This window comes from Hemiscyllium ocellatum, unplaced genomic scaffold (genome assembly GCF_020745735.1).
Source record: "Hemiscyllium ocellatum isolate sHemOce1 unplaced genomic scaffold, sHemOce1.pat.X.cur. scaffold_1828_pat_ctg1, whole genome shotgun sequence".
Taxonomy (NCBI): Eukaryota; Metazoa; Chordata; class Chondrichthyes; order Orectolobiformes; family Hemiscylliidae; genus Hemiscyllium; species Hemiscyllium ocellatum.
The window spans coordinates 1-72,089 of NW_026867889.1; the positions used below are offsets into that span (position 1 = coordinate 1).

The 72,089-nt window shown below is 43.3% G+C and overlaps 1 long non-coding RNA gene across 1 annotated transcript; it reads left to right on the forward strand.

The window, feature by feature from the left end:
* The first annotated feature begins 1,943 nt into the window (after window positions 1-1,943).
* On the forward strand, window positions 1,944-21,200 carry LOC132810734 (uncharacterized). The gene is made up of 3 exons (XR_009643054.1): window positions 1,944-2,143; window positions 12,137-12,229; window positions 13,578-21,200. It is a non-coding gene; the product is annotated as an uncharacterized LOC132810734 (long non-coding RNA).
* Window positions 21,201-72,089: the final 50,889 nt, after the last annotated feature.

Genomic DNA, 72,089 nt, shown 5'->3' on the forward strand with positions numbered 1-72,089 from the left:
TTCCTCGCCCCCTCCCTCTCCCGTCCACCTCTCTCTCACCCCCTCCCTCTCTCTCCCTCTCTCTCTTTCTCTCCTCACTCTCTCTCTCACCCCCTTCCTCCCTCTCTCTCGTCACCCTCCTCTCTCTCATCCCCACCCCTCTCTCTTGCCCCCTCCATCTCTGTCACCCCCTCCCTTTCTCTCTTGTCCCCCTCCCTCTGTCTCTCGATACCTCCCTGTCTCATCCCCCTCCCTCTCACTCTCTCTCACTCCCACACTCTTTTGCTCATCTCTGTCTCTTTCTCTCGCCACCCTCTCTCTCTCTCGTCCACCTCCCTTTCTCTGTCTCGCCTGCCCTCCCATTCTGTCTCTCGTCCCCTCCCTCTCTCTCTTTCTCGTCCCCCCCTCTCTCTCTCTCTCTCTCTCTCTCTCTCTCCCCTCTCTCTCTCTCCCCTCTCTCTCTCTCCCTCTCTCTCTCGCCTCTCTCTGTCGCCCTTCTCGCTCTCCACCTCCCTCGGTGTCTCTCTCTTCCCACCTCCCTCTCTTTCCCTCGGAATCTGTCTCCCTCCTGTCCCTCCCTCCCTGTCTCTCTGACATACTCTGTCTCCCTGGTCCTTCGCTCTCCCTCTGACCCAGAGACTGGGGATGTTTGGGGTGAGGCTGCGTGTGGGTGGTGGGTGTGAGATGTGGGAGGTGGCGAAAATGGGGTAGAGATGGATTTGTGGGAGGGAGACAGAGACGCATGAGAGAGAGGGGGCGGAGAGGAAAGAGTGGAGGCGGGTGGAGAAACCGGGGTTCGGTGTGTGTGTGTGAGAGAGGTGGGGGGAAATGAGGGAAAGGTTTGAAAAAGAGAGTGTGTGCTGAAAGAGAGAGAGAGAGAGAGATTGAGGAGAAAGAGTAGGGGAGAGGTAATGGGGAGGCCAGATTTGGAGTCGGGGGGAACAGAGGGAGTTAAACCCAGCTCCTGATCTCAGGGCGCGGTGCCCTCCCCTTCCCTGAGGACCAGGACTTGGGGCTGAGTCTGTCTCTCTCCAGCTCAGCTTCTCCAACACAAAGACACACAACAACATCGGTCCCTCTGCTGCTCGGCACGCTGTAATCAGCATTTTTATTGGTTACAAATGGAAGTGATGGATACAGTCAGTGGGATGGTGCCTTTTCTCACTGGCCCCTGAGTTGTGAGAAACATTGAAATGTTTCCCTGTAACCCCCTGTGGGATAAGGATGGACAAACCAGCGCTCCCCTCAGTCTGTTACCATAGCGACAGGCTGCTCCATCGCTGAAACACTGAACTGAAATGAGAAAATCCCGGATGGTGTGATTAATGAGGGAATTTGATGGATGGATGGATTTGGGTGAAGGGATATTTCAGCACATTCTTCAGCTGCTGCCTGAACTTAGTCTGGGTCACGGCGTAAATCGCGGTGTTTGTGCAGCAACTGAGGAGCTGCAGCATGAAGCCCAATTCCCGCACAAAGCGATGGAGATACACAGACCGATACCCAATCCAATACATCCGGAACCATATAGAATACAGCATTAACATTGACCATAACAGGATGAAATTGGCCGAGATCACAAACAGTAAAATGATGGATTTTTTTCGGTTTCTCATTTCAGTGTCAGACTGAGCGTCCCCATTGGTGTGAGCGCGGAGTCTCCTGCGGGCTCTGCTGGTCACTAAAATGTGTCTGACGGTGAGAACATTGAGCAGCAGAATCAGGAGAAATGGGACCCCCGGGGTTAGAATGTGGTGGAGGACTCGATTGTGACCCAGACACTGGAGAATAGAACAGCGTCTGTTACATCACAAAACCAGGGGGCGTTCCCCAGCCAATACCGAGCCGTGAGCATAAAATACCAGGAAATGTTCTTTAAACAGCTCAGCACAGTCACTGCTCCCAGAACCACAGCCGCCGTTTTCTCACTGCAATATTTACTTTTCAGCTTCTGGCAACAAATGGCCACAAACCGATCAAAGGTGAAAGTGACGGTGAACCAGACAGAGCAGTCAGTGGCTGCATAAAGCAGGACGGCGTGGATATTACACACGGGGACGGAGTACACCAGGAAATAAAACTGTTCCTTATAAACAATGGGAATGTGTCTCAGGATCAGGTCGAGGATAATGACCAGGAGATCCGCCGCTGCCATGGCCCCCAGGTAACGTCTGACACATGGAGACAATCCACAATCTTTATAAAGCAGGACGTAGATGGTCACTACGTTAACTGTGAGGAAGGAAAACAAACCCATTATCCATCAGCCTGGAGGCAAAGGGACCCGTTTGATCGGGGACCCAGTGAGATTTTCAAATGTGTCCCTGTATTCAGGGATTTATTAAAATAATTGGAGCTGGAATAACAAATGGGAAGGTCGGAATTACTGACAAAAATGTGACATAAACCACAAGAAACCCTCCCTCCCCAAACACACAGAGACACATCCATAAGGACAGATGGTTTCTAGAACATTCCCACACACTCGATCACTCGAGAGCAGACACAGGTCACTCCTTCCCAGTTCCTAATACGGAGGGTGGGAACGTTGCTGTCCTGAAGGATTCTCTCCCAGTTTCCTGAAGACAAACGGAGTTTGGGAATTTCGTATATTTTGGTCTAAATTGTGGTCGATCCTGTGTCGTGGAGAAATGTAAACGCAGGGAAAACGTATTCCCCCTTTAACTGCCTGAGGGGCCTTCGGAACAGTGTCTCCTTCTCCCTGGAACGGGATCTCTTCCCTCGGGATCTTATCGTTTGTTCAATTCACTGACGTCCGGCCGTTCACAAACAAACAACGTCAGGGACAGAACGTTCCGGGGAATGTCAGTTATAGAATGTCAGGGACAGAACGTTCCGGGGAATGTCAGTTATAGAATGTCAGGGACAGAACGTTCCGGGGAGTGACAGTTATAGAATGTCATGGACAGAACTTTCCGGGGAATGTCAGTTATAGAATGTCGGGGACAGAACGTTCCGGGGAATGTCAGTTATAGAATGTCAGGGACAGAACGTTCCGGGGAATGTCAGTTATAGAATGTCAGGGACAGAACGTTCCGGGGAATGTCAGTTATAGAATGTCAGGGACAGAACGTTCCGGGGAATGTCAGTTATAGAATGTCAGGGAGGAACGTTCCGGGGAATGTCAGTTATAGAATGTCAGAGACGGAAACTTCCGGGAAACTCCGTGACCTGTCCATCACCTTTCACCCCTACCCACCCCACCAACATGATGTACTGTGCACAGCCTACATATCCATCCAGCACGGGGAGCTGTGCAGTGATCACCCGTGAATTCATCTGTAACCCAGGAGCAGTTACCCTCCCAGCATGTAGGGCTGTGTGCACCACCCCAGTGCATTGATCTGTAACCCAGGAGCAGTTACCCTCCCAGCATGTAGGGCTGTGTGCACCACCCCAGTGCATTGATCTGTAACCCAGGAGCAGTTACCCTCCCAGCATGTAGGGCTGTGTACCCCACCCCAGTGCATTGATCTGTAATCCAGGAGCAGTTACCCTCCCAGCATGTAGGGCTGTGTGCACCACCCCAGTGCATTGATCTGTAACCCAGGAGCAGTTACCCTCCCAGCATGTAGGGCTGTGTACCCCACCCCAGTGCATTGATCTGTAACCCAGGAGCAGTTACCCTCCCAGCATGTAGGGCTGTGTACCCCACCCCAGTGCATTGATCTGTAACCCAGGAGCAGTTACCCTCCCAGCATGTAGGACTGTGTACCCCACCCCAGTGCATTGATCTGTAACCCAGGAGCAGTTACCCTCCCAGCATGTAGGACTGTGTACACCACCCCAGTGCATTGATCTGTAACCCAGGAGCAGTTACTCACCCAGCATGTAGGACTGTGTACACCACCCCAGTGCATTACCCAGTAACACTGTTAGATCCCTGCCCAGTGTGGGGAAACTTGCAGCCCATGCTGGAAGTGACAGGATGTGCAGCTCCCACCCATTTCCAGCTCCATATCCCCACTGTGCCAAGAAAAGGGGGTGCTGTGGGTGTGAACATCACTGCCAGAGAGAGATGGCAGGGGTATCAGTTTAAATATCACCACATGGGAGGGGTTTGGGGTATAGACAGAGAGGGGGAGACTGAGAGACAGTGTCATGGAAGGATGTGTTCACAGGTGTCAGAATGCTGAAATGTCGACACTTCGATAGCATCCTGTAACATGAGCCAGTCTTCCCAGGAAAGATGGGAAAAAGGGAGATTGGTGTGAGGTCAGATGAAACAACAGCTGCTGTGTGGTTTTGAAATTACGTTTATGTAATTTTAATAAGTGTCTTATTGAAACAGTATATTGCTGTAGAGTTGGAGTATGGTAATAAGCAGTTAGGAGAAAGAGGGTCCCAGAGTTGTGAATAGTTGATGTAAAATGTTCACTTTCAGAGTTAAAAAAATACATTGATATTTTTTGTTTAAACACTGGAATTTGGGAGTTCTCTATCACTCATATTTCAACAGTTTACAAGGTAACTTGAGCATTTCTTTATGTTTAGTTTAGTTTAACTTACCAGATGAGCTTCACACTGTGTCCTAACAATTGCTGTGTGTGTATCTGTGTGTCTCTGTGTGGGGCAGGTCTGGCTGTCTCTGTGGTGCTGAAAGTGATGCAATGCCTCCCTCTGCTGGCCTCCACACGCCACTGCACAGGCATTGGCAGAGGGTGAAAACCAACAGGGATTCACTCAGAGAGGGGGAGGGAGTGGGCAGCTGCTCACAGCACCATCCAAACTGATGTCTTATCCATGTTCTGATCTAAATGTCCTTTAAACATTGTAACTGTCCCTATTTTCACCAGTTCCTCTAGAAGTTAATTCCACACACACGCCAGCTTCTGTCTGAAATAATTACCTCTCCTGACTTTTGTAAATCTTTTTCCTCACGCCTCAAAATATCCCTCAGTTTTGAAACCCCAACTCTCGGGAAAAGACATCAGCCCTTTAGCTTATCTGTACCCCTCATCATTTTATAAACCTCTGCAAAGTTACCCCTCCACCTCATACTCTCCAGTGAAAAATGTCCCAGCCTATTCAGCCTCTCCTTATAGCTCAATCCCTCCATTTCCAGCAACATCCAGGTTAAACTCTTCTGAACCCTCTCCAGCTTAATAATATCAAGGTCAATAATATCAAAGAGAATAGTCAAGGTATTTGCTAAGGGTACGGGGGAGACCAAACTAGAGGACATAGGCTTAAGGTGAGAGGGTAACATTTAAAAGTGACGTAAGGGGCAGCTTTTTCACCCAGAGGGTGGTGTGGCTATGGAATGAGTGGGCAGGATGACCAGACTGGACACAGTATTCCAGGAGAGGTCTCACCAATGTCCTGTACAACCTCAATATGACGTCCCAATTCCGATACTCAAAGGTCTGACCTATGAAGACAAGTGTGTTAAACACCTTCTTAGCCACTTTCTATATCAGATGCAAATTTTAAAGAATTAAACATGACGGCCTAGGTCTCTGTACTACAACACCACCAAAAGACCCTACTTTTAATTGTATAGGCCCTGTTCTTGTTTGATTTACCAAATCCAATGCCTGGCATTAATCCAGACTATCCTCCATCTGCCACCCCTCAGCCCAGTGTGCGATATGACTGCCATCTCCCCCTCCCCCTTCAATTTTAAAATGCCCACCCCTCTCCAGGAGGCCTGCATACTCTTGCCATGATTTTCACAAAGACCCTGAGCTTGGGTTGCCTTGTGTGGTTAGAGGGAGGAGGGACAGATTGCAGACACAGTCGTTTAGGAGGAGAGGCTGGACAGTAATCAGCGGCCTGGTATCATTTCATGGTTTTAGGCAGAGGGCAGACACATGTTAGAGTGGGTAAGATTGATCGGTGTTTTGGGGTCAGAAATTAAGCTCTTCCTTCGCCTCTGGTGTTCAGTAATAAACATCTATTTGAGACCCTTCATTGGGCAGAGTGTTTCTGCGGGATTTCTTTCCCTAATATTGCAGACTACAGATAATAGCGATTAAAGATGTTCATAGTTAATTTCAATATTCAGCAAGTGCACTCAATATCCTACAGTTGAGACAAATATCTTGCATTTGTTTAATAATACAAAGTGTTTTTTGTAATTCAGTAATAGTAACCTGATTATAATCAATCCACACTGAGCTGGAAGAGGGCACTAAAATATGACCCAAAATCTGGGTATGGTAGTATAGTGGGCAGTGTCCGTGTCTCTGAGCCAGAGCTCTGGGTTTGATTCCAATTCCTGAACTTGTGTGGTAGTGTTCCTAGCTCTGGACGAGAAGGCCTGGATTGAAGTCCTGCCTGTTGCAGAGGTATGTCACAGTATGACAGAACAGGCTGATGAACAAACATACAGGAGAATGAGGTGAGGGAAGCCATTAGCGTCCCTGCTGAGTACACTTGCAAGAAGTGCACCCATCTCCAGCTCCTCCAAGCCCGTGTTAGGGAACTGGAGCTGGATTTGGATGAACTGCGGATCATTCGGGAGGCAGAGAGGGTCATAGATCAGAGCTTTAGGGAAGTAGTTACTCCGAAAGTTCAAGATAGATGGGTGACAGTGAGGGGGAGTGGGAGGAGGAAGCCAGTGCAGGGACCCCCTGCGGTCATTCCCCTCAAGAACAAGCATACCGTTTTGGATACTTGTGGGGGGGATGACTTACCAGGGGCAAGCAACGAGGTTCAGGCCTCTGGCACGGAGCCTGGCCCCGTTGCTCAGAAGGGAAGGGTGGAGAAAGGTAGAGCGATAGTTCTTGGGGACTCGATAGTGAGGGGTACAGACAGACGGTTTTGTGGGGGTGACAGTGACTCACGTTTGGTATGTTGCCTCCCAGGTGCAAGGGTACGTGATGTCGCTGATCGTGTTTTCCGGGTCCTTAAGGGGGAGGGGGAGCAGCCCCAGATCGTGGTCCACGTTGGCACCAACGATATAGGTAGGAAGAGGGGTGAGGATGTCAGACAGGCTTTCAGGGAGCTAGGTTGGAAGCTCAGAGTTAGAACAAACAGAGTTGTTGTCTCTGGTTTGTTACCCGTGCCACGTGATAGAGAGTCGAGGAATAGGGAGAGAGAGCAGTTAAATGCGTGGCTACAGGGATGGTGCAGGAGGGAGGGATTCCGGTTTCTGGACAACTGGGGTTCTTTCTGGGGAAGGTGGGACCTCTATAAAAAGGATGGTCTACACCTGAACCTGAGGGGCACCAGTATCCTTGGGGGGAGGTTTGCTAGTGCTCTTTGGGAGGGTTTAAACTAACTCCGTGGGGGCATGGGAACCAGGACTGTAGCTTTAGGGTACAGGACCTTGAGTGTAGGGAGGTTATGAATAATGCAGCGATCTCGAAGGAGGGTGCCTGTAAACAGAAGGGTGGATTGAAGTGTGTATACTTCAATGCCAGAAGTATAAGAAATAAGGTAGGTGAACTTGCAGCGTGGGTTGGTACCTGGGACTTCGATGTTGTGGCCATTACAGAGACGTGGGTAGAACAGGGACAAGAATGGCTGTTGCAGGTTCCAGGGTTTAAATGTTTTAGTAGGATCAGACATGGGGGTAAAAAAGGAGGAGGTGTGGCATTACTTGTCAAAGATAGTATTACAGCAGTAGAATGGACGATGGAAGAGGACTTGCCATCTGAAGTAGTTTGGGCTGAGGTTAGAAATAGGAAAGGTGAGGTCACCCTGTTAGGTGTTTTCTACAGGCCTCCTAATAGTCCTAGAGAAGTAGAGGATAATATTGCGAGGATGATTCAGGAAAAGAGTGAAGGTAGCAGGGTGGTTGTTATGGGGGACTTTAACTTCCCAGATATTGACTGGGAGAGCTATAGCTCGAGTTCATTAGATGGGTCGGTGTTTGTCCAATGTGTGCAGGAGGGTTTCCTGACACAATATGTAGACAGGCCAACAAGAGGTGAGGCTATACTGGATTTGGTTCTAGGTAATGAACCAGGCCAGGTGTTAGACTTGGAGGTAGGTGAGCACTTCGGGGACAGTGACCACAACTCGGTGACTTTTACTTTAGTGATGGAGAGGGATAAGTGTGCGCCGCAGGGCAAGAGTTATAGCTGGGGGCAGGGAAATTATGATGCAGTGAGGCATGACTTAGGATGTGTGGATTGGAAAAACAGGCTTCAAGAGAAGAACACTAATGAGATGTGGGGATTGTTCAAGGAGCAGCTACTACGTGTCCTCGATAAGTATGTACCAGTCAGGCATGGTGTAAAGGGCCTTGTGAGGCAGCCGTGGTTTAGTAAGGAATTGGAATCCCTTGTGAAAGGGAAGAAGGCGGCATATGTAAAGATGAGGCGTGAAGGTTCAGTTGGGGCGATAGAGAGTTATAAGGTAGCCAGGAAGGATCTAAAGAGAGAGCTAAGAGAAGCGAGAAGGGGACATGAAAAGTCTTTAGCTGGTAGGATTAGGGAAAACCCAAAGGCTTTCTATAGGTATGTCAGGAATAAAAGGATGACTAGGGTAGGTATCGGTCCAGTCAAGGATAGTAGTGGGAAGTTGTGTGTGGAGGCGGAGGAGATTGGAGAGACACTAAATCAATACTTTTCATCAGTGTTCACTCAGGAACAGGACACTGTTGCTGATGTGAATATGGAGTCACAAATGATTAGAATGGATGGCCTGGAAATATGCAGGGAAGAGGTTCTGGGAATATTGGAGAGGATGAAAATAGATAAGTCTCCTGGGCCTGATGGCATTTACCCTAGGATCCTATGGGAAGCTAGGGAAGAGATAGCAGAGCCATTGGCCTGGATTTTTATGTCGTCATTGTCAACGGGAATAGTACCAGAGGACTGGAGGATAGCGAATGTGGTCCCCTTGTTCAAGAAAGGGAGTAGGGATAGCCCTAGTAACTATAGGCCAGTGAGTCTGACTTCAGTGGTGGGCAAAGTCTTAGAGAGAATGGTAAGGGATAAGATTTATGAACATCTGGATAGGAATAACGTGATCAAGGATAGCCAGCATGGTTTTGTGAAGGGCAGGTCGTGCCTCACAAACCTTATTGAGTTCTTTGAGAAGGTGACTAAGGAAGTGGACGAGGGTAAAGCAGTAGATGTTGTGTATATGGATTTTAGTAAGGCGTTCGATAAGGTTCCCCATGGTAGGCTAATGCTAAAATTACGGAGGTATGTCATTGAGGATACATTAGAGGTTTGGATTAGGAATTGGCTGGCTGGAAGGAGACAGAGGGTAGTAGTTGATGGACTATGTTCATCTTGGAGTGCAGTTACTAGCGGTGTACCACAAGGATCTGTTTTGGGACCATTGCTTTTTGTTATCTTTATAAATGATCTAGAGGAAGGGCTTGAAAGCTGGGTAAGCAAGTTTGCGGATGTCACAAAAGTCGGTGGAGTTGTGGATAGTGAGGAAGGAAGTGGTAGGTTACAGCGGGATATAGATAAGTTGCAGAGCTGGGCAGAAATGTGGCAAATGGAATTCAATGTAGCTAAGTGTGAAGTCATTCACTTTGGTAGGAGTAACAAGAAGATGACTTAGGATGTGTGGATTGGAAAAACAGGCTTCAAGAGAAGAACACTAATGAGATGTGGGGATTGTTCAAGGAGCAGCTACTGCGTGTCCTCGATAGGTATGTACCAGTCAGGCATGGTGTAAAGGGCCTTGTGAGGCAGCCGTGGTTTAGTAAGGAATTGGAGTCCCTTGTGAAAGGGAAGAAGGCGGCATATGTAAAGATGAGGCGTGAAGGTTCAGTTGGGGCGATTGAGAGTTATAAGGTAGCCAGGAAGGAGCTAAAGAGGGAGCTAAGAGAAGCGAGAAGGGGACATGAAAAGTCTTTAGCTGGTAGGATTAGGGAAAACCCAAAGGCTTTCTATAGGTATGTCAAGAATAAAAGGATGACTAGGGTAGGTATCGGTCCAGTCAAGGATAGTAGTGGGAAGTTGTGTGTGGAGGCGGAGGAGATTGGAGAGACATTAAATCAGTACTTTTCATCAGTATTCACTCAGGAACAGGACACTGTTGCTGATGTGAATATGGAATCACAAATAATTAGAATGGATGCCCTGGAAATATGCAGGGAAGAGGTTTTGGGAATATTGGAAAGGATGAATATAGATAAGTCTCCTGGGCCTGATGGCATTTACCCCAGGATCCTATGGGAAGCTAGGGAGGAGATAGCAGAGCCATTGGCCTGGATTTTTATGTCGTCATTGTCAACGGGAATAGTACCAGAGGACTGGAGGATAGCGAATGTGGTCCCATTGTTCAAGAAAGGGAGTAGGGATAGCCCTAGTAACTATAGGCCAGTGAGTCTGACTTCAGTGGTGGGCAAAGTCTTAGAGAGAATGGTAAGGGATAAGATTTATGAACATCTGGGTAGGAATAACGTGATCAGGGATAGCCAGCATGGTTTTGTGAAGGGCAGGTCGTGCCTCACAAACCTTATTGAGTTCTTTGAGAAGGTGACTAAGGAAGTGGATGAGGGTAAAGCAGTAGATGTTGTGTATATGGATTTTAGTAAGGCGTTCGATAAGGTTCCCCATGGTAGGCTAATGCTAAAACTTCGGAGGTATGGCATTGAGGATACATTAGAGGTTTGGATTAGGAATTGGCTGGCTGGAAGGAGACAGAGGGTAGTAGTTGATGGATTATGTTCATCTTGGAGCGCAGTTACTAGCGGTGTACCACAAGGATCTGTTTTGGGACCATTGCTTTTTGTTATCTTTATAAATGATCTAGAGGAAGGACTTGATAGCTGGGTAAGCAAGTTTGCGGATGACACAAAAGTCGGTGGAGTTGTGGATAGTGAGGAAGGAAGTGGTAGGTTACAGCGGGATATAGATAAGTTGCAGAGCTGGGCGGAAATGTGGCAAATGGAATTCAATGTAGCTAAGTGCGAAGTCGTTCACTTTGGTAGGAATAACAAGATGATGGATTACTGGGCTAATGGTAGGCTACTTGGTAGTGTGGATGAGCAGAGGGATCTTGGTGTCTATGTACACAGATCTCTGAAAGTTGCCACCCAGGTAAATAGTGCTGTGAGGAAGGCATATGGTGTACTGGGCTTTATTGGCAGAGGAATTGAGTTCCGGAGTCCTGAGGTCATGTTGCAGTTGTATAAGACTCTGGTGAGGCCTCATCTGGAGTATTGTGTGCAGTTTTGGTCGCCATACTATAGGATGGATGTGGAAGCTTTAGAACGAGTGCAGAGGAGGTTTACCAGGATGTTGCCTGGAATGGTAGGAAAATCTTATGAGGAAAGGCTGAGGCACTTGGGGCTGTTCTCATTGGAGAAGAGAAGGTTTAGGGGAGATCTGATAGAAGTGTATAAGATGATTAGGGGTTTAGATAGGGTAGATACTAAGAACCTTTGACCGCTAATGGAGTCAGGTGTTACTAGGGGACACAGCTTTAAATTAAGGGGTGGTAGGTATAGGACAGATGTTAGGGGTAGATTCTTTACACAGCGGGTTGTGAGTTCATGGAATGCCCTGCCAGTAGCAGTGGTGAACTCTCCCTCTTTATGGTCATTTAAGCGGGCATTGGATAGGCATTTGGAAGTTATTGGGCTAGTGTAGGTTAGGTAGGATTCGGTCGGCGCAACATCGAGGGCCGAAGGGCCTGTACTGCGCTGTATCTTTCTATGTTCTATGTTCTATGTAGAATACTGTTACAGCTTTATGGGTATTGCCGAGTGGTGTTCGTGTCCCTACCTCTGGGCACAAAGGTCTAGGTGTAAATCCCAAAGAAGTGTCACCTAATATATCTGAACAAACCGATTAAAGTGGTTTTATAATTGTGGCTTGATGGAGAAAGAACAGGTGTCGGTGTTGCATTTCAGCATTTCGGCCCGGGATTATTGGAAGTACAGCCATTCTTGTTGATTGAAGTCACATTTCACAGCAGTAAAGGTTTATAAAATCAGAATGGTCATGGATAGGGTTTGTAGTCAAGGTTTTTCCCCAGGTTAGGGGCGTCCAAAACTAGAGGACATTGGTGGAAAGTGAGAGGGGAAAGATTTTGAAGAGACCTAAGGGGCACCTTTTCACATAAAGGGTGGTGCGTGTATGGACTGAGCTGCCAGAGGAAGTGGTGGAGGCTGGTACAACTCCATCATGTAAAAGTCATCTGGATGCTGACAGACCTGCCGAGCTTTTCCAGCAATTTATGTATTTGTTAAAATAAAACATTCATTTTAACACAGGTATCTGTGTTACCTGTTTGGATACAGGATTGGCTGGCCAGCAGAAGACAGCAAGTGGTAGCGGAAGGAAAATATTCTGCCTGGAAGTCTGTGGTGAGTGATGTTCCACAGGGCTCTGTCCTTGGGCCTCTACTGTTTGTAATTTTTTTAATGACTTGGATGAGGGCATTGAAGGATGGGTCAGCAAGTTTGCAGATGACACGAAGGTTGGAGGTGTCGTTGACAATGTAGAGGGCTGTTGTAGGCTGCAGCGGGACATTGACAGGATGCAGAGATGGGTTGAGAGGTGGCAGATGGAGTTCAACCTGGATAAATGCGATGTGATGCATTTTGGAAGGTCGAATTTGAAAGCTGAGTACAGGATTAAGGATAGGATTTTTGGCAGTGTGAAGGAACAGAGAGATCTTGGTGTGCAGGTACATATATTCCTTAAAATGGCCACCAAAGTGGACAGGGTTGTTCAGAAAGTATATGGTGTTTTGGCTTTCATTAACACGGGAATTGAGTTTAACAGTCGTGAGATCTTGTTGCAGCTCTTTAAAACTTTGGTTAGACCGCACTTGGAATACTGTGTCCAGTTCTAGTCATCCTATTATAGGAAAGATGTGGATGCTTTGGAGAGGGTTCAGAGGAGGTTTACCAGGATGCTGCCTGGACTGGAGGGCTTATCATATGAAGAGAGGTTGACTGAACTCGGACTTTTTTCATTGGAGAAAAGGAGGAGGAGAGGGGACCTAATTGAGATATTCAAGATTATGAGAGAGATAGATAGTGTTGATAGCCAGAGACTATTTCCCGGAGCAGAAATGGCTAACACGAAGGGTCATAGTTTTAAGCTGGTTGGAGGAAAGTATAGAGGGGATGTCAGAGGCAGGTTCTTTACCCAGAGAGTTGTGAGAGCATGGAATGCGTTGCCAGCAGCAGTTGTGGAAGCGAGGTCATTGGGGACATTTCAGAGACTGCTGGATATGCATATGGTCACAGACATTTAAGGGTGCTTACATGAGGATCAGTGGCCGGAACAACATCATGGGCTGATGGGCCTGTTCTGTGCTGGACTGTTCTATGTTCTATGTATTCTGAATACATTAAACATTTTATTTTTTAATGACGCAGGGCCATATAAACATATCCTCAAATTGACCGAGACCATTTTCTGCTCAGGGTATGGCTCTGTGTATGACAGCAGCAATGATGCACCGACATGGAACAGGGAATGTGATGGAGACATAGTTTGGACAATGTACAAGGAGACCTCACATGGTCCAGTTTGGGAGAGAATGACATTATTGTGTGATTCAACTCAGAGAGGGAGAAAATGTCACCTGCCCGAGAAGAAACGGCCTATTGCACTCTCTCTCCTTCATTATTCCTCATCACAGTAACGTGTACGAGCTAAAACAAAACTCTACTGTTATTGTTACCATTCTTATTTTTATAGAATCTCAGCAGTGTGGAAACAAGCCCTTCGGCCCAACAAGTACATACCAACTTTCCAAAGAGTAACCTTCCCATGCCCTTACAGTTACCACTGACTAGTGCACCTAAAGTAGAAATCGCGGAACACGATGGACTATTTGACCAATCCACTTGAATTATACAGCTTTGGGCTGTGGCAGGAAACGGGAGCACCCATCAGAAGCTCACGCAGACAAGGGGAGAAGATCCAAACTCCACGCAGATAGTCACCCGAGGCTGGAATTGAACTCATGACCCTGATGCTGTGATGGAACAGTGCGAACTACTGAGCCACTGTGCTAACCTGGAACCTCCTGCCAGCCTAATGCAAAGGGAATTCAGCCAAATCCAACTCTCCCAGGATAAAATCCCATTGCTAGCAGCTGTGTGAGTAGAATATCTTCAGAAGCAGAATCACATTTTGGACAATCTCTCAATTTTTCCTTTTGTCATGAGTTACACTAATATTTGGATAAGGTTCTTTCAACGTGAAATTGCACAGATTTGTGTGTGTGTGTGTTTGTGTGTGTCAGTGTTTTTAGAATGGGAAATATCGAGTCTTTATTTGCAATACGCAAACAGTTTGCCATCCATCTTTCCATCATAGTTGGAGTAACATTGCTCTGGATCGTAAACGTGTTGTTTTAGCAGATTACAGAAACTAGCCTGACTTGTTCCTAAAACTGACCCTGACCCAGTCTGAGACCGATATCATCGGCCATATCACCGACCTGGTTACATTTAACATTTGTTGTGAGCAGTGGGGGAGTGGGACTAGAAAAGGAAACAGTGACCCAAAAAGCCGGGGAACTATAGACCGGTGAGCCTGATGTCAGTGGTGGGTGAGTTGTTCGAAGGGATTCTGTGGGATAGCATTTACATACGTTTGGGAAGGCAAGGACTGATCTCATTAATGTGTCATTAATTTGATTGAGTTTTATGAAGAGGTGACAAAGAAGATTGATGAAGGCAGTTTGGTAGATATTGTCTATATGGACCTCAGCAAGGTGTTCATAACATTCCGATTGGTAGGCAGATTAGTAAGGTTCGGTCACATGGGATACAGAAGAAGCTCATCACAATTGGCTTGAAGGAAGAGGGATATTTTTCAGACTGGAGGCTTCTGAGCAGAAATTATACACTTAATGGTAAGGGCCTGGGGCGTGTTGTGAAACAAATGGACATAAGGCTGCAGGTACATTGTTCCTTGAAAGTGAAGTTGAATGCAGACAGTGCGGTACAGAACACATTTAACACATTTGCCTTAATCAGTCAGAGCATTGAGTATAGGAGTTGTGGTGGAGGGAAATGGGGTTAGCGTGGATGGACATTTACAAGGTGGAGTCGAACCCTTCTGTTAATTAAAACCAAACACCCAGAAAAGCTCGCCTCACCTCGTAATCTGTTAAAATATGAGCGACACAGATCTCCCACATTCCACTATTTAAACAAAGATTAACAAGTTTATTTCTTAACTTTATTAGTGAACACTAAACAACAGCTATTCACAAATACAAGCCCCTCTTTTCTTAGCTACTTACTATCTGACTCGAACTCTGTAAAAAGTATGTTGTTCCAACAACCCACATATTAAACATTACAATCTCAAGACCATACAGTCTCTATCTTCCCCGCTGTATTCACTCTTTCAGCTGCTGATCTCCTTGGTTCATTTTTTTTATTGCAAAGAGGTTTGCATGAACATGTGTCTTTGATAGAGTGTGTTTGAGATGGTCAGTTAGCACTCCTGCTCTACAGCAGTTGCTCTACTGTTGGATGGCAGTAGCTCTCTCTAGTGTTCAAAATGCTGGGTTTATATACTCCCCATGATATAATAATTCTCATAATTTGATTGCTTTCCAGGCGTCCAAACAATAATATTCAAATTCTGTTGGCTTCTGGTATCCTGAGTGTTATTTAAACTCTTTGGTTACATTTGTATGGCTGTCAAAACAGCAACCAAAACTCAGGAATCCATTTCTCAGCTAATGGTGACATGTGGAACAGTGTGACCTTCAGCTGGCATCTGTGGCTTTAATTTCTACTCAGTAAAACTCGATCTGTTTTAAAGTGTCCATATATGTTTTTGTCTTCATAACATCTCCCCGCTTCAGAAAATAAAATGAACTAGCTGAATGAAAAGATGTCAACATTTGTTTTCCTCTAACTCTTAATCCCAATTTTATGAAATACCAAAGTGTTAATCTCAGTTATATCATTCATATTAATTCTGCAAACCAATACAACACTGGAATAAGTCAAATCTTATCTACACTTTTTCCTTTAAATCCGCGAATACATATCTGCTATCACATTATAGGAGACACAGCATGAACACTTTGTAAGTTTAAAGTTGGTAAGGTAAGACTCCAATGAAATAGTCTCATATTCTGGTCTTTAAATATTCCAAAAAATGCGAGAGATTTGTCGTTGTCCACAACCATCTCCGACAATTTGTTTGTCATATACACATTAAAATATCGTCAGGCCAGTGTGCAACATAATAATTCTTGTTCAATAATGGAGATTTTCTATTTTTTTTCTCTGTTGGATATTGAGTTTTTTCGACAAGTAGCCAATTAGCCATTCAATTCCATCACCTTTTTCCATATCAACACATCTCTGACCCCTATATCCCGAGCATCAAACACAATTTTCAAAGGGTTTCAGAATATTTGGTGCAGCTAAAACTGGTGTAGTGATTAAACCTGCTTTAAAATTCTCAAATACCTCCTGGCATTGTTCTGTCCACCACAATTCTGTGTTCTTCTTCAGTAAATCCATCAGTGTTGCCAAGACGCTGCTGAAGTTTTGAACAAACTTCCGATAGAATCCACTCAGTTCCAAAAATCAAAGCACCTCGTTCTTCGAGGATGATCGTGGAAATTCCTCAAAGCCCTTCGTTTTTGTGCTCCATGGGGTCAACCTTCCATGTCGAATATAATGTCCCAAGAACATCACCTCCGCCTTCGCGAATTCCATTTTCTTTCTGTTTATTACCAAGTTTGCTTCTTGTAATCGTTCAACATGCTCTGCCAACTGTAACATGTGAGCTTTTAATCACTTGCTGAAGATCACTACATCATACAGATAAGTTGCACAATTTGTTCATATGGCCACCCCTCTATTCTTGAGTGTTAAATGTGGCTGGTGCATTATTCATCCAGATGAAATACTCGACAAAGTTTTTTTGTCATCTCCGGTATCTTTACCAGGAAGTTTAACTGACTTCACACTTTTTTTTAATTTGAAAGGGGCCTGGCTTTGAATGGTTTTCTTACCACTGGTGGCGAAACTAATACGTCATCCCCACGGGAAATCGTCAAAGTTTCAGAGTTTTTATCTGCCACCTGCGTCACTCTACACTGTGCCCTCTTCATGTGCTGTTTAACTAACTCACCTACTCGGTCTAATCTCTCTCTCACCTCTGATACATAATCCAAGTGTGAGATCTCCGACTTTGGTCCTGTCAATTTATATTTAATTAGTTTCTAAGGACCTCTCACTTCATGTACGAATATTAAATCAAAGGAAGTAAAGTGAGTAGATTTATTTGGGGCATCTCTAATTGCAAACAATTTAATGGGGCACCTTTATCCCAACCATTCGGGTAATCCTGACAGTACGCTGTTAACATGGTCCTCAGTGTCTGATGCTAACTTTCCAAGGCTACCTGGGATTCAGGATGGGACGCACTTGATTTGAAGTGCTGTATGCCTAAGATATCCATGACTTCCTCAAACAGCTGAGCAATAAAATGAGACCCTTGGTCTGACTGAATCTCTCTGGGCAGTCCACAGCGAGTAAAGAAAGCTACCAATCCCTCCACCTTCATTTTTGCCTTAACACTCCAATAATGGAATTGCCTCTGGAAATCTGGTAGACGCATCCATTATGGTCAGCAAATATTGGTTTCCACTTTTACTTTAGAGAGGGGAGCTACACAATTAATCATAACCCACATGAAGGGTTTCTCGAATGCAAGAATTGGCAACAAAGGTGCTGGTTTTAGTACTGCCTGTGACTTACCGACCATTTGGTCTGTATGTCACGTACAACAAAAATGAACCGCGTCCTTGTGCATTCCAGGCCATTAGAAATGCTTCTGTACCTTAGCCTGAGTCTTCTGTACACCTAGGTGACCGCCTGCAGAGAGTTTATGTGCGACCCGTAACACTGTACATTACTGCTAACACAATCTCGTGCACTTCGGACCATTTCCCTTCTGCAGTAACCTATCATGGTCTCCATTTTAATTTTATGATTCTATGTTTAAGTTAATAACGTTCAACAATATATTCTGATTCCTTTTCTGTGTGTGTGCATGTATATGTGTGTGTGAATGTGTGTGTATATATCTGTTGTAAGTCCATTAGACTTTCTGGACTAAACAGCTCTGCCTGATCCTCTGCCTGTTCAGGTTTTTCCTGCACCGTTACATCAAACAGGGTGTCAGTTCACTGAGCATCAACTCATTTGTCTTTTGAGTTCATTTCTTCTTCCTGCTGTAACTTATGACAGTGGGATCTTGTTACTACACAGTCTGGAAAATATCCTGGGTAATTTTCCTTTAACTCACCAATTCCCTCATCTTCCTTTGTCTTCTCCACCACAAGAGGTGTCCCTCCCAACTTGCTTCCTGCTAAATCGTTCCCAAGAACAAGTTCTATTCCTAGAACTGACACTCTGTTACTCACTGTCACTGTTACTTCCCCAAACTTGATTTGGCATTCCATCCTGATGTTACACAAGGGAATGCTTAATTTCTGTCCCCATTCCACAAGTTATCACGTTCTTGATTATAATGCCAGAAAGAATGAAAAAAAAACCTTTCAACTCTTACTATTAGAGGGTGAGAGAAAGTGAGGGCGGCAGATGCTGGAGATGAGAGTTGAAAAGTGTGGGGCTGGAAAAGCCCATCATGTCGGCAGCATCCGAGGGGCAGGAGCGTTGACGTTTCAGGCATCAATCCTTCATTAGGAAAATTGGGCGTAAGGGAGGGTGAAGGAGGTTGAGAAATAAATGGGAGGGTGGGGGGTGGAGCTGGGTGAAAGGGAGCTTGGAAGGCAATTAGTAGATGCAGGTGCATTGTGATGGTGATAGGTCGGAGAGGAGGGTGACAGGACACCTATCGGTGGTAGGACAGCTGGAACCCTCAAACTGTACAGCATCAACGTTGACTTCACCAAATTCCAAATCTCCCCTCCACCAACCTCTCCTAGATCCAACTGTTCAACCTAGCATAGCCCTCTTGAACTGCCCTAACTGTCCATCTTCCTTTCCACCTATCGATTCCACCCTCCCCTCCGACATATCACTGTCACTCCCACCTACATCTTCTTATTGCCTTCCCAGTGACCCTCCCACCAGCCCAGCTACTACTCTCGTATTTATCTTCCAGCCCCCTTGTCCCCCCACCACGTTCCGGACAATGGGTTTCTGCCTGATATTCGATTGTCCTGCTGTTCGGACGCTGCCTGATCTGATGTGCTTTTCCGGCGCCTCACTTCCCAACTAATAGAGAGTGAGCAGATCCCTTATCTCACAAAATTATAATTTCTTATCCTTCTCCCCCTGTTCTTTCTGAGTAAACTTTACCTACAGAGGCGAATTCTTTAGAGAGATCAGGCACTGCCTCCATACCCAGCCCTTGCCGAGGCTGTGCAATGTCCTGCAGCTCCTCGGCTGCACTTGGGGTTTCCTTTACCAGTTTTACAAATGCCACTGGCTTAGCCTCTTCTACCGCATCTTTCGCCAAAATGTCTTCCTTTAACGCCCAGCACGGTGTGTCCCAGCTAACTGCAGTGAAAACAACTTTTTCCCTGTGCCCTTCTTAAACCATCGGCACTGTAATATTATGTGTTCCACTCCCTTATAGTGAGAGTACCTGAGGCCTTTCACCACCTTTCAACCCCCTTGGGCTCCTTTCTTCACCTGTGGTAAACTATTATGAGCTACTGTTCGCTGTGTAATGTGTGATCTTCCCTTCTCCCAATTTCTATCCCTCACAGGATGAAATTCTTGCCAGAAGCTAAATTGCATCACATGCCACAATGCATAGTTACCTGCCATTTCTGCGAGCTTCTCACTTCTTGAACTTTCTATTCATTCACATGACTTTTTCCAATCTCTGGAAGTGAGTCTTTTAACTTCTCCAGCTGATTAATCTTCCTTCAAGCCTCACAGGTCTTATCCATTTTTAAGGCCATAACCCACCTATCAAAATGACTGTGGTTAATTCTTTCAAACTCAATGTAAGTCTGACCTGGTTCCGTCTTTATTTTTCCGAATTTCTGTCTATATGCTTCTAGTACCAATTCATAACGAATCAAAATAGCCAATTTGACATCTTGATAATGTCTGGATTCCTCGTCTGACAGCGCTGCACATACCTCACTAGCTGTGCCCACCAGATTAGTCTGAACTAGCATTACCCATAAGTTCACTGGACACGTCATCTGCCGTGTCATTTTTTCAAATGAAATAAAAAAAGGTTTTGACATTTTTCTCACCGAAATATGGCAAGTTACTAACCTAGTTGAATACATCCCTACGTTCTCCCTTCATCTCCATCTTGTTAATTTAACTTTCTTACCTAATTCCCAACTTCTGAATTTCAATTGCCCTCTCTAATTCTTTCTCTTCGCTTTCTCTTTTTTCTCTCTCTGTTTCCGCCCCTTTACTTATCTTCTAACTCCAGTCGCCACATTTGCAATTTAAGTTTTTATAACTCTACTGCAGTTGCCTATTTCTCTGATACATCAAAGTGCTTGACCAACTCCATTACAATTTCAGCTTCCCTTTCTCCCTGGTTAAACCCAATTCCAACCTATTGGCTAATTCTAAAAAATGTCCTCCTTCTGTATTTCGAAGTTTCCTTGGAAAATTCGGGAACCTCTTCAGTAATGTTAAAAGCCATTTCCCTCACGTTTCAATTAACCAACCACAAGTAACAAAATTAAACGAATTTTCCCAATGGTTTCATTTGAAGTTCAAAGTTGCAATGAGTTGGAATTTGCTGGGATCTGTTGTATCACAGATCTGTTCAAGTCTGTCCAAATGCCATATGGCAAGGCCCCAAACTGTTATAACATCAATGTCAAACCCCTCTGTTAATTAAAACCACATACCCAGAAAAGCTCACCTCACATCATAATCTGTCAAAATGTGAGCGACAGAGAACTCCTAAATTCCACTAATAAACAAAAAAAAAACAATTTATATGTATGCAAGTTAGCTCACTGAGCTTGACAGTATGTTTTCAGAAGTTTCGTCACCATGACTATGTTTCTTACATTGGGTGATGCCATTTCCGGTTATTTTAACAATAGTATGTAGACAGAATCTAAATTGATGAGCTTATTGATGGACTTCTGCTTAGAATACCATTTCTCTAAGAAGGTCCTTGCGTGTCTTAGTATGTGTGTGTGCTTTGTCCCAATCAAAGTGGTGCCCTTCTTTTTCTGTATGTATGGAACATAGTGATAGTGCGTTATGTCTTTTGATGACTACTTGGTGTTCATGTATCCTCGTAACACGACAACAGGACAGTTTCAATGGTGGAAAAAAGATTTTATATACACTGTTTAATCAATGTGTGTGTGTGCAGATAAGTCATAAATGATGTATAAAATTTATAAAATATTAAAACATTATTTGATCCTCTCAACGTTCCCTCTTTTTCTGGGATTCCCAACTCTAATTTCTCATTCTTACCAGGATGTGTGCTCCAAATTCTTGATTCTGGTGTCCCAACTTATTTCAATATGTTGGCCTGCTGGGTTCTTTCCAAAGCTAATGTCTGTCATATCATTGGAGACAAATGTTCTGGCATCAGACTTAGCATTTGAACATAATACTCTGCTGTACGTGCACTGTACAAAGGACCACAGCACACAGACATTGCCAAAGTATTGGGGGATGTTCATCTGCTTCTTTCGAGAATGTGGTTTTCTCATTTTCCATATCTCCATATCTATATCCTCTCTCTCTTGTTCTCCCTTTGTAGCTGGTTTAGAATTCCACCAATTATTCTTCGTGTCCCATCTCTCAAAGCTCGTTCTTTTAGTTTACATCTGTTCAAGATGTAATGTGGTTATAATTAAGCAATGTCACTACAAAGACATGCGGGAGGAACTGTCCAGAGTTAATTGGAAGGGGAGCTGAGCAGGAAAGACCATGGACCAGCAATGGGCGGAGGTTCTGGGGAGAATTTGGAAGATAATACAAGAAATGCAACCCCAAGAACATGAAACATACTCATGGGAGGACAAGGCAGCCATGAGTGATAAGGCATCAATTCAAAAGAGAAAATATACAATGTGGTGTAGATGATTGGGAATCCAGAGAATTCATTGGCTCTGAAACTACATAACTCTGGTATCACTGACACCACAGAGCCCTTAATCATGGTCAGGGAAAGAAACAGAGGAAAAACAATCACTTTAAACACAGAAGATGGCATTACCCAAGGAAAAAAGATTCGGGTGAATTAAACATTTGAATTAAGATCAGTTAAATGCTTTTGTGGAATGTGTCAGATTGGAAGCAAGACCCGGGGAGAGAGACCCTCTGCAGAATGAGAGTTTGAAAATTGAAGTATTACCACATCAGAAACCAGGTCAGGTCACTGAGTGCAGGGCTGATGGGTGAAAGGGTCTCAGTGAGAATTGGGGAACAGACAGCAGAATTGCATTGCAGATATTGCAGCTGGAAACTGGGTATTCATGTAGTGCTTTAGACCACAGCAGCAGGAGAAGCAGACATGCATTCAACCACAACCTGAAACTTTTTGCCAGGATAACACCTCAGTCTGTCATTACCATCAATACCATCTATGGCTCAGTGACGAGTGTGGGTGAACACGTCAGAGTCAGAACCATATGAACTTTAACCTGATGCTAACTCATTAAAGTTACCAGACTTGACCAACAGCTCTGAACGAAGCACTGCAGTCCTGTCGCATTCAGTTATAAATGGTGATGGACGATTAAACAAATGACTGGAGGAGAGGGCTCCACAAACATCCCCATCCTAAATAATGGAACAGACCTGCACATCAGTGTAAAAGAGAAGGATGTTTTATCTGCACCATCTTCTGCCAGAAGTGTTGAGTCAATGATAATCATCACCCACGCCATGATGCCCACAAAATCACAGATGCCAGTCTTCAACTAATGTGATTCGCTGCACGTGACATGAAGAAACAGCTGAACACAGTAGATATGCCACAGGCAATGGGCCAGGACACCATTCCTGCAATAGGACTGAAGACTTGTGCTGCACAACAAGCCGTGTCCATGGGGGAGATTTCTCATTCCAGCTCCAACTCTGACATGTCCCTGGCAATGTTGAAAATTACTCAGGTAAGTCCTGTTCCCTAAAACGGGAATAATTACAATCTGATCATTTACCACCCCCTCAGTCCCATCACGACAGTCAAGTTGGTGGGAGTTCTTTTTGACAGAGCTGTCAAGCAGCACAGAAATACCCTGCTCAGTGTTGTCTCTGACAGGTCCCCATGTGGAGATGGTGCTGTTGTGGAAATGTCACTGGATTACTAATCCAGACCAGGCTAATGCTCTGGCAGCGGGTGGAAGTTAAAGACAATTAATAAAATATCGAGATCTAAAATCTGGGGTCAGTAACAGTGACCTTGAAGCCAATATCGATTGTAAACAGAATTTCCTTCTCCAATGTACTTTTAGGAAGTGAATCTCCCGTGATTTCCTGGGCTGGCCTAAAACTGACTCCAAAGACCCTGGCATGTGATAAACATTTCAATGGTCTCTGAAACGGCCAATCAAGGCACTCACTTGTATCAAACTACTCCAAAGACTGAAAGGATGAAACCCGACAGAACATCTGGCCTCAGCATCAGTGTCGGAAAAGGGAATGGGAACACAGACCTGTCGACCCTGCAGAGACCTCCTTCTTAACATCTCAGAACTTGTGACAACATTTACCGAGCTTTCCCACAGACTGCACAGAAACAGCGGGAAAGGAATAGGTCATACAACACATTGAGCCTCCCCCATTCTAGTTCATAGAAAAAAATCTCCTCAATGCAATTACCCCACATGATATACATATCAGTTAATGTGAGTAACCTTTGGAAGTTATAAAATAGGAAATGCAGTAGTACGTTTGGTCCATTGAGTTTGCTAACCAATTCCATGTAATGATGGTTGGCCCTTCAGTTCCACACCGTACTCCTGCTCTCCCACCATCCCTTTACTGTCTCTAAATCCTTATTTATAATCAGTGTCTTGGTTTCCAGGTGCAAGCCAATTCCCCATGCTCACCAGTCTGTGAGTGCAACCAGTTATTCTCATCTCATTTCAGAGTGACCTGCCTTATCTAATACTGTGGTTCCTTGTTTTAGTCATCCCAGCCAGGGGAATATCATCCCTGCTTTCAATCTGTCTCACCCTGGCAGAGTTTTGTATATTTCACTGAGAACTCCGCTCATTTTCCTAAACCCCATGGAATACAGGCTCAGTTGCCCCAAACACTGCTCCCACAACAAGCCTGTCATCCCAGAGATCAGTCTGGTCATCCTTCACTGCTCTCTCTCAATGTCCGGTTGGTCCTTTATTAGGTAAGGAGACCAAGCCTGCACACAATACTGCACAATGCTCGAGATGGGATGTCTCCAAAGGCCTGTACAGCTGCAGTAAGACACCTTTCTCCTGGACTCACATCCCCTGAAATGAAGGTCAACACACCATTTATCTTCTTTACTGCTTTCTGTTTCTGCAATATTGCTTCCAGCGACATATGTACAAGGAGATGCAGATCCTTTTCCGTGTTATAGCTCCCCACTTGGTGGGTCTGTGTACACTGGTCAGCGTGTCAATGCCATGCCCAGTATTGACTTCTGGTTACAGAACTCACTGCGCTGCAGGGACCTCAGAGGTTGATGCAAAAGGAAACAACAAAAAGGAGCATATGGCCCTTTGTAAATCAACGTGTTTCAACCAATCCTTTTCAAATTGTAGGATTCCAGTTTATCATTTCCACCAAAGGGCACACCGTCACCTCTATCCACATTGTTCTCCATCTGTCACGTATTTACCCATTCACTCCATTTGTCTTAGTCTTCTTGGTGCTTTTTTACATCCTCCGCACCCACTCACAATCCCACATCCATTAGTGCTGTCAGCAGGCTGGGATGTATTGTATCTGTTTCCAGCAACCAAATATTTAAAGGACATTGTGAACAGCTGGGCCCCAAAACCGATCTCTGTGATACCTCAGCAACCGTCCTCTGTTAATTTCTATTTCTGTATTTCGTCAATCTGGGTGTCACTGGCTGGGCCAGCATTTATTGCCTGTCCCTAGTTGCTCTTGAGAAGGTGGTGGTGAGCTGCCTTGTTGGACACTGCAGTCCACCTGCTGTGGTTGACCTCCAATGCCATTAGGGAGAGAATCCCAGGATTCTGTCCCAGCGACTATGAAGGAGCTGTGATTAGATTAGATTACTTACAGTGTGGAAACAGGCCCTTCGGCCCAACAAGTCCACACCGACCCGCCGAAACGCAACCCACCCATACCCTTACATTTACCCCTTACCTAAAACTACGGGCAATTTAGCATGGCCAATTCACCTGACCCGCACATCTTCGGACTGTGGGAGGAAACCGGAGCACCCGGAGGACACCCACGCAGACACGGGGAGAACGTGCAAACTCCACACAGTCAGTCGCCTGAGTCGGGAATTGAATCCGGGTCTCAAGCGCTGTGAGGCAGCAGTGCTAACCACTGTGCCACCGTGCCGCCCACCATATATTTCCAAGTGATATATTTTGGCCCGTGATATATTTCCAAGTCAGGATGGTGAATGGCTTGGAGGGGAACCTAAAGATGATGGTATTCCCATACATCTGTAGCCCTTGTCCTTCTAGATAGAAGTGGTCATGAATTGGGAAGATGGTTTCTGAGGATCTTTGGTGTATCATTTCATTGCAGCATGTGGATAGTAAAACACTGCTGCTGCTGCGCGTTGATGGTGGAGCATTGTGAATGAAGGGACAGTCAAACTGGCTGCTTTGTCCTGGATGGTATAAAGCTTCTGGAGTGTTGTTGGGGCTGCACTCATCCAGGAAAACTGGGAGTCTTCTGTCACACTTCTGACCTATATTGTATTGACATGCATTGTAGATGATGGACAGAATTTTGGAAATCAGGATGTGAGTTACTCGCCGCAGTATTCCTAGCTTCGGACCTGCTCTTATAGTTACAGTGTTCATGTGGGGAGACCAGTGAGTCTCTGAGCAATGATTACCCACCAGGACTTTGATACTGGGGGATTCAGTGAAAGTACCACCATTAAATGCCAAGGGGCAGGTTAGATTGTATTTTATTGGTGATGGTCATGGTCTGGCATTCGTGTGGGCTGAACATTACTTGCCACTTGCCAGCCTGGATACTGTCCAGATCTTGTCGTGTTTGAACATGGACTGCTTCCGTATCTGAGGAGCCACAAATGTTGCAGAACATTGTACAATCATCGGCGAACATCCCCACTTCTGACCTTAACATGGAGGGAAGGTCATTGATGAAGCAGCCCTGAAGAAGTTTCTGTTCACTGCTCGAGGGACTCCTACAGACATGGAGCTGAATTGACTGACCTTCATCAACCATGACCATCTTCCTACGTTTCAGGTATGATTCTAACCAGCCGGGATTTTGCCTCTGATACCCATTGAATCCAGTGTTGCTAAAGCAGCTTGATACCACACAAGGTCGAAGGCAGCCTTGAATTAAAGGGCTATCACTCTCACCCTACCTCTGGAATTCATCTCTTTTGTCCATGTTTGAATCAAGGTAATGAGGTTAGCAGTTGAGTGGCCCTGGTGGAGCCCAAACTGGGCGTCATTGACAGGGTATTGATGAGCAGGTTGCTGCTTAAAAGCACTGAGACCTTCCACCACTTTACTGATGATCGAGAGTAGACTGATGGAGTTGTAATTGGCCGGATTGGATTTGTTCTGCTTTTTATATACAGGAGATACTTGGGGTAATTTTCCACATAATCAGGAAAAGCCATTGTTGTAACTGTATTGAAACAGTTTGGCTAGGGGAGTGGCAAGTTATGGAGCACAAGTTTCCAGTACTATTGCCAGAATGTTGTCAGAGTATGGACCCCATAGAGTATCCCGTATCTCCAACCGTTTCTGGATATCGCGTGGACTGAATCGAATTGGTTGATGACTGGTAACTGAATTGCTGAGGACCACTGGAGGGGGCTGAGATGGATCATCCACTCAGCATTTCTGACTGAAAGTTGTTACGAGTGCATCAGCCTTATCTTATACACTGAAGTGCTGGGCTCTTCCATCATGGAGGAAGGTGTTATTTGTGAAACCTCTTCCTCCAAAGAATTGTTTAATTGTCTCCAACGTTTCTCGACTAGATGTGGAAGGACTGCAGAGCTTAGATCTGAACCGTTGCTTGTGGGATCACTTAGCTCTGTATATCACTTACTGCTTATGCTGTTTGGCCCACGAGTAGTCCTGTTTGGTGGCTTCACCAGGCTGACACTTCATTGGCAGGTTTGCCTGGTGCTGCTCCTGCCATCCTGCACATCCACTGAAGCAATGTTGATCCTCTGGATTGATGGTAATTGTTGCGAGGGGGATATGCCAGGTCATGAGGTTGTGTGGCTGTACAATTCTGCTCCTATAGATGAACCACAGCACCTTATGGACACCTAGACTTGAACTGTTAGATCTGTTCGATGTCTGCGCTATTTCGCACTGGGACAGTACCACCCAAAATGGTGAATGTTATTCTCAATGTGCAGGTGTGACTTTGTCTCCACAATGACTATGCGGTGGTCACTCTTAACGATACTGTCATAGGCAGATATTTCTGCAATTGGCAGATTAGTAAGGCTGTGGTCAAGTGTATATTTCCCTCTTGTTGGTTCCTTCACTGCCTGCCGCAGAACCACTCTAGCAGTTATATCCTTTAGGACCCAGCCTTCTCGATCAATAATGCTGTAGCTGAGATACTGTTGGTGGTGAACATTGAAATACCCCACGCAGAATGCTACCCTCAGTGCTTCCTCCAAGTGTTGGTCAGCATGGAGGAGTACTGATACATCAGTTGAGAGATGCTGGTACTTGGTAATCAGCAGGAGGTTTCCTTTCCCAAATGCAAACTAATGCCATGGGATACGGAGTCACTGTTGAGGACTCCAAGAGCAATTCCCTTCTAACTGCATCCCACTGTGCCGCCACCTCTGCTGTGTCCATCCTGCTGATGAGACAGGACATATCCGGGGAAGGTGATGGGGTGTCTAGGTCATAGTCATACTCACAGAATCATACCTTAGAGACAATGTCAGGCTGTTGCTTGATGTGTCTCTTTGTTTCTATTCACTGTTTAGTGCCAGCTGTCCCATTCTCGAAACATGTCCATATATTAGCCCCAATACACTCAGATTTGATATTGCAAATTGGGCTTAGAGCTTTACCAACATTTTCCTAAAAATCAAAATGTTTTACATCCATTACTGCTCTTTCATTTGTCAGCCAGTCTGCTTCTCAAACATAATTCCCATTTCATAAATCGATGTTAGTGTTGTCTGTGACTATTACTTTCAGCCACAATAATTTCTGCTAAACCATTTACTTACTATGTTCTATGTTCCACGTACTCTATCATTTTCCCACATCAGACTTGGTTTTCCTTATATTGTTAAAAAGTTTTGTGAAGACAGAACTGAAGTAGTGGCTTCATAGTTCTGCCATTTCCCTGTTCCCCATTCTCCATTCTCTGGTTCCAAACTGTAAGGAAACTACACTTGTTTTCTCATATTTCTCACATTGACATAATTTAACAAGCTATTACAGTTCACACTTATAACCCTTATGAATATAACTCTTCAGAAACCCATCAATTCCTGCCTTAAAATGCTCCAATAATTGACCTTCCACATGGTACACTCACAGGAGCAAAGACTCTGTGCCGACAGAAGTACAGCACGATCTATATTAGTCCCACTTTCTACAGCAGTCCCATAGCCTGGAATGTTAAAACACTTCCAAGTGCTTACCCAAGTACTTTTTAACGATTGTGAGGTTACTCGTGATAATTCCCCTCTCAGGAAGTAATCCCAGAAGCCCACACATCGACGTGAAAAAATGTTTAAATCATCTCTGAACCTCAAACTTTTCACTTTAAAAGTGTGCTCCTTTGTTCTTGACCCTCTGACTAAAAGGAACAGCTGCTGTCTATCCCCCCTGTCCGTGTCGCTTATAATCTTATCCTTCTGAATCACTGACTCCTCAGCTTTCTCTGCTCCAAAGTAAACAACCCGAGCTTATCCAGCCTCTCTCCATAGCTGATATACTCTACCCCAGGGAACATCCTGGTGAATCACCTCTGCACTCCCTCCAGTACAATCACATCCTTCCTGGAATGTGGCTCCCAGAGCTACATACAGTATTCCATTTTGGCCGAACCAAAGCCCTGTATAGGTCTTATATCTCCACCCTGATTAGGAAAGACAATACTCAAGGTCCAATTCTTAACTAGTCCATTAACCTGCCCAGCAGAAAGTGAAGACTGCAGATGCTGGAGATCAGTGCTTAAAACATGTGTTGCTGGAAAAGCGCAGCAGGTCAGGCAGCATCAAAGGAGCAGGAGAATCGTTGTTTCGACCATAAGCCCTTCATCAGGAATCTGCCCGAAACGTCAATTCTCCTGTTCCTTTGATGCTGCCTGACCTGTTGTGCTTTTCCAGCAACACATTTTTAAGCATTAACCTGTCCAGTCACATTCAGGGATGTGTGGAGAAGCACAATCTGAGCTTCCCATTGTGCTGCCATTCATTGAGTCCTCCCCTTCCTGGTTCATTCTCCGAAAGTGCATCACCTCATATTTATCAAGGTTACATTCTATCTGTTATTGATCTGCCCATCTGACCATTTCATCTGCATCTTCCTGTAACTTAAGGCCTTCCTGCTCACTGCGAACCAACTGGTCAATCTTTATATCAAACGTACACTTACTTATCACACCTCCCTGACTCTCCACCTAGCCCCCTCCACATTCACATTTGTTTTTGTTATGAATAACACAAACAATAAGGGACACATCACTGATCCCTGTGGTACACCAGGGGACACTGGTCTCCAGTCACACAAACAGCCTCACTACCCTCTGCCCCCTGCCACTAAGACAATTTACGTTGTAACTTGTCAAGTTATCATTTATATTGTGAGATTTTACATTATTTTTCAGTTTCCCAGCTGAAAATTTGTCAAAGGCTTTCCTATAAAGCTAAAGAATCGACCTCCTCAAACTAATTCAATCACATCTATTAGATGTCACTTCCTTCTGATAAAGTCATGATGGATTATCCCTGATCAGACTTGAGACTCTGATTGGAGTTCAATTTTCTCCTTCCCTATTTTCTCCAGTAGTTTCCTTGACAGTGACCTAACACCCGCTCGTCTATATTCCCTGGTCTATCTCTCCCACCCGAACTGTGAAGTGGAATCGTGTTAGCAGTTCTTCAGTTCTCTGGCACCTCCCCTATGGTCAGATCCTACTTAAAATATTCAGTCAGGGTTTTTCCTCCATTCACCCCAACAGCCGCTTGTGATACAACTCATTCAGACATGGAGATAGGTCCAAATTTATACAGAACAAAGCCTCAAATCCTTTATCGTATTTTACATCAATCTGTTCAAGAGTTTCACCATCCATCTCCTTGAATTCTGTACTTGTCTTCTCCGTCTCGAAAGTAAAATAGATGTGATGGTCTCATGTAACAATCCATCAATGTTCTCCAGCTTGACACACAGATTGCTCCTCTGGTTTCTAATGGACACTAACTGTTTGCTAATTATTCTGCTCTACTTGTCCGTGTAGAATATCATGGGATTCTCCCAGATCTCGCCTACTTGTACTTCTCCATGTCCCTGTTATTCAGTCCCCTCTGTGTTTCTAAGTTTCACTGCAACCACCTCTCATGTTTCAAAACTCGAGATCACAGGGTGAGTTTCCACATCAGAAAATCTTGCCGTTTTAGGGATGAATCTGAATAATAACTTCTGCAGTTCCCCTGTAGTCAATATCTTATTTCTTAGATTGGGACTCTGAACAATACAAAATACTCTCATGAACACTCGATACAACTGGTGCATGACGTCTTCTATATTCCAATTACAATCACCTGAATGTAAAACTATTTTTTTCTTTGCTATTTTCATATGTTCTTCCTAATACCTCTCGCTTTAACTTTTCTTATGAGCTTACTGTGTGAGTTTTTAAAAAAATCTCATGAATATTCAACTCTACGTTATCCATTGGTTCTTCATTGCCTATGTCCACAAGAATCATCTTCAAACCATTCCAAAAAAAAGTTTGCCACTTCTGGTTTTCCTTTCATCGGTATATTCTCACACTCCCCAGTTATGTTATTACCTTCTACATATGTAGTCGCATGTTCTTTGTAATCGAGTCCAACAGACACCTGACTGCGGATGACAAGATAACTGCTCTGTAGTTCACCCCTCTCCATCTTCATCCTTTCTTAAATGGTTGGATAATATTTGTAACCTTTGCCTTATACAGATTGGCTAAATGACTTTCGAGAATGTGTCGGAAGATAAAGTAAAAATCCGCGATGCAATCAACATGTCTATTGCTGATTCCTCATAAATCCTTGTATGAAGTACATCTGGTCTGTCAGATTTATAAATATTCAATCCAGCTTTCTTTTCAAAGATGACCTCAACATTGATAAGAATAATCTTAGACCTTACTTACCCAAGTCCCATGGTCACTTGGTATTTCTGGAAGAATTTCTGGACATTCTTCCAATGAAGATAGACGCAAATAAACTGTTTCTTTTCCCTGAGATTTCTCTGTTCTCTGCAATAAACTATCCTGAACGCACACCAACTGTTCCACATTTGACCTTGTTTTCATTTTTTTTTCATACCTTGATAGATGCTTTTTAGCAGTCTTTATGTTTTTCTTTCGTTTGCATGCTTTTTCTCTTTTCAATTTCTTCTCAGTTTCTGGATCATCCTTTGCTGGGTCCTACATTTCTCTGAATCCACTGGATTACTACAACTTGGCATCTTTCTAAGCTGCTTCCTTTCATCAAATAGGTAAGTGAAGGTGCGGTTGAAAGTGATACTCGGAGAGGAGGGTGGACCAGATTGATAGCAAGGAAGGTGGACGCATAGGAATGTACAAAAGGGCGGTGCTGACTTGGAAGGTTGGAGTGGGATAGGGTGGGGTTAGGGGAAATGGGGAAATCCACTATGATCCCCTGTGTTTGGAGGGTCCCAAGGCAGAAGAGGAGGCTTTCTTCCTGCAGGGTTCTGGTGGCTCGGGTTTGGCGATGGAGCAGGTCCAGGACCCTCATGTCCTTGGCAGAGTGGGAAGGGGAGTTAAAGTGCTCAGCCACAAGGCGATGGAATTGTTCAATGAGGCTGTCCCAGAGATGTTCTCTGAAATGTTCCACAAGTTGACCTTCTGCCTCGCCAATGTAGAGAAGAACACATTGGGTTCAATGGATGCAGTAGATGAGGCGGTCTGTCTCCCTTCATCACCTATCACTTTCAACCCCACCTTCATCTACCTCCCGCAATCCCTGCTAATCTCCCCCCTGCCTCACCCCCCTTCTCATTTATCCCTCAGCCCCCTGGGCATATAAGCTTCATTCCTGATGAAGGCCTTATGCCCGAAACATCGATTTATCTGCTCTTAGTATGCTGCCTGACTGTGCTTTTCCATCACCACACTTCCCCTCTGATCCCCAGCATCTGTAGTCCCGACTTTCTCCTCACACCTTGTTGGCTTGCATGACTCATATTTATAACAGTTACTTCAAATAAAACAAAAACTGTCATGTTCTCAAACAGCATTAAAGAAAACCAGTACATTGTGATCACTGTTCCCAAAATGTCCTTTCCAGCAAATTTTTCAATTAGCTCTTCTGATCACTCAACACCAATTCCTAAATAACCTGATATCGAGCTCAGTGCTTAACATAATGCTCATGTAAACCATCTCACACGTGGTCATGAAATCCATTTTTCCCAGCATTAGCATTCAATTGGGTTAACAGAGTTTAGATATAACTTAAACAGTACATTATCACTGCAGTAGCCACAAATGTGTATAACTCATTTCCTGTTTTATAACATAACCAAAATATGTGTATTGCAGCTTTCACTTTGATATATAACTCCCATCAATGTTTGCTCCTCCTTGCTTTTTTTTAATCTCCACCTTACTAGATTCTGTGGAATCTGAGCGATGTGGGCTCTGGGGAGATTGATGGTAGAGATCATCTTGTCACATCATTTATGATCTTCTCAAACTTGAATTACTCCAGATCTCCCGTTATGCAGTGGAGTAGAGAAGGACAATGATCTTCCAACAATGCTCTGTATTCCCCCAGAGAGCTGAGACTGCTCTAACCTAGGTGGGAACCTTCCAGCAGGCCGGTAAAGTGTTGCTGCTGTTGTACAGGCTCTAAGTGAGATCGTATCTAGAGTAGTGTGTGCAGATTTAATCTCTTCAATGAAGAAAGGATGTTGTTACATTGGAAGCAGCTCAGAGATGGTTCCCTCAACTGATTCCTGCAATGAAGGTGCTAGCTTATAATGAAATGATGATCAGGTTGACCCAGTAGCCATTGGAGTTTACAAAGATTCAAGATGAACTTATTTGAACATAAATGGCAGAAGGAGTGAACGAGTGAAGTGAATTACACAGATAGTGGAGGAATCCGTTCCGTTCTCCAGCCTGTTACACAGGAACAACAGGAGGATATTCAGACCTTCGACCCTGTTACACCAAAACAGGATGAGGCTATTCAGCCCCTGGAGCCTGATATACATTTAGAGAAGGAGGCCAATCAGCCAGTCGAGCCTATAACATTAGGCCATGCTGCACCAGTATCCTGTTAAACAGCAACAGGATCAGTCCATTCAGCCTTCTCAAGTCTGTAACATAGGAACTGGAAGATGTCACACAGTGAGTGGAAATTGTTACACTGGGATAACAGGAGGCCATTCAGACTCACCGAGCCTATTGCAAGGGAATTGGATAAGGGTTAAAAACTATCTGACACTTCTTTCATGAGAAAGGAAGAGGCAATTTAGACACATGTCTGTTGTGTGGGAACAAGAGAAGACCAATCAATCCCTCGGTCCCATCTCTGGAAGAGGAGACCGTTCAGTATTTCCACCTGTTATAGAGAAGTATGAGAAGACCCATCAGCCCCACAAAATGTTACACAGCAACAGTAAGATTCCATAATCTCCCAATCCTCTAAAGCATCAACAGGAGGATGTCATTCTGGCCTTGGAGATGGTAACATGGGAACACCAGAAAGACATCAGCCCATCGAGTGTGTACACCAGCAGGATGATGAGTCCATTCAGCCACACGTGGCTCTTACACAACATTTGGACCAGATCTCTTAAAAACGTGTGCCTTTTAAACAGGAATTCAAAGAAAACGTAAAGCTTTTCGAAAGGGAAGAACTTGTAATAATGGTATACATTAGGGATGAAAGTGTAACAATAAACTATTGTAATTTAAGGCAAATTGTTAGAGTCCATTGTTCAAGATATTTGCAAAGTTAAACCAGAATTCATCTGAGTCAACATGGTTTTACTTAGGCTAAACCGTGTTTGAATTGTTTGCTTGAGTTATTTGAAGATATCACAAACAAGGTGGATCGTGGGAAAACTGGAGATGGAACATATCTGGCCTTCCTGAAGGCATTGGATGTGTTGCTTCTCCAAAGAGTAAGTGGTAATATCCGACAACATGGGTCTAGGAGTAATTTATTAGCTTGGACGGAGGATTGGTTAACCAACAAAATGGAGTCAGATGGAATAAATGTATAATTTTCTTTTGGAAATGCAATTTGTGGGGTGACATTGATTTCAGTACTCATGCCTCAACCATTTGCGATCGATGGGATGACTGTACTCTGTTGATGGGATCGAAAATACGATGCCACATTTTCAGATGACACTAACATCGATGGGAAATTACTTCAGAATGATGGTGCAAGAGATTTTAAATCTATATGGATAGGTTGGGTGAATGGGCCAACATTTAGCAAGGAAAATTAAAGTGAAGATATATGGGGATTTTAGGGTGTATGTTTTCTCCCTGATTTGTGGGTTTGATATCCAGACATTTCATTACCTGGCGAGGTAACATCATCAGTGGCGACCTCCAAGTGAAGCGAAGCCGTTGTCTCCTGCTTTCTATTTATATCTTTCTCCTGGATGGGGTTCCTGGGGTTTGTGGTGATGTCTTTTCCTGTTCGTTTTCTGAGAGATTGATAGATTGCATCTAAATCTATATGTTTGTTTCTGGCGTTGTGTTTGGAGTGCCACCACAAAGAAAAGCCACCATTTCGACTGGGACAACACATCTATCCTGGGACAGGCTAAGCAAAGACATGCCAGAGAATTCCTAGAGGCCTGACACTCCAACCACGCCATAAACAAACGCATAGATCTAGATGCCATCTATCAACTCCTCAGAAAACGAACCGGAAATGACATCACCACAAACCCCAGGAACCCCATCCAGAAGAAAGATATAAATCGAAAGCAGGAGACAACGGCTTCGCTTCACTTGGAGGTCGCCACCATTGATGTTATCTAGCCAGGTAATGAAACGTCTGGATATCAAACCTACAACTCAGCGAGCAAACCAACATTCTAAATCTCAACCTGAGCTACAAACCTTCACAAACCTTGCAAAAGCCATGGGCGCAACACGCTACAACTTGCCCGTAGATGGGAAAGGAATGCCATCCGAGAGAGTTCCACTCGCGAACAGCTGTACTTCCTGCATGAATGTTTAAGAAAACAACTACTGCCAAAATGTCTGCAATATAAACGCCGATAAACACATCTCAAGCCAAAAGTTTAACAGAACAAAACGGCCGCAGAATGCTCCGAGAATTAATCAATGACGCCAACCACAGACTCTGAAAATACACACGGGAAATTGCGCGCCAAAAGCCGTTATTCAAACAAGCAACAAACCAAGTATGGTCAGACGTGATAGAACAAGCCATCAACACCAAACACCGACAAAGACAGATAAAGAAAAATCGGGACGTGAAGAAAAAACTGGACAAACTCACAAAAAAAAACACAAAACCGATAACACAGGGACATGGATAAAGAACTTATCAGACCGGACCCTATCAGACACAGAAAAAGCGCTACTAGTCAAAGGATTAAATTTCAATTACCGAGACGCTGACAAGAAGGAATTACTTGCGGCATTAGAAACCACATTGAAGGGCAACAATCTCATGGAAGAAACACAACAAACGATCAGACAGACAGTTGCACCTATTCTCAGCTGAAAGAGGGAAGGAAACAAACTGACCACACAAGAAAAGAAAGCCCTAGAAAACCGCAAAAAAGACAAAGACATCATTATATTACCTGAAGACAAAGGTCGCTCACAGTCATCCTGAACAGAAGGGACTACATAGAAAAAGCTAATGCACTACTCGCAGGCACCAACACCTACCAACAGGTGGCGCTTGACCCGACCACACAACTAGGAAACAAAATTACTTATCTCCTAAGAAAATTACACAATTCCGGACAATTAAACAAGACAGAATTCCAGAAAATGAAACCCGATGGGACCAATACCCCACAATTCTAGGGAGTACCAAGAATCCATTAACCAGGAGGCCCCCTCAGACCTATAGTCGCACTACCCAGAACACCAATTTACAGACTAGCCAAAGAACTACACGCAAGACTAAAATACCTAGTAGAAGATTCACAACACTCCATCCACTCCACCCAGAAAGTCCTAAAAATCATCAAAAACGCCAACATAGAAGAAGACGAAGCAATGATCTTATTCGACATAACAGCACTCTACACCTCCTTTAACATCGACCTGGCAACGGAAACACTTACCACACTTTTAGAAGAGACCATCACACACACCAACCGCCATCAATCACATTACCAATGAAAATATCATGAAGTTAATGGACCTGTGCCTCACCACCCACTTCACCTTCAAAAACATAGTCTACAAGCAAACCAACAACACACCCATGGGATCTCCACTTGATCAGGATTCATAGTAGAAGCGGTAATGCATGGACTAGAACAAACAGCCCTACCAATCATCAAACCAAAGATCTGGATTCGCTACATAGATAACACTTTTGGCATCACAAAATGAAACAAGATAGAAGAGACATTTAACATCATCAACAACACTCTCAGACATAAAGTTCACCAAGGAGGAAGAAACCGACAACAAACTCGCATTCCTGGACGTCACAGTCGAAAGAAAGGACAATGAAGAACTACAAACCTGCATATAGAGAAAACCGACAAACACTGACCAAATACTTAACTACACCAGCAATCATCCCAACACACACAAACGAAGCTGTATCAGGACACTATTCCAACGAGCCACCAGACACTGTAGCTCAGACGAGATACGCAAAACAGCGGAGAACCACCTATACGAAGTATTCAAGACGAACAGATACTCAAGAAATACAGTGCGCAGATTCCTCAAGGACAAACCACGACAATCAGACCAAACACAGCCAGAAACCCTAACCACCTTACCATACATCAAAGAAGTTTCAGAAATGACAGCCAGACTACTGAGACTCCTCGGAATCCTAGTAGCACACAAACCCACCAACACTCTAAAACAAAAACTAACAAACTTAAAAGACACAGTACAACCCATGGACAAAACCAATGACATCTACAAAATTCCTTGCAAGGAGTACCATAAACACTACGTAGGACAAACAGGAAGAAAGTTAACCACCAGGATCCACGAAAACCAGCTAGCCACAAAATGACACGACCCTCTCTCCCTCGTAGCCCTACACACGGATGAAAAAATCCATCATGTTGACTGGGACAACACATCTATCCTGGGACAGGCTAAGCAAAGGCATGCAAGAGAATTCCTAAAGGCCTGGCACTCCAACCACAACGCCATAAACAACACATAGATCTAGATGCCATCAATCAACTCCTCAGAAAATGAACCGGAATTGACATCACCACAAACACCAGAAACACATCTTGGAGAAAGATCTAAATATAAAGCAAGAGACAACAGCTTCGCTTCACTTGGAGGTCGCCAATGATGATGTTACCTAGCCAGGTAACGAAATGTCTGGATATCAAAACTACAGCTCAAGGAGCAAACATACACCCCAAATCTCAACCTGAGCTACAAACCTTCACAAACCTTGAGAAAAAAAAATGGTGCTATTCACGTTGGCCAGTATTAATGGAGAGACAAATTATTATCTAAATGGCGAGAAAGTTCAAAGTGCTTAGGTGCAAAGGGATCTGGATGTCTGCTTGCATATCACAGAAAACCTGCATATGGGACATACCAGGAAGTGAACAACCGCTTATCACACCCCATATCATTATTTCTGAGCTACACAATGCCAGCATTCGATATACTAGGGAGCCAAAACCCAAGGCCCGGGAAAGATACAAAGGGACAGAGAGATTCACATTAAGGACTGAAACAGACAGTTAATTAACTGAAAAGATGTTGTGGAAATATGGGGAAAAAGTCAGGGCAGTGGGACTAACTGGAGAAGTGAGATCTTCGTGAGTAAAATTACAAGAATGAGAACATTCAATAAAGGCATTGCCAGATCAGCTGAAATGGTTTGTTACATCAAAATCTGAATCTGCTTCACAGAACACCACAAACAACATTAACTGGGTCAAGATGACAGCCCCGTATGGAGAGCTGTGCAGATCATGCTCGCGTGTTGCTCAGTAAACTGCACTATCTGCCCAGTATGAGAGTATTGCAAACTTTACTATCATATGCTAACTATATTCACATCAGGTTACTGCCTACAGTGGGAAGGTTTGCTCTCTCTGCTTGTATGTGTGTGTGTGTTCATCAGGGAGAGAGAGAGAGAGAGAGTGCATGTGTGCCCGTGATTGACGTGGTTAAATGAGAAACTCATTGTCTGAGAAAGAACGCACATGAAGAAAACAATTTTAAATACGAACAACTGGCAGGCTTTTTATTAATCAACAGAGAGAACGAGGGAAGTTTCATGGACAGATACGGTAAAGTGTTTGAGAATGTTAAAATAAAGGCATTGCCAGACACAACAGCAATATACGTCAGCGTGCATGAATGACAGATGGGTGGGAGTTTGGTGTGAGTTTGAATCAGATTTGTTTGGGCAGGTTTGAAGCCGGGAGCATCAGCAGCAGATTCTTGCCTTCATTGAGACTGTATTTCATACCTCATGATTCAAACAGCAGATGGAATAAACCAGTGCGACATATTCTGGACTGATGAGTATTTCAAGTTAGAAATGGTCAAGGAATGGTGTCAAGAATCAGCTCAGTGTCAAAGGGATCTCCCACTTTTGTGACATGTCTGCTTCTGCTGCAGATATTGTCCAGGGATGGGATGGAAACAGTAGAGGAAGTGGAGTTTGTAACCAGAACAGTAGACAATGACCTCCATGCTCTTAACAGCAAAGGCAATGATATAATGAATTGTGGTTCTCCCCTGAAACAGAATAGGTCAACATAGATACAAGGAGTAACACTGCCAGAGCAGAGAGCGTGACAGTAATTGAACACCTTCATTGATGTCAGTTAGTAGTGGTCTGTAAAGTGAATATCTGGATTGAGAGATTCCACAGGAACAATAATTTTGGCAAGATGTGTAGACTATATGAAATAACAGTAATACAGTCATAACTGGTTCAAAGAAAACAAAATCTGGACAGTGACACTCACCAGGAACGCCAACGATAGCCAGGAAGGGATAATAGAAGTATTGAATAATGAGAAGAGCGTAATAGATCCGTAATGATAATGACAACCAATCAAATGCAGAAAGATACCAAACATAAAAGGATAAACTCCTGTCTATTGTTGAAATATTCCTGTCAAATGTTCTCAGATTCTGATCCATTGTTGGAATATTCCAGTCTAATATTCCCAGATTCTGATCCATTGTTGGAATATTCCAGTCTAATGTTCTCAAATTCTGATCCATTGTTGGAACATTCCCGTCAAATGTTCTCAGAGTCTGATCTCTCCTCCCCCACTCTCTGGATCTGCTGATCCCCAGCAGTGCTGTCGGTGATGCTCCCACTCATGTTATGGATTGACTCATTGTACGGAGGCCATTTATCATTAAAAGATGGAAACTCTCCACTGAGATAATTAGAATCCACGGAGGTTGCATTAATCACAGTCACTGAACAAACAGACTCAGTTAACCAGTTCCATACATCACTTTTCATTTACTGGTTTTGAATGGAATAGTTGAGGTTTGCTGAGGGATGGACCACAAATCTTTCAAACTTCTTAATCTTTTTTTCCTTGTATATGAGAATATTAACAGACCACGGCAGCAACCTATATTTGTTCCACTCTGTTTATGAAAGGAGGCAGTTATATAAAAAAAAAACAAATGGGCTGCATAAAAAGAAGTCGGTTGGGCAAGTTTCTAGATACCTGAACACAAAGTGCGGTACTTATTGACCAGTGTGAGGCTACTCATGGTTTTAATGCCCTGCTATCAAATCCTTTCGTAACCTTGAGAAAGAGCATTGAGACTGCTGCTCAGGAACTGGCCAAAACAATTCTGTTCCTATGGACCTCTAACAGAGGGATAAGAGAAGGCCATTCAGCCCATATTAGTCTGTTGCTACTTGAAAAGGTGGAAAACTGGAATATTGGCACATTTTGCCAACATAATCATTCAAAACAAAGGGATGTGTCACTGCAGCTGTATGAGGTGTTACTGAGAGGGCACCTGGAGTACATTGTGTTTTCTGTAACTGAGAATGGTTGGACCACCATTAGATACAGTTTACCGGCAGCGCGTAATCCACGGGTTGCTGTGTCATTTGATGTCTCGGGTGTGTTACACAGGGAAAGGAGGATGCCATGAAATCTCTTGAGTCTATTTCTGAGGGACAGGAAGAGGTCATTCAGCCTCTCCAGTCTATTACAGAGGGGCAGGAGGAGCCAATTCAGCCTCTCGAACCTGTTCCAGAGGGGCAGGAAGTGTTTATTTAACTTTCAAATCTGTTACACATAAATATAAGTTTCAAACTAGTTGTGGAACAGGAATGACCTGATGTAAACATTAAAGTTCCTACTGTGAATAAGGTCAATTTTGAAAGTGTTAGGTGAGCCCTGTGAAAGGCTGATTGGGATACCCTATTTGCAGGTAAAGGGATGGTTGGAAAATGCAAGGAGATTAAAACTTGGTGTCAGAGAGTCCAGTGCCATCGTGTGCCTATTAGTGAAATGGGCAGGGCTGGTGGGTGCAGGGAGTGCTGGATGGCTAGATATATTGATGCTCTGGTCAAGTTAAGGAAAGTGGTATATGTCAGGTAAACAGGGCTGAGATCAAGTGAGTCCCGAGTGGGGTATAAGGGAAGTAAGTGTATAGTCAATGGGGAACTCCAGCCAGAAAAAAAATGGATATGAGATGGCTTTAGAAATAGTTTTAACGAGGCATTGAAGCAACTGTAACGTCCTTTAATGGCAAAATATTAACTAGGACGAGAATAGGGCACCTTACAGGTCAGTAAGGCAACCTATGTGCGTAACCATAGGAGATGGAAGGGTTACTAAATAAGTATTTCTCCTCAGTGTTTACTGTAGAGAAGATTACAACAGTGAGAGAAGGAAGAAATATATAGTGATATCTTGAATAGTATCTATATTACAAGGAGATATCGGACATTTTAAAACATACAAAGGTGAACAAATCCCTGTGACTTGGTCAGTTGTATCCTCGAAGTTTGTGGGAAGCTCGGAAAGAGATTGCTCAAGTTTTTTGCTGATATATCTGTATTATTGATTTACACTGGTGAGGCGTCAAAAGACTGGAGGCATGCTAACATAGTGTCATTATTTAACAAAGTAAGGAAAATACAGCTAAATATAGATCGGTGAGCCTGACGTCAATGGTAACTAAATTGTTGGGGGGGGGGGGGTGGTTGGTTGATGGAAAGGATGTATATGCATTTGGAAAGACAAGGACTGAAGAGAGCTTTGTACATTGGAGATCACGTCTCACTGACTGGGTGGAATTTTTGAGGAAGTGAAGAAGATGATTGATGACGGCAGGGCAGTGGATGTTATCTTTATGCAATTCAGTAAGATAGCCAAAATGTTCTACATGGTAGACTAGTTATCAAGGTTAGACTGCCGGGAATCCTGGAGAGCTCGTCATTTTGGCCCAATTTTTTCTTGAATATTGGAGATAGGGCGTGACAGTGGACGTTTGTTCACTGAACTTGGAGACCTGTGACTAGTGGCGTGCCACAAAGATCAATAGTGAGTCTTTTGTTGCTTATGCACATCATTTGTACTTGAGTAAGTGAAGTATGGTCAGTAAGTTTGTAGATAATTCCAATTTTGATGGTAACGTCGACAGTGAAGAATAATGTCTCAGAATATAATGAGGCGTTGATTAGGTGAGCTGAGGAGTGGCAGATGGAGTTTATTTTAGATAAATGTGAGGTGTTGCATTTTGGCAAGAAATATCAGAGTAAGAAATAGGTAGGGTCCTGTTGAAAGTCGCCAATCAAGGATAACTCCATAGAAATTATGGAATCCCTACAGTGAGGAAACAGGCTATTCTACCCATCGAGTCCACACCGACCCTCTCAACAGTATCCCACTGGACAAACCCCTACCCTATCCCGCTGAGCCTGCATTTCCCATGGCCAATCCATCTCGCCCACACATGCCAGGGTACCATGCACAATTTAGGATGGTCAATCCACCCTTACCTGTATATCTTTATACTGTCGGAGGAAAACATAGTACCCGGAGGAAACTCACACAGACACGGGGAGAATGTACAAATACCACACAGTCCGTCATTCACGGATGGAATTAAACCCAGATCGCTGTCCTGTGAGGCACCTTGTGGTGCAGGTTCTCAGTTCCTTTAAAGTGCCGTCACAGGTAGACAACATAGTGAAGAAGCCACTTGGTGATCTTTCCATTATTGGTGTGTGCTTTGACTCTAAGCATTTGCATGACGTGTTGGATCTGTACAGGATATTTGGCCACTTTTGTAATATTGCCTTTAATTTTGGGCTCCCCTCCCTGCTGTCGGGGAGATGTTGTCAACCTTGAAAGGGTGCAGAAGAGATTTAAATGAATGTTGCAGGTGTTGGAGGGTTAGAGTTACAGGGAGAGTTTGAATAGGCTGGGGCTATTTTCAAGTATTGAGCCTAAGGGGTAACGTTAAAGAGATTTATAAAATCATGAGGATCATAGATAAGGTAAACAGTCAATGTCTTTTCACAGGATAGACGAGTCCAAATATAGATAACAAAGGTTTAAGGTGAGAGGAGAAATATTTAAAAAGGGACGCTAAAACAACATTTTCACACAGACACTTCTGTGTGTATGGATTGAACAGCCAAAAGAGGTAGTGGAGAAAGGTACAGTTACATCTTTTAAAAAGCATTTGGATGGATACATGAATGGGAAGTGTTTAGTGGGAGATGTCCAACTGCTGGCAAGGGGGAACGAGATTAATTTAGGGTATTTGCTCTGTATGGATGACCAGACCGCAGGATCTTTTTCCGTGCTGTACATCTCTGAGAGTCTATTGACAGAAGGAGGTTATTCAGGTTCTGAATACTGTCAGTCAGCTTGTTTGCTCAATTACTGAGAGTCAAATACAAAAATAAATCATTCAGATTTTGATGGTGTTTTTCAGAAACAGGAGAAGGGCTTTTACTCAAGAAAAGCGGGAAAGGATGTGAAGAGGCTTCAGTCCCTCAACTCCATTCCACAGAAGCAGCAGTTGAGCACAGAGCTATTGGAGCCTGTTACTCTGGAGCAGGAGGAGGACATCTATTTTCACAAAACTTGGATTAGGCGACCGTCACTCAACTGCTCGAGACTGGGACACAGCAACAGGAGGCAGTCACTCAAGTGCTCGAGACTGGGACACAGGAACAGGAGGCAGTCACTCAACTGCTCGAGACTGGGACACAGGAACAAGAGGCAGTCACTCAACTGCTCGAGACTGGGACACAGGAACAAGAGGCTGTCACTCAACTGCTCGAAACTGGGACACAAAAACAGGAGGGAGTCATTCAACAGCTCGAGATTGGGACACAGGAACAGGAGGGTGTCACTCAACTGCTCGAGACTGGGACACAAAAACAGGAGGGAGTCATTCAACAGCTCGAGACTGGGACACAGGAACAGGAGGCAGTTATTCAACTGGTCGAGACTGGGACACAGGAACAGAAGGCCATCACTCAACTACTCGAGACTGGGACACAGAAACAGGAGGCAGTTATTCAACTGTTCGAGACTGGGACACAGGAACAGAAGGCCATCACTCAACAGCTCGAGACTGGGACACAGGAACAGAAAGCAGTCATTCAACTGCTCGAGACTGGGACACAGGGTCCAATCACAAGAATGAAAACAAATAATAAAGGTATTGCCAGATGTTTAGCTCTCTCACATTCGCAATCCAACTCACATAACCACTCCATCCATTATATGTTCATGATGGAGCACTGTGTAGATCCAGCTAGCGTACTGCTGAATGCAACCCAGCAATATCCAGAATGGAACTCTGTGCAGCCCACACCACTGCTCGACCTATAATCATGGGCTAAATGTCCAGAGTGGGGAGCTGTGCAGACCGCATTGGTTCATTCATATATAAACCCAGACTGTTGCATTGTTCGGTGACACTGTGTTAGATTGCAGCCCAGTGTGGGGAAACTTGCAAACAATGCTGAAAGTGACAGGATGTGCGGCTCCCATCCATTTACAGCTCCATATCTCCACTGTGCCTTGTCAAGGGGGTGCCATGATGTGAAAATCACTGCGATGGAGAGATGTAAATGGAAACAGTTTAAATACCAATAGTACTGATTAAGGCGAGTATCACACCAGTATTTAAAGTTGAAATGACTGAGATAATATCCAATGGGGTTTTGTGAACGGTACAATGTAGTTAGAGGGGGATGGTAATGTTATAGTGGTTGCACTATAAGCCTCCAAATCAACAATGGGAATTAGAGGAAGAAATATACAGGGAGACTGGGGAGACTTGCAGGAACAATAGGATTGTTATAATAGGTGATTTCAATTTTCCGAACATAGACTGGGACTTCCAGATGGTTAAGAACTTAGATGGAAAGTGATTCGTTAAGTGTGTTCAGGAAAGTTTCCACAATCAATATATAGAATAACATGCTCGGGAAGGGACACATTCGACCTACTGTTGGGAAATAGGGCAGGATAGGTGAAGGAGATAAAGTGGAGGAGCATTTTGAGAAAAGTGATTAGAGTTGTATTAATTTTAAAATAGTTATGGGAGGGACAAAATTGATCCACAGATTCAACTTCTAAATTGAGGCAAGGCGTATGTTGTTGGAATTAGACAGGGGATTGCAGGGGATGATTTGAGTTGTTTGTTTCGAGGTAAAAGGATTTCGGGCAAGTGGGAGGGCTTTAAAAGTGAGAGAGCTCGAGTTCAAGGTTTCCATTTTTCTGTGAGGGTGAAGGCAAAGTGAGACTGGAAGAGAGAACCCTGGATGTCAAGAGATATTGAGGCTCTGACCAGAAAAAATGGAGGCGTGGCTCAGGTTCAGGCAGCTCGGTTCAAGGGATTCCCTGGAGGTATACAGGGGATAGAGGAGTTTAGTGAAGAAGGAAATCAGCAAGGCGAAAAGGGAGTATGGGATAGCCTTGGCTGAGAAATTTAGAGAGAATCCAAATTCAGTATAATAAAGATAAAGAAGCTAGGGAAAGAATAGGATGCTTTAAAATCCAAAATGCATGTGTAAAACCTCAAGAGATTGGTGAATTCCTCAATTTCCCCTCTGTGTTTACCATGAAGAAAGACATGAAGACCTGTGAACTTTAGGAGGTTAGTTGTCAAATCTTGGTACAGTCCATATCACAGCAGAATTGCTGTTGGATATATTAGAATGAACAAAGTCAGACAAATCTCTTGGTCCTGACCAGATACATCCAAGAACACTGCAAGAAGCGAGAGGTAAAGCCTAGGCGCCAAGATCTGGAAGACTGGGCGGTAGCAAACGTTGTGCCTTATTCCAGCGTGGCTGCAAAGAAAAGCCCAGGAAATATAGACCAGTAAGCTTCACACCTGTTTTCGCTAAACCACTTGAGAAGCTTCTGAAAGATAAAATGTGCATGCATTTGGAAATACAAAGTTTGATTTGAAGCAGTCAACTTCGTTTTGTGCGTAGCGGATCATGCCTTACAAAGTTTGTTAGAGATTTTTGAGGAAGTGACGAGGGCACAGTGGTAGACATCTTCTATTTCGATTTCAGTCAGACCTTTGATAAGGATCCACACAGTAGCCCGCTCTAGAAGATTATATCACATAGAATCCAACGTGAACTGGCAAATTGGCGACACAGTTGGCTTAACATTATGAAGCAAACGGCTATGGTGGAGTTATGCTTGTCGGACTGGAAGCCTGTGACAATTGGGGTGCCTCAGCGGTCGATCCTGGGCCCATTGCTATTTGTTATCTATATCAATGATTTGGATCAGAGTGCACAACGCAAGGTTAGTAAGTTTGCAGATGATACTAAAATTAGAGGTATCGTTCAGAGAGAGGAACATTATCAGAAATTGCAGCAATACCTTGACCAGCTGAGAAAGTGGGCTGAGAAATAGCAAATGGAGTTTAATATAGATAAGTGTGGAAAGTCAAATCCAGGTAGGAGTTTAAGGATGAATGGAATGGACTTAAGGAGTGTAGTAGAACAAAACGACGTTGGAGATCAGGTGCACGGTTATCTGAAATTTGGGTCACAGGTACACAGGACCATGAGGAAGACTGTTGGCACACTGGCCTACATCAGGGCATTGAGTATAGAAGTTGGGACGTTATGTTGCAGTTGTACAGAATGTTGGTAAGGCTGCAGTTGGAGTATTCTGTACAGTTTTGTTCATCTTTCTCTAGAAAGGATATCATTGAACAAAAAATAATGTAGAAGTAATTTACAAGATGTTTCCTGGGCTAAAGGGTTGAGTTATAGGAAGAATTTGGACAGGTTAGAACTTATTTCTTTACAGAGTAGGAAACTGAGGTGGTTCTTATGGAAGTATAGATTTTATCAAATTATAAGATGCATGCCTGGGGTGAATACTTTTTTTTTGCAAGTTTGGGGAATCGAAGATGAGAGGACATCCGTTCATGTTTGGACAGAAAAATAAAACAGGAACCTGAGGGTCATCTTTTTAACACAGCGTGTGGTACGCATATGGACTGAGCTGCCAGGGGAAGTGATTGAAGTGGGTACAATAACAACATTGAAAAGGCATTTGGACAAATACACAGATAGGATAGGATTAGATGGATACAAAGCAAAGGCAGGGAAATGGCAGATTGGCAGATAAGGGGCAATTACACCATGGTTTGTTGATGGAACATGGCTGGCGTATCAGATGGGCTACTACAGAGGGAGAACATTCTCTTCCCAGAGGGAGCCACACCACTAGACCCACCAATCATGGTCTGAGTTCACCGCTCAGCTCAGTGCAGTATCTGAAGTCTGAAGAAATGTCCAGTAGTACAGGACAAATATCAATAACCTTCCCTGCTCTTTCAGGATAAGTGTCACCGTATTCTCTCTGCTCCTTCACACTCACTGTATATCTGTGATCGCACCTACCCCCGACTCTCATAACTGCATGCAACGCTTACTCTCTCTCTCTATCTCTCGCCTTTGTAAAACATCCCACACAATCATGGAATATTCTGGAGAATGCCGATTATGGAATGTTCCAGATAATGTTCCAAATAATTCCCAGTTTCAGGAAATTGCAGTTTCCCAGTGTATAACATATAAGAGGAAGGAGTAGAGAAGTACGTTTTTCAAATCACATACAATTCAAACCATGCTGAGGCCATTCAGCCCTTCAAACGTGCTGTGGCATTTAATAAGGTCCCCGCTGAACTGATGGTCTTCTCAGCTCCATGTTACGGGAACTTTGAGTCATTCAACCCCCGAGATTCCTGTCATTGGCCAAACAGCACTCAGACACTTTTACCCCTTTTATTTCAAACGCCTGTTTTAGGGCATTTCCCATGGTTACGGCTACCTAACAATATATTCCATCATATTTATACTTTCATGCAATGGTCAGCCTGCTTTACCCAGACCAAACAAAAATCTACACTTATTTTATGGTTATAGATATCCAATCACACTTAATAATTCTGGTTATTTCACTTGACTCACCTTAATGATATTAAAACAAATACAGCTTCTAAACACGTCTTGTTATAAAATACAATTTCGAGCAGAGACCGTTTTTACACTTAGCCGTCATCTTGACCATTACCTGAATTGTACCACTTTACTTGTTATGAATGTTTCTTTTACCCTTAGTCTGAGACTGTTTCTGTCTGTATAAGTCACACAGTTCTCCCATTCAGTTGGACAGACGGCTGGTTTGTGATACAGAGGGAGGCCAACAGTGCAGGCTCGGTTCCCCACACCTACAGAGGTTACCATGAAAGGGACGCTCTCTCAATCTCACCCCATCATCCGAGGTATGGTGATCCTCAGGAGAAACCAACATGAGTGGTCTCTCTGATGAGAGTACTTTGTGACTCTATTCTATCAATGTTAGCATTTTAATTTTCAAAAATATTTTATTGAAAAAGAGATTTTTAATATTATAATAAATCAATAACAACACAACTCAAATAACTGAAAAAAATACATCCAGTTGCATGTATATACAAAACAAGTTAAAACACTACACAGACAGAAGAAAAACAAAACTAAACAATAAATATGAATAAACAATACAGCTCAGCACAACAAAACGACAGCTCTCGTTCATCAAGAGCATTAACTGATACATTTATTTATGTTCATGGTTCTTCATCGATGGATATTAGATTCATTAGACAATATCGTCATGGTTATATAAAAACCCTTCTTGGAGTGGCCGATAACCCTGTATTGCCGTAATCCAAAAAGGGCTGCCATGTCTCATATAAATCTTTGTTTTTTTGGTGCACCATACCAGTGATAAACTCGAAAGGGATATTCTCCATGAAGAGCTGACGACGACCCAAAAGACTATATTTACTAACATGGAAAGTACGGAAAGTAAGGATACCTTTATTTTTCCCCATGTTTATCTGTGGAAACTACCCTGGGCAGAACCAGGAAAACAGAAACCAGGTCCATCTCCAATTCAGTCCTCAATACCCACTCTATCACACCTACCACAGTGCTCACATTTAGATGAAGCCTGTAACAGGACCACAAGCAATGAGTAAGAGTGCCTGTAGTCATTCTGCATTTAGAACATGAAGGTAATCCCACTTTGCATTTTGAGAGACAATTTGGTGTCAGATAGACCCTATGAAGAATTTTCAACTGCATTGAATGGGTCCTACTACAGATCAAAATCCTTTGAGCATTTTCACAAATATCCTCCCATGTCTCTGAAGTGTTCTGAACTCTCTCTCGCAGGCATCACAAAGCTTCAGAGTCTTGTCTGAGGGGACACTCTCCAACTAATGATAGAGGGTAATGACAGAGAGTGTATTCTGAGCAATAGGCACCCTCTTCCCTCCATCGGATCTGTAAGAGTATGTTAAAAATCTGCTTTTTTAAAAATCAAATCTCTGATCTTGAAAAAAAAATGCAGAAGAGGTATCTACCAGGTAGTCCATACGTACGAATTATTTGATCAAATTATATCATTAGTTCTCCATCAATTAACACGTGGTGACTCAGTGGTTAGCGCTGCTGCCTCATAGCACCAGGGTCCCAGCTTTGGTTCTGGTCTTGGGTGACTGGCTGCGTGGAGTTAACATTCTCGCCATGTCTGTGTGGGTTTCCTCCCACAGCCCAAAGATGTGCAGGTTAAATGAATCTACTCCCCACAATCTGTGGGTTAGTTGCAATCTGGTTAGCTTGATAAAAAGTCGCTTATGTTGCCATGTAAAAGAGATAAACCAGCCATAAAGTCTCTTAAATATCTGTCTGGAAAACATCAAAGGAAGCATTCACAAGGGGTATCACAAATAAGGAAGGACATTCATTTTAAGAGCAGCTTTCCGACCGAGCTAGGATATTGGATTTGCCTCCCATCTTTGACGGTCTTGTTTAATGTTGTCAAACAAATCGACATAGTTCACGTTAAATAAATGGCCAAAGACGGATGTAATGAATAGACTGAGATAGGGAAACCATCCCCGTGACCATTTAAAAGGAAACCAGGATTTGCCCTCAACATCACGTATTTCCCCAAGATCTCCTATAGGCATGGCCTCCAACTTTGTAAAGATAATCTTAAAGTCCGAAAAAGTGACAAGCGAATTAATGCATTGCATCACGTGAGCTACCAAAATTGCGGGATTTGACAAAAACATAAGACCATCTGCATACAACATAATCTTATGTGACTTCTATCCCACTTCTGGGGCCGGTATGTTTGGATAATATTCCGAATTGCGCAGGTTGCCACCGAATCTAGGATTGTTGCAGCGATGGGGAAGAGATCAACCCTCGTGTGCAATTTCTGTGGGTTAAAGAAGAAAATAAAATCCCTACTTGTGAGGATGATTTACCTCCAGACATCCACCAGCTCTAGTTCTGCACACAAATTCACTAATTGCATACATTATAACGAGGATATTGAGGGACGTTTGGATATTCTGTCCACCGTAGGGCCATAAGACAGTTGCAATTTCCTTCTACAATAATGTGCCACGATGCAAGATAACTTAATTTGGGAAAGGCATCTTCCAGGAGCTTGAGAGGGTGCACCGGGTGGCAATAAACATTCAAAATAATGTATCAATTCCCATAGTTCAAGGCTTTGAGGATTACGATCCTTCCATGGGTGTTTAATATAATCTAGTAATTTAAATGAAAGATTGTTCCTATCCATTATGATTTCCCCCACTCTTAGTATTAAAACATGAGAAATAAACCCGATCAAATCCTCCCTGCTGTAACGTCAAACGTTCCTTGTAATCAAGGTGCATCTCCTGCAATAGAACAACATTCACTCTCTCTTTTGTAAGACGATAAAGTACATTTTCCCTCTTGAATGGCAGATGGCTCCCCTTAATGTTCCAGGTACACCGTTTAAGCACATCATTATCCATAACATACTGGAGCAACATTTGAACTCGAGAGAGAATTTCATATCGAATTACACATCGCTAAGTATTGATGACAAAAGACTCATCGAGCTTAAATCTGTACAAACTAAAACTACTGCAACCAACAAGCTCTCAAAACTTTCCAAAGCTAAAAACATTAAAAAAAAGAACGAAACAAAATCCAAAGTACCAATGACACTTTATAGAGTTTTCTCAACTCCACCCCCCACCACCTTACCCAATGGGGACGCTTACATATCACAAAACTTTATCTTCTGCCCGCTTCCAATATGGCATCCAGGGCAATTAATAACAATTAATAGGTGGGCACTTAATCATCACAACCACATTTGTATATCGCTCCAGCTTGAGCCGCACCCCAGACACAAGCAAAGAAAGAGAAAACGAGTAATGATAGTATGAAGAAGTTAAAAGTGAGTATTCTACCAATCCCCGACTATAATGTAACACTGGTTGATACCAGAAAAATCCAACAAAATTTCTTTGAGAGAGAAACATGATTATCTCAACATCCAGCTTACTTTAAAGTGTCCACAAAGTTTTTGCTTTCTCTGGAGAGTCAGACAAGTTCATTGATCCATTCAAAGCAATACGAAGCACCGTTGGGAACCATAAGGAATACTGAATCCTGAGTTCTATTACTCTTCTCTTGACGTCATCACAATATTTTATTTTCTGTATCACCGCCGCTGTAAAGTCCTGAAAAAACATAATCCTGGAGCTTTCATGAATTAAAGCCATCCGAATATACATTGAGCTTCCATCAGTCTTCCATCAGTTTTGAATTATATTCCTGGATGTTCTGGAGCCGTGTCATTTGGTACTATCGTCTACATTTCTCCCCAGATCGCACATTCCTGCCAATCCCCGATAATCCTCGACTCCGTTGTTATTTATGAACCTTCTGTCTGTGCCTCAAAAATATTCAATATCTTTGCCTTTAATGATTTGTGGGGAAGAGAGTTACAAAGACCCACAACACTGAGAAAACAAAAATAAAACACAAGCTCTGAGTGTGAGATTATTTTTTTCTTTGTCTCCTTATCTGAAGAAGGATATAATTATATTGGAAGTAGTTCGGAGATGTTTCACTTCACGTATTCCAGGAATGAGTACCTTATATTACAAAGGCTTTAACAGGTTACTCTTGGAAACAGAGGTGATCTTATTGAAATATACAAGACCTAGAGGAGAGTGGATCAGATAGATACCTACTGGGTATAGTCCAAATTTATTGTCATTTTTATAGAATCTCTTCAGTGTGGAAGTGGGATATCCCATCCATTAATTCCACACTGACCCTCCGAACAGCATCCCCCCTGATCTGCCCGCCCTTCCCTATCCATGTGACCCTGCATTTCCCATGATTAACCTACCCATCCCTGGGCACTATGGGCAGTTTAGCATGGCCAATCCACTGTAAGTTACATATCTTTGGACTGCGGGGGGTAATTGGAGCACTGTGAGGAAACCCCACACAGAGCGTCGCCCAAGGTTGGAATTGAACCCAGCTCCTTGGTGATGTGACGTAGCAGTGCTAATCACAGATCCAATATGCACACCCGTTAGTTCTCTTAGTTAATTGTGGATGACTAAAGAAATCTGCCTGACTTGTTCCTTCCACTGACCCTGACCCAGTCTGAGACCTTTATGATCTGCCATATCACCAACCTGGTCACATTTAAAATTTGTTGGGAGCAGTGGAGGAGTGGGACGAGAAAAAGAAACAGTAACTCCGTCTAATCTCAGTTAGAGCAAGAATTAGGAGAAATTCTCCAAGTGGGATTTCATTCAAGCGCGAATTCTCTTTCCCAGAAGTTTGGGATGGCTGAATCTTTATATTATATTGAGTTTGGTTTCACCTGATTGCCCATAGACAGGTGAATCAGGGATAATGGTGCATGGAGAGAGAAGTGTAGTTGGGACCACTATGAGATGAGCCACGAGCTTGTTTACTAGTGGAGTAGTGTCCAAGGGCCGAATGACCCATTCGTATCCCTCAGCCCTGTGTTCTAATGTTCTATTCAGCCCTTCGGACCTGATACAGAGGGGAAGATCGAGGCCACTCCAATGGTGAGTTGTAGTTTCGGAAACATACTTGGAAAATCTAGGCTGGGTCAGGAACCGACACCCACCCCCAATCCCTCTTTCCAGGCTTCCCCTCTCTGTAACTTCCGTTCCAGATGTTGGTCATGTTACAGACCCAGATTCGCTGGGAATACAGCCCCCATACCCCACCCGGGTTAACGCAAACAAATCATCTGCTCTCCCTGAGTGCAACATTGTACAACACAACTCCCAGGAAAATACCCAGTTACTTTCCAAAAGCATAACATGTGAAATTAATAAATAGGAACAAGAGTATGCCATTCGGCCCATCAAGCTAGCCCTGTCATTTAATAAGAACATGGCTGATCTACTCCAGGGCTCAACTCAACTTTCTTGCCGATTCCTTGTATCCCTCTACACCTCTCTGGGTTAGGGAATTCCAGACATTTACTATATTCTGAGAGAAGACACCACTTTGCATCTCAGATTGAAATCAATACTTCTTTTTCGGTACCTATATCCTCGAGTGTGACACTCTGCCAAGGAATGGAAACAACTTCTCAATATCTGCCTTCTCAAGTCCTTTCTGTGTATTGGATATTTCAGCAGTATCGCTCACCATTCATTTAACCCCAATGAATAATCGCTTCACTATTATTGAGGTTCTCAATAATTCAACCTTTTTATCCCAGGAAGCTGCCGAATGTCCCAACCTAGTTACTTGCTGCATCAGCATGCTGACGTTGTGTTTCATACACAGGAAGACTGCAATCTCTTTGTACTGCTCCTTTTCTGGAAGTTCTCTCCGTTAAGTGACAGCCTGCCTTTTGATTCTCAGTGTCATCCACAAACTCGGACGTATATTGCACTTAGCTCCCTCCTTCAGGCTGCCAGTGTAGATTGTCAATAACTGATGCCATCGGACTGATATGTGTGGTACTCCAGCAGATTCACATTTATCATAATGATCCATTAATCCTGACTCTCCGATTTCTATGTGTTAACCAATCACCATCGCATGTTAATACATTATTCGTCATCCTACGAGCTTCTGGCTTGAGTAAGATCTTTTATTTGATCATACCCTGTGGAAAATCTCTGGAAAGCCTCTTGTCTATCAGATTTCCCCCCATATCAAATCCGCATGTTATATTTTCAGGCATCTCCAGAAAAAGTTTGCATGATCTTACAGGGCAAAATATAACTTCCCTTTCACGAAACCATATTGACTGTGTGTGAAGCTTTCCTCAATGCCCATGCTGGCCAGGTTTTCCAAACTATACGAGCCCCATCTGCTTTCATTTGGCCCATATGCCTCTAAATGTTTCCCATTCATATGTTTGTCCATATGAGTTTTAAATGTTGGAGCTGTACATGGATCTACCACTCTTACTCTGGCAGCTCATTCCATACCCACACCACCCTCTGTGTAACAACATTGTCCCTGTGTCCCTTGTAAATGTTCCCCCTTTCAACTTAAGCCTATGGTTTCTATGGTTGAACTCTCCCATCCTGTGGAAAAACCCTTGGATATTCACCCGATCCATACCTCTCATGATTTCATAAACTTCTGGAATGTCAGCCCCATAACCTTCTACACTCCATCTGATACTAACTTCAAGAATATGCATTTAAAGATAAGTACTGCAAATTTGAAACTATATTAAACATGACAGTAAAACAGTACTCAGCCCAAACTTCATACTGTTATTTGTCTTTCTCCATATTAAATACTGAAACGCTTACAAGTGCCAATAAGAGGTCAAGCACCTGAATTTATTTGTCTAAAGGGGGTGATGATCTCGACAATGAAAACGTATCTATGGCCAGATCTATATAATACCATATAGTCAAAATGCCCCCTCCTGTCCTCCCTATGGCCTTGTGTGCTTGTGTCTTGCTTATCTTACAATCAATAGAGAGAACCCCTTTCCCTCAGTTACATTTTAATTTAAACCCGTTTTACATACTCTTCATTTATCTTTTGTCACACTCTCTTTTCCCTGTTACCCATTCCCCATCTCTGGCACGTGTTTAAAACCACATTTTCTAATTATTTTCAGTACTGAAGAATTCTCACACTAGACTTGAAACACTAACTCTGTTTCTCTGTCTCCGCAGATGCTGACAGACCTGCTGTGTTTATCCAGAAATGAATAGGGGCACAGAACAAATTTTCAGTTAAACAAATAACGATCGATACTGGAAATAGAGTACCAAAAATTGCTGGAGAAGCAGGGAGCTTTGTAGAAGTTTCACTGGACCTGCAAGTTTATATCTGTATTCACTCCAGAAAATGCTGCAACAGCTTCAGCAACTTATTCAGCAATTTCTGTTTTTGAACAATTTCCAACGACATACGTCAAAGATGCCCAAACATTCTGTCCAACATGGAGCGCTGTACACTGGGAACTAAACAATAACGCATAAGTTCCTTGACTCTGAAACTGCCGAAGGCTGGCATCACTGACACTGCGGAGTTCAGAATCATCGTCAGGGAGAAACACAGAAGGAAACACATTCACTTCAAATACTGAAGATGGTATTACTGAAAGGAAAAGATTGAGTGAAAGTAACAAATTGGAGGCGTGACACCAAGGAAAGAATTTCAGCTGAATGAGACTATGAAAATGGAAGGGTTGCCGCACCAGAAACCAGAGTAGGTCAGTGAATACAGGGCTGTTGGGTGAATGGGTCTCGGTGTGAACTGGGGGACAGTCAGTGGAATTGAATTGTAGACATTGCAGCTTAAACTGGGTTATCATCTGATGCTGTAGATCACAGCAGCAGCAGAGGCAGAATTGTATTCAATGACAATCTGCAACCTTTCGCTCAGGATAATCTCTCAGTACACTATTACCATCAAGCAGATCTATGGTTCAGTGCTGAGTTGGGTGAACATGCCAGGGTCAGTACCATGTGTACCTTTACCTGAAGACAACCCATCAAAGGTACCACAATTGACTGGTTACATTCGAAACAGCAGAACTAACATCTGGTACAGAGGCAGAAATGATCCCACAACTAACAAATCTGATCTGAGCTCTGTCATCCTGCCAAATATGGATCATTAAACAAGTTACTGGATGAGAGGACTCCATAAATATCCCCATCCTAAATAATGGAACCGTTCTGGACATTAGTGTAAAAATCAATTATGTGGTGTCTGCACTATCCTCAGTCAGACATGTTGAGTCAATGATCCACCTCACCCTGTCATGATGCCCACAGAATCACAACTAATTCAATTCGCTGCACGTGACATGAAGAAACAGCTGAACACAGTAGATACGACAAAGGTAATGGGCCCTGACCCCATTCCTGCAATAGGACTGAAGAGTTTTCTACACAACAAGCCGTGTCCCTGGGGAAGCTGTTTCATTCCAGCTCCAACTCTGACATCTCCCTGGCAATGTGGAAAATTACTCAGCTATGTCCAGTTCCCTAAGAGGGGAATAAATACAATCTGACCAATTAGCACCCTATCAGTCCCATCACGACAGTCAAAATTGGTTGGAGTTCTTTTTTTAACAGAGTTGCCAAGCAGCTCAGTGTTGTTTCCAATAGGTCCCCATGCGGAGATAGTGCTGTTGTGGAATTGTCATTGGATTATTAATACAGACCAGGCTAATGCTTGGGCAGCTGGTGGCAGCTGGTGGAATACTAAAAACAATTATTAACATATCGAGCTGTAAAATCTGGTGTCAGTAACAGTGATCTTGTGTCCAATGTTGATTGTAAACATCGATCTCCTTCCCAATGTACTTTCAGGAAGTGAGTCTCCCGTGCTTTCCTGCTCTGGCCTAAAAGTGACTCAAGACACACAGACATGTGATAAACTCTTCAATGGTCTCTGAAACAGCCAAGCAAGACACTCAATTGTATCAACTGGTCCCAGCTGTTAAAGGATATACAGCCGGCCCCAACCATGGTGTCAGAAAAGGGAACAGGAAACATAGTCCTGTTGACCATGCAGAGACCTCCACCCTAACATCTGACGGTTTGTGACAACATTTACAGAGCTTTCCCACAGACTGCACCGGAACATAGGGAAATGAGGACTTCACACAACATATTGAGCTTTCCCTGTGCGAGTTAATGGCTGAACATCTCCTTCATGCAGTTTTACCCATACAATATTCGTATGCCTTAATATGTTTAAACATTGTGAAATATAAAATGAGAACTGCTGGAGTCCCTTCAGCGCATCAATTTTGCTCCTCCATTCAATATACAGGCAGTTCTCAGATAACGCGTGTTGATTAAATATAATTTGGCCGCAATATGATTCATGAACCTTTATCCATGAAGTGAACTCTCATTCACTGTGACGCGATTCCTTGCCAGGAACCAGCTGAACAGCACAACCCAGCCTCAGGATCCTCTGTCTGCAAAATGTACAATCAATGTGTTCAGCTAAAACAGGAATATAATCTGCTCTGGAAGCCTTGAAACTGAGCCTGAAACCGGGAATTGCAGTCTACATTTAGAAAGAACTTTATTTCAAACAGTGGGAGAATCTTGAGGAGAACTGAAATTTCCCCATCGGCATCACGTGGTCAGTCAGCCACATGCACTTTCTGGAGAAGAGTGTGGTGAAAGGTACACTGCTGTAGTCAGTGACTGTAGTTTGAAAGTGTTACATTTAGAGGACAGTTTCATGACTATATGTGATTTAAAGATGTATTTTAGACTGTGCTAGTGTGTGTTAGACTAAAATTAATTTTTGCCTTTACTGATATTTTGGGGGGGGGGGGGTTCGTCCCTTGCCCTCTTTTTCCCATAGACCCCATTATTAATATTGCACGATTTTCTACAAAACGGTGTTGCACAGGAACACAGCTGCTGCGCGATTGGAGAACAACCTGAACTGATAGCTGATCTATCTTCACACGATACCCCTGCTCTCTCCCTACCCCTCAAATTTCCAGAAATCCTTATTTATATTCAGCGCCTTGGTTTCCACAGCCTGATCTGGGAAAGAGTACCACTGGTTCGCCAGTCTCTGAGTGCAGACATTTATTCTCATCTCAATGCAAAGTGGCTTGTCTGTACCTAAAACTGTGGTCCTTTGTTTTAGACGTCCACGCCAGGGAATTACGATCCCTGCTTCCAATCTGTCTTGCCCTGTCAGAGTTTTATATACTTCACTGTGATCACCACTCATTTTCCTAAACGGCATAGAATACAAGCCCAGTCGCCCCAAACCCCGCTCCAACAACAAACCTGTCATCCCAGAGATCAGTCTGGTCATCCTTCACTGCTCTCCCTCAATGTCAGGTTTGTCCTTTATTGGATAAGGAGACCAAAGCTGCACACAATACTGTACGATGTTCAAAACGCGGTCTCACTAAGGCCCTGTACAGCTGCACTTACTCTTACTCCTGTACTCAATCCCCCTAAAATGAAGGTGAATGCACCATTTATCTTCCTACCTGCTTTCTGCTCCTGCAATATTGCTTTCAGTGACTGGTGTACAGGGAGATCCAGATTCATTTCAATGTCACAGTTCCCCACTTGCAGGGTCTATATACACTGGTCAGCGTGCCAATGCCATTCCCTGTATTGACTTCTGGCTTTAGAACTCCTTGCCCTACATGTACCGAGAGGGCTGCGCAGAAATAAACAAAAATGCAGCTTAAGTTCCTTTATAGAGCAACATTTTTCAACCACGCCCTTTTTCAAATGAGAGGCTGCGATTTTATTGTTCCCATCAATGTGCACAACATCTAATCTCTCCCATTGGTCTCCATCTGCCACGTATTTTCCCAGTAATTTCACTTGTCTCAGTCACTTTGGAGTTTTTTTTTACATCCCCCTCACCCACTTACATGCTGTCATCGTTCAGTGCTGTCAGCAGAGTTGGGGATATTGTATTTGAGCCCCTCAACCAAAAACATGGTGTGTATTGGGAATAGCTGGGGCCAAAGCCATGATCCTTGCTATATCCTACCAGTCTTCCATTAAAAAAAAACATTGTTTTATTCCTACTCAGTGTTTCCAGCCAGCTCTCCCATTCTAAAACCATGACCATATATTAGCCTCGGTCCCACAGGGTTCGAATTCGCACAAGAGGCTTGGGGCTTGATCAAAACACTTTCTGAAATTCCACTCGTATTGCATTGATAGCTTCTCCATAATTTTGCTAAAAGCCACTTTCTCAAATATGGCTCCCATTTCATAAATCTCTGTTGACTTTGTCGATGCCCATTAATGTCAGTCCAATACTTTCTTTAAACTGGTTAGTTGCTAATTTCATTATATTCCCTTTTTCTCACCAGAATAAAGATCCCTAGTATTGCTAGGAAGCTTTCTTTTTTGTTTTGTTTTCATCTGTGGAGGCAGAACTGAAGCATTTTGTCCATAGTTCTGCTATTTCCCGGTCCTCAATTATCTGGTATCAAACTGTAAGAAAGCTGCACATTTCTTTCTCTTAATTTTACCATTGACATATTTTCAGAAAATATTACAAGTTCTGTCTTATAAACTTTGAGAAGATATTCTTAAGAAACCTATCAATTCCTATTTTAAGGTACTCAGGATTGACCTTCCACAGACATACAATCACACCAGCAAAGATGCTGTATCATCAGAAATACAGCACGGTCTAAATGAGGCCCATTTGCCAACACAATACCCATAGCCGTAAATCTTGAGGCATTTCAAGTGCACTACCGTGTATTTTCTAATGGTTTTGAGGTTACCATGACAACTCCCCTCTCAAGCATTGCATTTCAGACCCCAACAAACTCTGGGTGAAAAGCAATTCTCAAATCCTCACTAAACCGCAAACCCTTCACGTTATCAATGTGGGCCTTTGACTAAAAGGAACAACTGCTGTCCATCCACCCTGTAATTTTATGCGCCTGAATTACGTCCCCCTCAGCCTCCTCTCCACCAATCTAAACAAGTAAAGCTTATCCAGCTTCTCTGTATAGCTGATATGCTCCATCCAAGGGAACATCCTGGTGAATCTCCTTTGCATCCCCTCCAGTGCAGTCACATCCTTCCTGTAATGTTATTCACAGAACTACACACAGTATTCCATCTTGGCATCACCAAAGTTCCGCATAGCTCATATAATCTGTGCCTCAATGAATCAAGGTTATGTTTATAGTCCCCTACGCTTTCCCAAATTGTGTATTAACTGGTCCATCACATTCAGGGATGTGTGGAGAAGCACCCTCTGACCTTCCTAGTGTGCTGCCATTCATTTAGTCCTCCCCTGTCTGGTTCCTTCTTCCAAAGTGTATCACCTCATATTTATCAGGGTTACATTCCATCTGCCATTGAACTTGCCAGCTGACCATTCAATCTGTATCTTCCTGTAACTTAAGGCCTTCCTCCTCACTGCCAACCAACCGGCCAATCTGCGTATCAAACCCAAACTAGCTTATCACACTCCTCACCCCTCGTCCATATTCACAGCTACATTATTTTTTGAGTACTACAAATATTAAAGTTGAAAATCACACAACATCAGGTTAGAGTCCAACAGGTTTGTTCGGAGGCACTAGCTTTCGAAGCGCTACTTCTTCATCAGATGATTGTGTGCTTTGATGAAGAAGCAGCGCTTCGAAAGCTAGTACCGCTGAATAAACCTGTTGGACTATAATCTGGTGTTATGCGATTTTTAGCATTGTCCACCTAGTTTAACACCAGCAACTCTGAATCACAAACAATAAGGGACACAGCACTGAACCCTATGGTATACATGAGACACTGGTCTCCAGTCACACAAGCAGCCGTCTACCACCACCTTCTGCGTCTTACCACTAAACATCATTTGGATGCAATTTGGCAAGTCACTAATCAGTCCGACCTGTTCCCTGGTTGTTCTGATTCCTGGCCACATTTGTGCAATATCTGGAAATTCTCCCTAACTTGCGCTGCCAGCTGGTTTCCATGCCCCGTGTGAGTGAGTCCCCTACGCGTGCAGAATTTCCTCCTTATTGCAGCCTTAAATGGTCTGCCCTTTATCCTGCCATTATTTCCCTTGAATGTGGATTAGACAGCCGGAGAAGCATTCTGTTAATTTCCAACTTGTCATATATCTTGTGACTTTATATATTTCACAGGGACCCATCTCTTATTCTTTGAAACTCTAGAGAACGCAGGCCGAGTTTCCTCATCACGCAATCTCGCCAATTGAAGGATTAAACTGGAGAATGTCCATTGAACTTCCTCTGTCGTCAGTATATTCTTTCTTAGATTTGGTCACCAAAACTTTACTCAATGTTCCAGGTACAGTACTCAACAACACGCTGTTAAACTGCTGCAACATGTCTTTACATCTGTATTCTGACTCCCTCAAAGCAAGGCAATCCAAGCTTTTACTTATCACTTGCATATATTCCTCCAAATACCCTTCACATTCACGAACTCACTGTGTGAGTTCTTATAGAAACCCTTCTCATAATCTAAAATATGTAAATTCTACTGGTTCCCCATTATCTGTGATGTAAGAATCAACTTCAAACAATTCCAAAGCTTGTCAAGCATGATTGCCCTTTCAGAAATGCATACTGATTCTCTCCAATGTTGCTGTTAATTTCTAAATAACGAATATCACATCCTGTATAATAGATTCCAACAGTTTCCCCACAAATGTCAAGTTAATTGGTCTGCAGTTCTCCACACTATCTCTTCTTCCTTTTGTAGATGCTTGGATCACTACCGTTCATCTATAGTGCTTGGATCCAGACTTTGCAGAATGCACTTCGTAATAGAACACAGTCATCGACAGTGCAACTAATACTTCTATTAGTGGTTTATTTCTGAAGAGTTTGGTATGAAGTACATCTGGTTTGTGAAGGTTAGCAATGCTCAATCCAGCTGCATGTTCAAGTAAAGCCTTGTTACTGATATAAATTGACTTTATGTCTTTCAGTCCACAAGTCCTATATGATGACGTCATGTTTATGGGCGATTTCCTGAATCTTCCTCCACGAAGACAGATGCAAGGTAACTGGTTATTTGCTTGGCCATTTCCCTGTTATCCATAATAAGTTCGTCTCCGCTGATTGCAGATTTCCACATTTGACTATGCTTTTCTCTTTCCTTTGAAATATAGATCATAGATTTATGCAACCTTTGTGTTCCTGTTTGTTTGCATGTGTGTTCGCTTTTTGATTTCCTTACCCGTTTCATGGCCCTCTTTTCTGGATCTTAAATTCTGAGAATTTTCAGGATTCCACAATGTCTGAAATTATTCTGAAGTCACTTCCTGTGATTAATATAATCTTTAATTTATTATGCTAATCATTGTTAACTCACGTTCTCACTCTTGGGTGTTCTACCCGAAATAAATAAATATATTTTTCAGACTTTGTAGTATTTCTATAAATCTCCCGGGCCTGACCATATATATTCAGGAACACTACAGGAGGGCAGGAAAGAAATAGCGGGGGCCCTGGTTGGTACTTTTGCATCATCGGTGGCCAACGGGTGATGTCCTGGAGGACTGGAGGGTAGGGAATGCTATGCCGTTATTCAAGAAGGGCTACAAAGAAAAACCGGGGAACTATAGACCAGTAAACCTAAAATCTGCAGCAGGTAAGTTACTTGAGAAGATTCTTAGGGAGAAGATATGCATACATTTGGAAAGACATGGCCTTGTGAATGGGGGATTATGGCTCACAAGTTAGACTGCTTTGATAATGTGACCAGTAACTTTGACAAGGGCATTGTTGTATATTTAGTCAAAATGGATTTCAGTAAGGCCTTCAATAAGGTTCTACATGGTACACTGCTCTGGAAGGTTATATCACATGGAATTGAGGAGGAGCTTGCAAATTAGGCTAAAATTGGCTTGATGATAAGAAGAAGAGGGTAATCGTGGAAGGATGCTTGTCAGACTGGAGGCCTGTGATGAATGGAATGCCTCAGGGGTCGGTGCTGGGACTATATATGTGTGTGTGTGTATATATATATATATATATATATATATATACACACACACATATATATATATATATACACACACACACACACACACACACACACATATCTATGATTTAGCTGAGAATTTACAGGCATGATTTGTAAGTTTCAAGGTGACACTAAAATAGGTGGAATCGTGGACAGTGAGGAAGGTTATCAGAAATTTCAGAAATTACAGCAGTAAATTGATTAGGTGGGGAAGTGGGCCGAGAAATGGCAAATGGAGTTTAATTCAGATAAGTGTAAGTTCTTGCATTTTAGAAAGTCAAATCAAGGCAGGAGGTTCATGGTGAATGGCAGGGTCTTAAGGAGTGCAGTGGAACAGAGTGACCCTGGAATTCAGGTGCACAGTTCTCTGTAAGTGGAGACCCAGGTAGACAAGGCACTGAAAAAGGCATTTGACTCACTGGCCTTCATCAGTTAGAGCACTGAATATCGAAATTGGGGAGTTATGTTGTAGTTATACAAGATGTTGGCGAGTCCATACTTGTCACGTCATGTTCAGTTTTGTTCACTTTGCTCGAGGAAGGATGTTATTAAACTGGAAAGAGTGCAGAAGAAATTTACAAGGATGTTGCCAAGACTCAATGGTCTGAGTTATAGTGAGAGGTTGAACAAGCTTGGAGTTTTTACTTTAGAATGTATGAGGCTGAAGGGGATCTGACAGTAGTGTAAAAGATTATGGGAGGCAGTGATAGAGTGAATGCACTCAGTTTTTTTCCCCAGGATTGGGCAACCACGGACTAGAGGGCATCAAGTTAAGGTCAGAGAGGAAAGGGTAAAAGGGAGCCTGAGGGGCAATTTCTTTTACACACAGAGTGGTATGCATATGGGACGAGCTACCAGCAGAAGTGGTTAAGGCGGGTACATTCACAAAGTTTAATAAAACATTTGGGCAAGCACACAGGTAGGAAAGGATTAGAAGGATGCAGGGAAATATTTTGTTCGGAATGGACCAGTTTGGGCCGAATGGCCTGTCTCCGTGCTGTAAGACTCTGTGAGTCTAACAACCATTGTTCTCCTACTGAATGTTATATTGTACTTCCCCAATTCACTGGAGCGAACTTGACACTCTAGCCTCTCGGCTTCCATGATGTTCCAGAATGTTCAACCATTCCATATTGAATGCAGACGCATTGTAAAATACAACATATTAATGTCACTATTCCTCCAAAGCTGCTTCAGAGCATGGTTAGTAATTAGTCCTTCCGACCACACAATAAACAATAGGTGCAGGAGTAGGCCATTCTGCCCTTCGAGCCTGCACCACCATTCAATATTATCATGGCTGATCATCCTTGATCAGTATCACACAGCACCAAATCCGAAATAATCTACCTCTAGTTTGGTTCACAACATACTCTTCAACCTACCTGATATACACTTATGGAATTTATTTTTCACAACATTAGCAGTCACTTAGTTAACTCAGTTTCGATGCAACTTGACACCATCTATTATTACTGCAGAACCCACGAGTATTTGTTACTCATTCACAGGATGGGGGCTTCATTGGATAACCAGCATTTGCTGGTCATGCCAGACGGCAGTTAAGAGTAAACAGTGTTGTCTTGGACCTGGAGTGACGTGCAGGCCAGACCAGGTAAGAACAGCCAGTTTCCTTCACTAAAGGACATTAGTGAAGCAGATGAGTTTTTCCAACAATCAACAATGGATTCCTGATCATCATAAACTCTCGATACCAGATACTTATTGAATTGAAATTCCACAATCTGCCATGGCAGGATTTGAATCCATGTCCCCAGAACATTTCATGGGTCTCTAGGTTAAGAACCGAGCGATAATATCAGTATGTCTTGGCTTCCCTTTGCATATAGTTGCATATCTAATTTCCAGAGCATATGATGCAAAATATTTGCGCGACAGTTTTGGTTCAGATATATAACACAACAAGTTTGTTTCTCTTTGCTACTTGTAAGATCTACCCAAACTGATTCTGTGGAAACTGATGGACAGAACCTCTGTCGTTATTAGTGGTAGACTTGGATAAGGCATTCGGGGAGGCTCACCTCGATGCTGAGATGATCTGAAGACATGTCCAGCAATACAGGACAAGCATCAATATCCATTCCGCTCTGTCAGGATAAGTGTCACCGTATATTGTCACTGTTCCCTCACACTCACTGTATATCTGTTACAGCACCTACCCTCAACCAAGGCTCACGCTCTGTCTCCAAATAAGGCTCAAGCATGACCATTCCCGCTGCTGAATTCAGCACCTTCCTCCCCCACATTCTCTGTCCCTGATGCAATAGCCCCGTACACTAATAGCACTACATTCATACAACACTATGGACAGACGCCCTCCGGCCACCTCACCATGTCACACCTCACCTGGGAGAAAGTGAGGTTTGCAGATGCTGGAGATCAGAGCTGAAAATGTGTTGCTGGAAAAGCGCAGCAGGTCAGGCAGCATCCAAGGAACAGGAGAGTCGACCTTTCGGGCATAAGCCTCACCTACCCCAGCACTAACAGCAGGGACATCCACTCCCACCCTCACTCATTCTCTCCCTTTCTCCCATTCCAGGAGAAACAGCCTGGAATAGGACAGAAAGGGCCAAGCCGGGTGATGGAGTGCCGGATATCCGTTCCATAATCCCCCTACCATGATATGTGGGGAGGACCCTGGAGAGAGCTGGAGAGGACCAGGAAGCCTTGTGTGGAGATTCTGAAACATCCACGTCCCACCAACCGAGTAAGGAGCAATATTCAGTAAAGAACAATTCTCAATTCAAACCTACTGTCAGTTCCAAACTCATCTCTCTCACTCGCAGAAGAACAGATATCCCATTGCACAGAGATGCAGGCATTGAATTACACAGAAGTATTGGTAAATACCCCAATATACTAACATGCACAATGCATAAAAGGAGATAAGCATGCACACACATAGAAGCACACAAAGACATATACCGTCACACACAAATAGACACAAACACAGAAACACTCAGGCTGATACACAGACAGACAGACATAGTCATGCAAATACAAAACAATAACAAGCACATGGACACACACACACATATAAATGCACATTAAGACACAGACAGTAGTGCCATTAAGTCACAAATAAACACTTTTTTTTATTTATAAGGAGATCAAAGATTCTAGCGAGAAGGTAGGAGACTGATGTTGTGGAACGTATTAGAAATGACTGAATGGTATATTAGACTCGATAGGTCTAATTCTGCTCCTTTTTTAATACTCATGTGGTGTCATGCTCTTCCTGAGACAGCAGCAGCATCAGTGGTAATGTGGGAAAAGATTGGAGGGCAGAATGGTTAATGTCGATTCCTAGTTATTGTACCGAAATGGGGCAGTGATTTGACATGAGGTTAACACAGTTTTTAAAAAATGTGTCCCCCAGTGGAAGAAGGATGTCCCTTTCCCTTCACTGTTGTGCTGTCTGTGGTGTCCTCATCCTCAGGGAGCAGTGAAGACTCGGTTAATTAAGGTATTTTAGTTTGCCCTTGACTGATCTTTGCTGGACAGGAGAGTCAATGTTTATTGGGAACAGACAGGAGACAGATGGTCAGACCCACTCGGATCAGCCATGAGCATTCTGAATGGTGTCATCAAATGGCCAACTGCTGCCCCTTTCAAATGTGTTGTTCCATCAACCCACCCTCCCGGCTGTTACAGGAATATACTGCTGCCCCTACTCCATGTGTTGTTCCCTCCATCTATGCTCCCGGCCGTTAAAAGATATACCGCTGTCCCTACCCCGTGATGCAGATGTTTTTCATATTCCTGGTACATGAATCATATGAAGTCTGTCTGCAGATGCAGCAAGCGATTCGGAAGGTAAGTGGAATATTGCTGTTTGTGGCAACGGGTATTGGGTTTAATTAGTAATATTTCACTGTATCTGTACAGGGCATTGCTGAGACCACATCAGATACACTGGGGACAGTTTGGATCCTCTAAACTAAAAATAAAACTGGATACAATTCCTTTCAAAGTAGTTCAAAGATGCTTCCTTTTACTCATTCCTGAAATGAAGGCCTCTTGTTATCAGGAATTATCTGTTTGGATCTTAGATGAGAAATCTTATTGAACCACGATTTTCAGAGAAGTCGTTCAGCTGGATACATATTTTCTCTTGTTTAAGAAGACTAAAGCTAGATAATTTTTTTTTGAATGAGATGCATTGGTATTAACACAAATATTATGAAGATATCAACCCATTTTTAAAAAATTAAGCAGATGCATATGAACATCTCATCAAATCATAAAACGGGCACATTATTTTCTTTTGCTAATGAAAGGCACTGTGCACAACAACAGCAATGATGCTGCATACAACATACAGTCTATTATCATCCATTCCAGAGAATGTACATGGAAGTGCGCATGGTCCAGTTTGGTTTTCAGTTGACATTCTTGTATTTTTCTACACAGAGACGGAGAAAAATATTACTTGCTTCAGAAGCAGCAGCCAATTGGTCTCTCTCTCTCTCTCTCTCTCTCTCTGTGTTCTGCCTGAAAACAAGGCGTGAGAGCAGAAAAATCCCGAGCCATCTTTACCACTCGTAAAGGATTCCTGATGAGGATTCATAGGAATCTCTGTACAGCTCGAAGAAAAGGGAATTCAGCCAAATCCAACTGTTCCAGGAAGAAATCCGCATTCCCAGACATTTGTGTGAGCAGAATAAACTCAAAGTCAGAAAAACATTTGCGACACTCTATCATTTTACCATTTGTTCACAGTTCAACTTTATGTGTCCCAGATTTTTCTAGAAAATTACCCAGTCTGATACCGATATCATTGGACACAGCACTCAACTGGTTACATTTAAAATTTGCTTTCACCAATAGAGGAGTGGGAAAAGACATGAGTGACCCTCCAACATTGGTCAGAACACAAACAAGAGATTCTCAAAGGGTTGGTAAGGTGTGAATTCCCTTCCACAGAAGATTGTGATGCCTGGATATTTCCATGTGTTCAAAATTGTCTATTTAAGACATTTGAAAGACAAATGAATGTAGGGAAATGATACACTGACAGAAAAGTGTTGCTGAGACCTTAATCAGATCAAAGTGCATGGTAGAGCCTCACTCAGAGATGACTCAAAAATGCTTTGCTCTCTCTGATTACAACATGCAATAACAGTACATCCAGGATAATTACAGCCGTTTACTTTGAAATTACAGAAAATGAAAACATAAGGAACAGGAATAGTTAATTCGGTCAGTCAAGCCATTGTATACAATCATGACTGACCTACTGTTAGCATTTATCTTCCTTAATGGCCAGTTATTCACAATCCTGAGCTCTCTGACAGGTCAAAGATTCATGTACCACCTCTTTAAATACTTTCAGTGATGTAGCTCCCCTTACTCTCTAGTCCAGATAATTCCTGACATTGATTACCCTCTGTGAGAGAAAAACACTCTCTACACATACACCATCACCTATTGATATGAACAAGAGGTGAACACAGGGGCTCAGGAAAGAGTGAATGGCCTTGAGATCAAGGCAGTAGTTGACTGAGGATGTTATCGGGACCACCTACTTATTTGAGCTTAATGAGAATCAGGTCTAACCTTCCCCACTGGTTGGAGTCTTTCAGAGCACAAAGGAAGATGTTTGTGGTCGGTGGCCGACAATCCTCTCAGTCATCTCTTCAGGAGATCCTCAAATTAACTTGCTCAGCACAAACATCTTCAGCTCCTTCGTCAACGCCTGTATGCCCCCATTCCCGGTGCTCCCCATCTATCTCAAGATCAGAAGCAGGGTGATCACTGAAGATCACACAATATTCAGAACAATTTGTCCCCCCCTCAGCTCCTGAACCGGTCTGTGTCTATATTCAGCAAGACCCAAACAACATTCACGTTAGTGCTGTTAAAGTGTCGGTAACATTCATGTAACAGCACGGCCAGACACTGCACATTTCCACAGTTAAAAGAGGAGCTCATTCAGCACCTCAAGCTGGTTACATGGATATGTGGAAACCATTCAGCCCATCGAAATGACTGAACAAGAAGAGGGACAGCCCATTCAATCATCCTGCCTGTTCCACAGGAAGAGGAGGCATCTAGTCAGTACATTGAGCTGTTAAACAGGAACAGGCAGAGTCCAGTAAGACCCCTAAACATGTTCTATAGAACCAGGAGGAGACCATTCACCCCTCGAGACACTTACACAGGAATAGGAGGGTGTCACTGATGCTCTATCCTGGAAAACAAATGGAGCAGATACTGCACTCACAGACGGCTCACGATGTTCCTCGTGGCTCCATTGCCTGTGGGACACATTATACTGTAACCTGTTTTGCCGGCAGTGAGGAAGGAAGCCAAATGTTTTGTGCCAAGCCTCAAGGAGGCATCTTCCATCTCCAGGAAGACAGACCCATGTTCTCCGTGGGGGTCAGAAGCTGGTGGGGATAGTTAACTGTTTTAGAATGAAGGTATTGTGGCTCCTGTCGGGATGGTGGATAACGTGAAGTTCTATGTATGATCACACACCAGATACACTGTATTAATGTTGGAAGAGTTTAGGTAAAGACTGGCCCTCTCTCTCTCAATCGAAATGGGGAGTGGAGTGGAGTGAGAGGGACGTTCTCAGAGTCTTTTAAGCCATCGAGAATCATGTAAACTAAGTAAAGAAAACATGGAACTTATCACCGTATTAGTTCTGTTTGGAATATAATGAGTGACTGTCCATCCACTTACGGTTCAATGCAATCACCTCTTATTCCTTCAAAGTGCTACAGATTAACCCTCAAGCACTCCCGATGGTACAATCATCCCAACAATGAGTCTAGTGAATCTCCATTACACTCTTTCTGCCAAGAGGATTATTCCTTATAAAGGAGAGAAAATCTGTGCACAATACCATAAATACTATCTCAACAACACTCTAGGGTGGATCACACTAATTCTGTTCCCTCACCTAGATGTCTCAGCTTCTTTCCTGTGGTATAAAAAGCCATTCCTTCTCACTACACTGCGAATGATATGGTATTTTGAAGTTTCTTACATCTTTGCGTCAGTCATCACCAGAGGTGCCGATGGAGATGTATATCACGTTCAGAGGGAGACTCAATCAGAAAGAATTCACTTGAACCAGGGAATGGTCACCTACCTGAATGGAAATTACTTGCAGGAACATGGAAATCAGGCAGAGGAAGGGAGCTATCTTTCCTGTTGTTCTGCTCTCATGGGATGTGTGCAGCCCTGGTCAGGCCAACATGTTATGCTGATCTTGAACTGAGTGGCTGTTTCAGCTGTTGCACAGGATAATAAAGAGTAAACCACATTGATGTGGGTTTGCAGTCACACAGAGACCTGAACATGGAAGGATAACCCATTGCCTTCTCTACAGGACATGAGGCAAACAGATAGGCTTTTGTTTAAAACAAGTGGTGATGATTTCATTTGCATTCCATCAACTTCCTTCATGAGACACAAAAAGATTATTATTCTGTGCCGCTTGATGATGAGTCAATGACTTGACCACCATGCACTGTCTGTCCATCTGACAGATTCTGTGGAGAAGACAAATTACCCATCTCAAGTGCAAATATGTTGTGATGGAAGCATAGTTAGAAGGGACTTGAAACGGTTAAATCTGGATTTACTAAAGGCACAAATCATGGATTATTCAGCAGTTCATTGAGGCTGAGAATGTGACTGAAATATCCTGATAGTGGTCCTGGGTAGGATTGGTGAGTGGGGAGAATATGTAGAAATGTGAATATGAATGGAGAAAAAAGATAATGGAGTTTCAGAACAGTCTGGTTTCTCCTCGCGTATTGTTGAGTAAGTTGTGGATAGTAATTTGCTAGTTTTAATCAGTAAGGAATAAATTTTTTGACTGGATCTGAAAATGATGACTTCCAAATTTTAAAATTTGAATATGAACAGCAATTCAGTTCAACTCCGTTTAATGGTCAGATGGAATGACTTACCAGGAACACCAACTATAGCGAGGATGGGATAGTAACCTCCTTGAATAATCCAAAGGATATCTTCGATCCGTGATGCTAATGATATCCAAGGCTGAGAAAGATAGTAAAGACCCAAGGATAAACTCCTGTCTGTTGTAATATTCCAGTCGAAGGTTCTCACATTCTGATCCATTAATTGAACGTCCCAGTCTAATGTTCTCAGATTCTGATCTCTCCTCCTCCGTCTCTCGAGCTGCTGATCCCTGTTAGTCCAGTCGATGATGCTCCCGCCCATGCTGGGATAACACAATGAACCGAGTCCTTAATTAATAGAAGAGGCAAACCCTCCAGTGACACATCTCGGATCCACAGAGACTGACATCAATCACAGTCACTGAACAAATAGCTCCAGCCAACGCCTTTCAATTCAATATTGTTTTATTCAAATTCAAAACAATGATTCAAACTGTCATTTTCTGGATGGGCAATGTAAGGGTGACTGATGGAACAAATCTTGAGGCTGGTAGATCAATTGAGTGTAATTATTCAATCTGCCTTGGATGCAGGTGAAATGCCGTAAGTTTATCAGAACTTAAACGTTCTTCTCTGTTTATAAATGGAAACATACATCCTGGAACTACTGACCAAGCATTATAATTTCAATAAAACATTGAGACAATTTTTATAGTTCATGATCTGAGGGGAATGTGTGTCTGAGAAACGTGAGGTTATAACAGACAAATGGCATGAAATTTTTAACAGAGAATTGAACGTGACAAATGTAATTCAGATTGTTATTCCAGTTTTGGAGAGAGGCAGATGAGGCCTGTGCTATTGATGTTATCGAAGTTCGTGAACTGTGATGAAGTGTCATTTACTGGACTTCAATGACAGTGTGATTATGGCATTGTGGAGGAGACACACCATAAAGAGATGTGGGGGACATGGCAGTTCAGACATGAGGGAGGGACAATAATATTCCCCAGTTATCAGTATTGGAATGTTACCCTTTATAACTCATATGCAGAACAGATTCAAGGATACATTTAAAGTGAGGAATGAAGAATAAAATCTGTTTATTGAAAACAAAATACAGCACAAAATAATTTTTTGTCCATACAAAACTATGGAAAGTACAAAGAGATAAAATACACTGATGATATTGAGCGACATAAATTGAAGTGTGTATTACAAAACCACGGAAGTGGTGTCCAATCTTTCTCGATCATTATTTGGCCCACAGCTGAGATACTGATTTCCCCTCTGTCAGTGATCCACCTCATTGAGATTCTCTGGCGCAGTATCCCAGTATCGAGCAGGATTCTCAGTTCCTGCTGCTGTTCACCCAGCCTATTTAA